The following is a 72,089-nucleotide window of genomic DNA, read 5'->3' as shown; positions in this document are numbered from 1 at the left end:
CACATTTAGCATACTTTGCTCCCCTACCATAATATATCTGCTTGTTCCTACAACCAGAAACAAAATTAGAGAACTATAGGTACTTCCAAGTCATGCGTTACCTTTTTCGTTTTCCGGTGACACAATTGTAATGTATCTGCTTGTTTCAACTGCGTAGCTTCACTAGAAACGAAATTAGAGAACTATAGGTTCTTCCAAGTCCTGTGTTAACTTTTTCGATTTCCGGTGACCCAATTATAATATATCTGCTTGTTCCAACTCAGTTGCTTCACCAGAAGCGAAGTCAGGACACTATAGGCTCTTCCAAGATGTGCGTTACCTTTTTCGCTTTCCGACGACACAATTATAACATATCTACTTGTTCCAACTCCGTTGCTTCACCAGAAGCGAAGTTAGGAAACTATTGGCTCTTCCAAGTTGTGCGTTACCTTTTTCGTTTTCCGGTGACCCAATTATAATATATCTGCTTGTTCCAACTCCGTTGGTTAACCAGAAGCGAAGTTAGAAAACTATTGGGTCTTCCAAGTTGTGCGTTACCTTTTTGGCTTTCCGGTGACCCAATTATAATATATCTGCTTATTCCAACTCCGTTGCTTCACCAGAAGCGAAGTTAGAAAACTATTGGGTCTTCCAAGTTGTGCGTTACCTTTTTGGCTTTCCGGTGACCCAATTATAATATATCTGCTTGTTCCAACTCCGTTGCTTCACCAGAAGCGAAGTTAGAAAACTATTGGGTCTTCCAAGTTGTGCGTTACCTTTTTGGCTTTCCGGTGACCCAATTATAATATATCTGCTTGTTCCAACTCAGTTGCTTCACCAGAAGCGAAGTTAGGAAACTATAGGCTCTTCCAAGATGTGCGTTACCTTTTTCGCTTTCCGACGACACAATTGTAACATATCTACTTGTTCCAACTCCGTTGCTTCACCAGAAGCGAAGTTAAAAAACTATTGGGTCTTCCAAGTTGTGCGTTACCTTTTTGGCTTTCCGGTGACCCAATTATAATATATCTGCTTGTTCCAACTCTGTTGCTTCACCAGAAGCGAAGTTAGAGAACTATTGGGTCTTCCAAGTTGTGCCTTACCTTTTTCGCTTTCCGGTGACACAATTATAATATATCCGCTTGTTTCAACTGCGTTGCTTCACCAGACACGAAGTTAGAAAACTATAGGTTCTCCAAGTCGTGCGTTACCTATTTCGCTTTCCGGTGACACATAATATATATCTGCTTATGAATATTTTTTTGATATTGATAACTATTTCCGAAGTGAAAGTCGAGAAGTCAAGTAAACTTGATTTCAAACTCGAATTGTGGCTTATGCCCAAATAAAATAGTAAATCTTGTTTTTAATACACGCTATTTTTAGTACAACAATGAACTGACATTTTTTAAAAAGGTCCGCATGTACATTTTTTTATTTCAGCTTCTATTTCCGTTCAGATCGGATTTAAGTTGTTTCTAAGTTAAATGATTCTTTATTGAGGATCCCACAATAATGATTTTCCACGGTAAACATCAATAAGTTAGATATTTCCTTCCGACAGTTCCGACCATTCCATTACTAACAAATATTCAACTCATGCGCGCCCAAAACCAACAAACCACTCGCAAACCCGTCCAAATACGTATTGCGAACCATCAAAGCGTTTGTTGAAAAACCGACAGAATTTAGATCGTGGTGCGCCGTGTGCGAGCCGTTTGTGCACCACTTGAAAACACGTACTAATCTGACGAACATGCTGCGCGCGAGCGGCTCGCACACCGCGCAGAGCGCATATGTATCTCCGCCTTTATAGGTGATTAAGACTTAAAACAAGCGAAAAGGAGGCTTATTCTCCACTCTACAAGAAAAATAAGGTCTTTATTTTCTATGAGCTGTAGAAAATCTCCCACGATATTCTTCAAAAGATGCTGAAATTAACATATTTATATTGCATTTATAAATAAAATTAATCAATTTGTTTACTTTTTCTTCACTTTCCCATTTAGTGCAACGTTCTCTTTTATTTGAAGCCATTTTATAAAATACTCAAACAGAACATACAAGACAACAAATAGGTACCTATATTAAAATACACTGGTATATTGGGTTTGTCACTTGTCAGAAAAATCAAAATTGACATATTTCACCTAATATATCGTTGTTTTATACAGTGGAGAGCCCGCTAATAACCGGCAAAATAGCGCAAAAGATGGAAAACCTAATACATTACGAACAAAAAGAGATGAAAGTAGTGGAGATGGAAATGATCGTTATAAACGTATAAATTAACATCACATTACATAGTGTCCCACCTTTAGATGTATAAGAGGAGTATGACAACTGTCACTGTGACGGTAGAATTTTATAAAATACTCCAGTCACAGACGTCTAAAGGTGGGAAACTATGTAATATAATGTTAATTTATACGTTTATAACGATAATTTCCACCTCCACTAATTTCATTTTTTTCTAGTCATCACTAGTTTCATCTTTTGCGCTATTTTGCCGGTTATTAGCGCGCTCATCACTGTATATTTGTGCAGAAGATTGCGACGTTACCAAACTACGATTTCGGAATAAAGTGGGAATACTTATATAGTCGGTTCGCTAAACTCAGACACAACTGGCTACTGATTTTAGTAGGTACAGTATTTCTCATGATCATCTTTCAGTGCGTCACAGTTTTTCGATTTCTTTCTAACGCATTAAATTGTATATGACAGAAAAAAAGGCACGTCGGTGATTACGTGGGTGATTACATTTCGTCGGTGACATTTTTATAACATTTATTCTAGTTATTCTAGTTGTCGATAGATGGCGCCATAATAAAAAAATAATTTTTTTTTAATTAGATAATAATATTATATATATAATCTGTATAATTTATAAGACTATACAAATCAAAGAAAATACCATTTTATAAATGCAAGAAACACATTTGATTTGTTTTTATTCCAAATTGAAAATAAAATGTGACAACTGTCAGATTTAACTAAAATGTCATGTTAGAATAAATGTCATAAATGTGTATTATCACGGACTTACCCTTTTTCCTATCATTTGTTACGCACTGAAAAATGATCATGAAAAGGACAATAATTTTTTTGTTTTTGGCCAATTTTGCCAAAATTAGAAAATTACTAACTATTTAGTAATTATTAACTATGTATGTAGTAATTTTTTTTTTTTGACAATTTTACGAAATTGGCAAAATTACATACTAAAATCACTAGCCAATTGTGTCTGACTTTAGCGAACCGACTATAACTAACTTATACCGAGATTATTTGTAACAAATTATTTTCGTATTATATCTATCTAATACTTAGGATAACTATTCTAGATATAAATACGGAATAAACTTAGAATACGAGTGTTTCATTAGTAGGGCAGTGAAAGTCAAACAATTAGGCATGCACGTCATAGATTTATCATCATGACATCATAACCCACCGATACAAATTTGACGGCAAACAAATTCAACAAAGTTTTCCTCATATAGTAGTTATTTTGCTACCGTCAAGTTTAGCAGCAAAGCGCTGTTGCAAAATAACCAACCAATTCCAGAATGGAATCTCTAACGCGAGAATTTTACTGTCACCGTTGCATGTGGTTATCTTTTTAAAGACATTGAAAAAGACTGTATGACTAGTACACACTTCTATATAAATCAAACCGGCAACTGGTGTATGTTTTCAAAAAACTGATTAATTAAATGCAATAGAACTCGAATATGATTATATCGGGACAATTGAGAGAGGTGGCCTATTTATTAGGCTCTATAACAAATAAAGATATTATTTATATCGACATCAATAATTCTGTATATCGGAAGAATACTGTCCTAAGTCCAATTTTTACGTATTTGACTTATTTTTATATTTTTTTTTACATTTGTACAATCAATTTAGTGGTATATAGTACTAAGTCCATTTTAAATATAAAAAGAAAATAGTTAAAATAACATTGTCTTAAGTCCGTACCTCCTTACAAGCATATAGTCCAAGTATGTGTAAAACGAACAGCCCCGAACATTAACGTCGCTTGTAGGAGTTGTATAGGGATATTTTAACAAAAAATTTAATCTCACTTTTAAACCACCAGAAGTGGACACATGTGGATTTATTTTTAGCACAGTTAAAGACAGCCGTACACGACACTGATGCAGAACGTATAAACAATGAAAGAAATTTACATCTAAAAGAAGCGGAACGTAGGTACAATCTTAAATCCCCAAATACAAATGAAACTAAAGAAAATGGCAAACATAAGGTACTCACAGCAGGTCTTCAAAATTTTTACCTACACCGTTGTTGACCACTTCGCTTACTTTTTATCGAAGAAAGCTTTGGACTTTGAAGTATACAATTTTTGAGTTTTCAAATAATTCAGCCTGATATAATATGATGTGGGATGAAACAAAAGGTAAGACACGTGGGAATGAGTTGGCATCAGCTTTGGTAAAATGGGCAGATCTAAACTTACCGGGATCTAATACAAAGCACATAACCCTTTGGTCAGATAATTGCTTTGACCAAAATAAGAACAGCAGCATCGTAATGGGCTTTAATTTCATTCTAAATAAATATCCACAACTTAAAACCATTGATCAAAAATTTATTTTAAAAGGACATAGTCATATGGAAGATGACACCGTTCATGCACAAATAGAAAAACAGCGGAAAAACCCCTACAATGACAGTTGTAACTTTTTTTGCTTGGACTATAGTCTCAATCAAAAGTAAATGTGGGTATTAAAGATATTACCAATTAGTGAAACATGGTTATTATAATAATATTACAATTTGTTACTTCTCCTTTTACCTACTCATTACAGCTAATGTACATACTATTATTTTTTTTTTGTTTTTTTTTTGTCACAACTTATCCGCCATTGTTCCTTAAAATTTAAAGTAATAAAATTAGAATTGACCGACTTTAAATCTTTTGATCCAATCTATACCGTTGCAAGGGGTTCTTCAAATGCTGCACCTTTCGTTGCTCGAAAAATTAATCGTCATAAACAGCCGTTCCTATTGTTTAAAGTAGTTCACTTGCAATATAGAAAAGACAAGTTGGGAATACTGTACTACAAAACATCATTTCAAGCAACGAATTTCGAGGAAGTAGAATTGAGAAGAAACACAAGGACCGAACTTACCTTACGGATGGATCTGGACCAAATAAATCAACAGCTAGTACCTATTTCAATAGCAAAATATAATGATCTCATGGATTTATTGCCTTTTGTACCATCGGAGTTTCACAAATACTATACAAGCTTACCACATGCTCTAAATGGGAACGATTATCCAGAAGGAGATGCTGATCCATAAAATTTATTCTTCTACAATCACTTGATCAAGAAGACTTTTTCGCTTGTCAATGGCAACGAAAAGTTGACGTTTACTGATTACCGTCACTTTATCGCTCTAGCGCATCACAGTTCTTAGACATTAGTAAAGTCGGGTCCATCGATATTTCGCCCGTCGGCAAATTCAAAGAGATAATATTTGTATGTTATGAAATTCGAGTAAACCGATGTCCCTTTATCTAGGCACGTGCCGGTATTTTTACAACCCGGTTACTCATCGTAAATCAATCAGCACAATTTAGCACTTAAAAATTTATACTTGGGGATTAGTACAGTTAAAATTGTTAGACAATTATACTATTAAGCAATATAATTGAAACTTTTTTCTACTTTGAAGGACAAAAAAGCGAGTTCATTAGCGGAACGTAATTCAAAATTATTCTGCAAATTACATTTGATACAATATTTGATTAAAATATTTCATTTTTGATGGTAAAAAATATATTAAATACATATATTAATTTGTCTGGACTAAAGGTGGTAAAAGATGGTATGGAGTTATATTTTTGTTTAAATTTGCCGACGGGCGATAGATAGATGGTGTCATCTTTAGTATGTCTAAGAACCGTGCTACCGCATAAAGTTTGATTTTACGCGCGTTGTCCGTAGCAACCGTACAACCATACAATACTAACACATTGAATATTCAAACTAACAGACATAAAAGTTAAGGTTATGACATTATAATGACAGATATAAAAAATTTAAAATAAAGTTAATGATTTAAAAATAGTTTCATTTTATTAAGTGATTGTAGAAAAAATGTTGTATGAATTACAAGCGCAAAGTGACATTATTGCTTTCGAGTAATTACCGCTCTCCGATACGTGTCGAGCGGTATACTACATTCGCTCTCGCGAGATTTTTTTTTGACCTGACGTTAGTAATTTCTTTTTTGAAAAGTTCAGTTGTCAGAAGTGACTGGAAATTACTACAAAACCAACGCACCTGCTCATATCCAATATTATTAATAGTAAACAGACATAAAAATAACATAAACCTTACGCCAATCAATAATTATTTATTTAAACCATTATAATGTATTGATAACAAATGAGAAAATTATTTATTGTACAAAATAAAAATATTTTATAGAAACAAACTTCACAAAATTTTATAAGATTAGTAGACACTCCCACTATTTCTAATAATTCTTCTTTTTTTAATGAAAGATTAAGTTGATTTGAGTTGATTTTAGCAGTTAATAGTGTGAGGTAGGAATTTTTGTGTTGTAGGTTTCCTATTCCGAATGTGTCAAGAAAAATCTCGCGAGAGCGAATGTGGTATAACTCTTACCCTCAAGCAATAATGCATGATTTTTTGCTCTTAATACATAAATAACTATTAAGCTAATACGTTCTTTAAAATTTTTAGTTCATGTTTAGTTTACTTGCTGTATTAACTTTGTTTAATCTTAATAAATTTAAATTAGTATATCTATCTTCGTTTTCCTTATTGTCAATAAGGACAGGTGACTTAAGATAAAAATATTTTCGGGAAACAAAATACAACTTAGAAGCATACAGTTCTAAGTCCTTTTTTCTTGTAAAATTAGAATATTGCCAAAATTTGAAATTGGTGGATTGGACCTGTACTATTAATTGCTTAGAAAAAATTGGTTATTCATTATTTATTTAATATTCACCGAAAACCTTTAATTCGTTTTCCCGTAAAATCAATAAAATGGACGGTATGCTTCCGATATGCAGAATTAAAAGCTGAAATACTTGCTAGACAAAGTTATTTTTATTACCAAGACTATTGGCAATAAGCACTTATTTCGGAAAATAAAAAGAAAACTCGCAAGTTTTCAACAAATTTGGTGAATTTAAAACTACTTTAAAATCATTTTTTATGCATTTCTATTTATATTTCCATTTATTACTAGAAAAAAGAAATGCATAAGATGGCAAAAATGGGAAGAAAATCTGTTGACCTTAAGTTCAATGTAATAAGGGAAATCTAAGACATTAATTATTATTGTTTTTTAAATTATTAAAATTTAATATTCAAATAAACTACATAGTTATTGTATTGTTATTAAACCTATAAATATTTATTATACAGATAAAAATTCTTTATTACTACATTAAAAAAATAATTATTACAAACAAACAAAAGATAAACTGCTCTTAAAAAATTAAAATTCCTCTATAAATGGGAAACAATTAAAAATGTATAACATGTAATAATCGCTTACACTCGAAGAACAACAAGGCAGCGGGAATAGACGATATCCCAACAGAATTGTGGAAAGCGGATATCGAATGAACTGTGGAGCTATTAGCAGATGTTTGGGCCGAAGAACACCTATCCAGAGAATGGAGTAATGGGACTCTAATCAAGCTCCCCAAGCAAACTGATTTACAATTAAGCGAAAACTGGAGAGGAATAACGCTGTTATATTACATAAATAATGTCTAATGATATAACTGATTTAGCTGCCATCCAATATTCCTCATGTAAAAAAAATTCCACCGCTTCAAGATGTCATACAGTCAAAAGGGCATAATTTAAATAAAAAATTTAAAATTATTTTATCCATCGTTTGGAATTTTAAGTAACAATGTTTATATAACACATTTTTATACCATTTAAATGGTTTATACCCTGGTATTTTTTGGTGGCTCAGCATGTGATCAACCAGTTGTAACACTGATGATGGTATATTGTATATCGAAAACGTTATGTGATTGATGTAGCCCTTTTAGGGATTTTAGTAAATGTTATAGATAACTTTTATAAAGTATTTTTCAATCCAACTTTTTCTACTAACAGAATCTTTGCTGGATAAATGTTTCAAACCACGGCCAAAAAATAAAAAAAAAACAATGTTTGTAATAAAACAAAAAAATTTGTTTACATTTTTCAACAAGTTGAATGTTAAAAATAAATTTTAAGCTTAAATCACGGAAAATGTTGATAATTTATTATTTTTAACCACATTCAAGATATTACCTACAAGAGAAAATTATTACTTATCAATACATTATTACACAAATTTACGGTCATTGCAAACATGAGAAGAAAAAATATTAAATTATTAAACATTTTAAATTGAATTGAATATAGAAACGAAAACAAAATTATTTCAAATACAAAATATTGTTAATTGAATTAAATATTATTAATTGAACTCGGGAAATATGCACTTAGAAAACCCTAAAATATGCATACAAATATGCACAAAAAAGAGTTGAAATATGCACTAAAATATGTTTTTAAGCATTTAATGCATATAAATAAAATGCGCAGGAGTCCTTTTATTGAAGGTATGTATTTAATTTATTTTATGCTAAAATCACAAAACATATTTATTGAGATTTCTATTACCTACCTGCTATCATTATTCATTTATTCTTTATATTCATCATCGTCAACATCATTATTCTTTATTATATTAAAATTACTGCATTTAAATCTATATAGCATTAAAGGTTTTTCTAAATTTTCTACAGAAAAACTCTGCCGTCTATCTCTTAATAATTGTTTATCGCCAACAGTAACTAAAGTCATTCATTATTGTACTCATTTGCCCTCATTTGCGGCAGTAAATTAACACTTTATTGTACTGAAAGAAGAATTTTATTTTACCTGCCGCGATTAATTGAGATTGAATCTAAGTGGTAGATGGCAGTAATCGATTATTCGTTTGAGTTAACTTACAATTTATGTAGTTTAATTATTAAAAATATTGTACAAAATTTACGACATTCATAACTCAATTTATGCCAAAAAGTGAAATTCTGTAGTATTTTGTAATTATATTCATAAAATAATTACACTTTTATAAAAAAAGAACTTTTTTATAATAAAACCTTTTTATTATTTATAGGAAAGAATATAAAATAATTTAACGATAAACGATTTAAAGATAAAATGCTTAAAATTACAAAAATTACACTCTAATAAAAATAGTTATTTATGAAACAGTTCCTGAAGTATGCTTTTTGCGAACGCACGCGATATTTAGAGCACGAACGACAACGGAGCGAGTGCTATACATCGCGTAAGTTCGCAAAAAGTACTTCACGCACAGTTTCATACAATATTTTATCTACGATAAACAAATAAAAAACTGTAACTCTTCGTCACTGGAATTCATTTCTATTCTACAATTTTTAGAACTTTGACATTTAAAAATCCTAACTACTTTCAAACCACAAAATTGTCAAAAATTTTGTTGTAAGTCATTGCTCATATTGTCATCACCATGACTACGCAAAAGTTAAGGATATTTGATTATATGAAAGTGTGCGAAAAAGTAAATCCCATTTAAAATACATTCTTACTTCACGCACACTTTAAAATCTTCACGCACTGCTATCTATAATGACAGTTTTCACAAACTAAAAAAACTTATACATAATTTGGCAAAGTAGATAATAGTTATTTATGAAACAGTTCGTGAAGTATGCTTTTTGCGAACGCACGCGATTTTTAGAGCACGAGCGACAACGGAGCGAGTGCTATAAATCGCGTAAGTTCGCAAAAAGTACTTCACGCACAATTTCATACAATATTTTAACTACGATAAACAAATAAAAAAGCCTGTAACTCTTCGTCACTGGAATTCATTTCTATTCTACAATTTTTAGAACTTTGACATTTAAAAATTCTAACTACTTTCAAACCACAAAACTGTCAAAACTTTTGTTGTAATTCATTGCTCATATTGTCATCACCATAACAACGCGAAAGTTAAGGATTGTCCCCATGACAACGCGAAAGTTAAAAACAGTGCGAAAAAGTTAATCCCATTTAAAATACATTGTTACTTCACGCACACTTTAAATCCTTCACGCACTGCTACCTATAATGACAGTTTTCACAAACTAAAAACTTATACATAATATGACATAGAGTAGAAAAAGTACTTTTTATAATATCACGGTTTTTTTATTGTACATGTACATATGTAGGACACAACATATTTGGAAAGAATAATTAACTTATAAAATATGAATTTTTAGTAAGTGTATTAACTGTTATTTATAATTATGATTCCAAAAATTACACTAGTATAAAATAGTATTTTTTAAAATACCACTGTTGTTTAAAATGGTATATATAATTTTAAATATATATAAAGTTTTAATTATTTATTAAAATAATCAAAAAGAGATACGCAACAGCCGGGTTCCAACTGGGGACCTCTCGATCTGCAGTCTAATGCCACTGAGGCACCATCAATTTGTAGATATCAATTTACTAACGTACTTTAAAATATCATTGCATTAGTCACATTTTTAAAATAGTTTGAAATTAAAATAAAAATCGATTTATCCATACAGTGTGATGGGTCAGTAAAGCTTTGTAGATCCGTTATAAGTAATAGATAGTAATAAAAGTTAATAACAAAAATTGTAGCCAACTTTGATTACATATTGATAAATCAGTAATCGTAAATTGTAAGTTTTAGACAATTATTCAGTCATGGCTTACTTAAAATTTGGAAAGATTTAGACCCGTACTTTATTAATAATTTTGCTCTGAAAAATGAAAATACAGTAGAGCGTCGATTATCCGAACTAATTGGGGGACATGGGTGTTCGTAAAACCGATTTGTTCGGATAATCGGACTATATTGATATAATCATACATATTTATCCACAAGTGAATGAAAGCCATATTTATATACCTACATATTTATTTATATCTTGATAATGACAAATAGCAATTAAACAAAAAAGTGCAGTCTTTGCAACAACATATTTTTGGATACAATATTGAAGAAAATTGAAGATATTTTAAGCGTTGATTACTATAATTACTAACACTTGCTCGGTACTCGAGTGCGGGGCGCGGGAGTCGGGAGTTCGGATAACCGATCGTTCGGTTGATCGACGTTCGGATCATCGACGCTCTACTGTATCTCGAAATCTAATAAATTTACACATAGGGAATGTTATACAAAAATTATAGTATGAATGGTAATGGTACTTTTCGATAATGATATAAAATACAGGGTGTACTATTTAAAATTACTGAGAAAATAATGTACTTGCGTTTTGACTCACCCTGTATTCAATATAAAGAAAATTAGCAAAACAAACATTTACGAAAATTTTGACAATAAATAAAAAATATGACGTCAATAAACCATTGACCTTGTGCTTGCTTTTATTTATACAGGTAGTTAAACTTGTTACGATTTTCATATAAAATTGGTTATAACTTTGTTAATACCCCGTATAACATACCAAACCTTTATATTTTTGTAATCGAAAAGTTAATAAGATTTCGAATATAAAATAAAATACAGGGTGTTCTATTTAAAAAAACGTAAGTTTGGTCTGCCACTATGTTATCGAACACCCTGTAACATTCTAACTAATTTTGTAATATGAAGCTCAAAGTTCGCTACAATTTTTGTTATTAAGTTTTATCGCTATACATTACTATAACGGATCTACGGAGCTTCACCCCACTAATAATTAAACACCCTGTATAATAGCAGTTAAATATAGCATTGTTGGCTAGTTCTAAGCTATCCTGAAAATTTCAGGTGTCTAGGTAGCCTAGAACTATTTTTAAAATGGATTACAAAATTTGCGGAGTCCGTGACACCAACCAAACCAAGTATATAAAAAGGTTTTAATAAATCAAAACTTTACCGATTTAGTAATTATTCAATATTGATAATTATCGATTAAAAATCGAAAGCGGCCATGATGCAAAAGTCATCTGTCATCACTGTTATAAAATTTTTAATATGTCTAATATTTAGAAAATTCTTAAATTTTAAATTGTAAGTAAGTGTTAACCAATATCAAATTGTTGGCTATAAAATTTTGTATGCACCACGTCAGTAAAGATTCTTTATCGAACTCGTCTGTTATTCGCCTCGCTCGCTAGGCTCGCTCGCCTCATAATATCAGACTCGTTCGATAAAGAGTAACTTTACTGACTTGGTGCATAAATAAATATTATACGCGGAAAGCTTCTTTCTACTTCACATGTCGTTGAAGGAGCAAATTTAATATATTATATAATTGAGGGTTCTGCCTGTAAAATCAAATTATCTTCCCAATTCCCATCTTAATATTATTATTTATTTGAATAATTTTTTGATGTTCCTCATTTTCTTTAACACCGTGCAGAATTTTTGATACACTTTGATATACAAATCTCTAAGCCTGACCGTACAATCAAACATACTACATGTTATAATTTTATAAAATTTGTTTCTTAAAGTATTTTTTGAATTTTTATCGTAGATTTAGAATTTTTCTTCAAAAATATAAGAGGTTTAGTAAAATGTCACATTTTTATCGTAAAAAAAATAACGTACCTATCATGTATTACGAAAATGTCAGTGTCAAGACCATGTTTATATATTTGCTAAAATTAATTTTAAGATCAGTGAATTAAAATAAATAAGTTATTTTTCTATGGATGCTATACAATGTGCAATTTCTCTCACTACTTACATACATACATTCAAAACGAACAATTTCTCAGGGTGTGAGAAAAGTCCGCCATTGCTGTGAGAAATATTTTTTCTCACGGGTTCCATACGTAGAATCGCGGTTTCCATGGTAATATGCACAATATAAACACAAATATTTTTGTCAAATAAAATGTGTCAAATCAAAACTTACGAGGAATTACCTTTCAAAACTGTTCAAATATAACTGGTAACTATAATTTTAAATAAATAAAAGTATATAAATATTAAGAATATTAAATACCTACATATGTGTATAATATGTATTTTATTTCAATTTTGGCATATAATCTACATAATAGCACCTAAATTATTTAATTTTGAAGATTGAACTCTTGACAAAAACGCATCCATAGAAAAAGTACAGTGTACAACACGTGAGAAAACGACATATTTTTCCCTCGCTTGATTTGCCTAACAAACTTCTGCGCTCGTGAGAAATATGCCTTTTTTCTCTCTTGCTGTACAATATACTATTATAATGAATGACAGTCCTATTCTAAAACTTACATTTAGCTTGTTTTTAGAAAAATATTTAAAAATTCAATTAAACAAGAATTCAATTAAACAAAATACTTACCGGTTTGGTACAAACCGTGAAAAATATATGATTGTCATCAATGATTTTGAACGCTGTTTTACTATTAATCCACTTTTTCAGAAGAATTGATTTACTTGCACTTTGTTTTAGCATTATCAAATACTTTTGATAAACACTTAAATAAAACTACTGAACTAACTACGGCAGGACAGGACGACGATTGCCATTACTCCGTTTAAAAATTATTGATAGCACAGTTTTATGACACAGCTCATTTACATTTTATGTTGTATTATGTTTGTACTTATACAACATAGAAGTTAAATGAGTTGTGTCATAAAAACTGCACTATCAATAATTTTCAAACGGAGTATACCTACCTCGTTAAATTGCATTACTTGTGTCCTCAGATGTTTGTCTATATTGTGATATATCTGAAGATATGCACTTTAAATAAATGCATATGCACTTATACAATTTATCCAAAATATGCAAATATGAATTTAATATGCATTTTGCATATTTCCTCCCAGCTCTAATTATTACTATTGTAAAGAGCAGATAATAGCTAGAATTGCCCACAAGAAAAAATTATTACCCATCAATAAATCATTAGAAAAAATTTACAGTTGATGCAAATCTGAGAAGAAAAAATATTAAATTACTAATAAAAATTATTAAACATTTTAAATTAAATGCAGAACCAAAATTGAAATTACATATTTCAAATACCTACAAAATATTGTTAATTGAATTAAATAGTATTACTATTGTAACAAAGAGATAATAACTAAGTCTATTCATACAGCGGTTATAAAATGATTATACAATACATACGATCCATTATTGTAAGTAAAAAACCGCCTTGCTCCATATCCATCAATGATATGCATAACAAAAAATCTCACGTGTTCACCGGTGCATCAATTTAGATCGTACCAAACGCAGATCCACAAAGAAGGCGGGTGAAAGTAAATCAGTGGTAAGTACTCCTGTTTGAAGAAATACCCTCTCCAACTATAGTATATATACCCACCTTTGAAGAAGGGTAGACATCAGTACGTTTGAATCTCAAAATAGAAATGAAGCCTTTTCTGGTATGTATATTTCAAATAAATCAAAAAAAAAATCAAAACCAATGGTTTTTATTTTTTTTTTTCTCTAAAATAAAGCGGTTTAGAGTATCTTAGCATTTTTTAATTTCTATAATTTAAAAGTAGGTAAATATTTATTTATCTCTCAGTAATAATTATAATATTTATTTTATTTATAATATTTACTATAACGCAATATCATGCATTATATTTTGGTGATTACAATGTTGTCTTACTTTATTTTTTTAAGTTTAAATAAAACAGTAGGTAGAGTTGACAATAATTATAATTATGTTTATTGAATGTTTGTATGTATCTTGAATTTTTTAAAGATATTTGTTGTAGTTGGATCATGTCAATATTCTTCTTAGCTTCCTTAATTTATAGACTATATTAAAATAATAGTAGTAGTGGTTGTTTTATTCCCCAATTGAGTGTAATGAGATATGTATAAGGGAATGAGATTACTAGATATACCTACTTTTTGTTTTTGCAAAAGTTTCATATTTCTTCTATCCACTTACAAATTTTTAATTTAACTAATTTCAATTTTTATCTTAATTTGAGGTAAAGTGTAGTTTCGTTTTATTCTTGTACGCATAAAAATAGAGTTCAGTAATTATCCGTTGATACTTACCGTTGGCACTGAGGTTCTTAGTACATACTTTTCAATATTTTTTTTCTTTATTTTTACACTTTGCTGATGTAGAACACGTGTGTTCTGCCATCTCAATAGGTTGACAAGTTTCCTGTCTAATTTTCTTTCATTATTCCCAATACATAAAATTATCAACTATTTCATATCCTGCAATATTTTGTGTTCAATATAATATTGTTATTGACTCTGTCGATAAATATTACCTTAAAATATTAATTCTTAACCCATGTTAAAATAATTGCTGGTTCTGTATAATTGGTAACTAATTAAATACAGTAAAACCTCCGTTAACCGAAACCTTTTTAACCGAAACATCGTTCAACCGAAATAGATAACAGTTCAATAATTTCATAAATAAAAAGTAAATTTAAAAACTGCAATAAAATTAAGGAAAATGAACATGTTTAAGAGTGTTTTTTTAAGACATCATCTATTTTCTTTTGTGTTTTCCTTTGACAACGATGTTTTGCAGCTATATCTCTCCAATACTATGTAATTTTATACAAGAAGAATACGAAAAACAATGTTATTTTTAACCTAAATTCTTGTAATCCGAAACGGCCTCCCCCAAATTATTTCGGTTAACAGAGGTTTTACTGTACTATGTCTTAGGCAAACAGAGGTTATACATTTTCAGTTGTTGAAATGAATCCGTCCGACTCCCCTAAAACCAGATAAAATCATATCAAGTTTTAAACTTACAACTTACTACAAATCAACTGCAAATGATATTTTTTGTTTGTCTACTCGTACAATGCAAATCTAGAAATATGTACATTATACATGTCGTACAGAGGAAACAATTTTGGCTTTTGATATTTCTTTTATTTTAAGCAAATTTAGATTTTATTCTTTTTTAAAATAATATTTCCTAAGAAGATAATATTTTGTATTTTGACAACGACGTCCGATTTGAACGTCGAAACGTTAATAAAATAAATTTTTTAGTTAAATTGTGGCTTCTTTACCAATTAGAATAGTTAATTACAAAAATGCCACAAAGAAATTAATAGCTTTAGAACAACACTAAGTAAATAGGTAGCAGAATTAATTTGATTAATTCTAATTGTTAGTACTTTGTAATTTTTTTGAGCCGTCAATTTAGATCTATAAAATCGTGTAATTCTAAAATATATATTTAATTTCTATTATAGACTCTGTAAGCTATTAAACTGTAAATTGCAAGAAATATTATGCACAAGGAGATATAAATCCTAGTTAAATTTAATAGTTTCCTATTTTTTAGTAGATGTTCATTATGTAGGTTTTTTTCCAGCCCATTGAAATAATTTAGACTAGTAGGAATCTGCTACTAGCATGTAATATACTTTTATTTTCAATTTTAACTACGAATAAGTAAAACCTTAAAATATTATACCTCTAACTATTTTCTATGCTATAAGCTTTCTTGCTTCTATCACTAAGGACACTAATAATTATGATTCATAAATTTTTCAGATTGGAACGATAGTTTTAGCAGTCGCCGCAGTAGCCACATGCGGCGAGGCTACAAAAAAGAAGAATGAAAAGCGAGGCATTTTTTCCAGCGATATCGGAAGCGGTTACGGAGGCGGTCATGGGGGTGGCATAGCACTTGAACTTGATGGCGGGCATGGCTTAGGAGGCGGAAGTTTAGGAGGACATGGAGGTAAATTTTTATAATACTCAAAATATTATTTATATTATAAATATACTTGCCATACCATATAAATATATATGTGTGTATAATGTGTGTATATGTTCGGAAAGGTTTCCGTGATTAATGCAATGAAACGTAAAGCTCAAATAAATATCATTACAAGAATTGATATTAAAATTACTTAAAGTAAATTAAATTAATTAAATTAACCCGGAAGCATAGTGAGTTTAATTTTGATATCAATTCTTGTAATGATATTGATTTTAGCTTCAAGTTTTATGTATAAATATGTATGTAATATAAATATATATATAATTATACTCATTAATCAATAATTAATTATTAATTTATAGGGGGTATCAGTCTGGGCGGTGGTTATGGAGGAGGTTATGAAGGTGGACTTGGAGGAGGATATGGCGGAGGACTTGGAGGAGGACTTGGAGGAGGACTAGGAGGAGGATTAGGATTAGGAGGAGGATTAGGTGGAGGAGGAGGTGGTGGTGCTACTATTACTACCATAAACAGAGCAGTACCTGTTCCTGTACCTCAACCTTATCCAGTTACTGTCAATAGACCAGTTCCAGTTCCAGTACCACAACCTGTCGAAGTTCCAGTCCCCAGACCAGTTCAAGTAAGTTGTTAATATACTTAAAAACTTTATTTTATTGCATATTTTATATTATTTTTATAATATTGTACCATGTTTATTCATTCTGTTTTTCAATAGGTTCCAGTTCCAGTTGCTCAACCTGTTGAAGTTCCCAGACCGTACCCTGTTGTAGTAAATCGTCCAGTACCTGTAGCCGTTCCGACTCCAGTACGTGTACCAGTTCCACAACCCGTTGCTGTTCCAGTGCCACAACCTTATCCAGTTACAGTACCACAACCTGTTCCAGTTAGGGTACCCCAAACTATTGTAGTACCAGTTGCTCAACCCATTGTTGTTGGAGGCGGTGGTGGTGGACTTGGAGGTGGACTTGGAAGTGGATTAGGAGGTGGAATTGGCGGTGGATATGGAGGTGGACTTGGCGGTGGATATGGAGGTGGACTTGGTGGTGGATTGGGAGGACATGGATCTCTTGGAAGCGGATTAGGAGGAGGACACGGTCTCATCAGTAGTGGTTTGGACCACGGATCTCTTGGAGGGAGCTATTCTCTTGGAGGACATGGTGGAAGCCTAGGAGGTATTTCCTTGGGCAGTAGTCATGGTTATGGAGGTGGATATGGAGGAGGATCTTCAATCTCTATTGGAAAATCAATTTCCCTTGGATCTGGAGGCCACGGTGGTGGAGCTACCAGTTACTCCAGTATTTCGCATGGACATTCCAAATATTAGAAAAGTAAGAGACTAGCAAATGCGTATAAAAGTTATTGAAAAATTGTTTAAATTAGTATTCGACTAATTGTGATAAAAGATTTTTATATTGTTATAGTATGCATAATGTATATATTTTTTTACAAAAATTAAATAAACCAATAATTGTTTATCATAATTAGTATCTCTCTTATCTGATTTATTAACTTGCATATAAAAGCTTGCTAAATTTTAGAAATTATAGAAGAAATCTAAATTTTATTTTAACCTGCTTTGTTCAACAATAATTGCAGGAAAACCGTTTCTAATTTTTACGTCCTTTACACGATAGAATTAATTAAAAATATTAACATATACTTAATATTGATGATGCCCGAGATAAAAATATAACTACTAGATATAAATAAGATATGAGGTTAAAACAGCAAAAAAAGGCATCGATGAACCAAATATATCGAGAAATTAAAGATTTGCACAAATAATATCACGAGTTCGATAGGTATACAGAATACAGGAATATTGTCCCTAAAAATTTTAAAGCTAAAGTTTAGTAAGAAATCTGACAAAGCAAAAATGGGAAAGTCGCAGACCTGGTCAAATATTATCACTAGACTGTCTGAATCACAGAGCTCAAAAACATATATGAATTTACGAAACTTAAATACTTAATTCCTCAAATTTTATTCCATAATAATTCCAAATTGTTCAGAGCTACAGCCAACAAAGTTAAAATTGCTGTGATGGTAGCTAACCTCCAATAGGAGACGGTACTGCAAGAAGAAGAATTTCAAATTCTAGAAAAAAAAAACCTAGTACATTATCACGTGAAGATTTCAGACTAATTATTAATTTCTTAAGCCATTCTCTCATACTGTTTCTAAAAAAAATTTTAATATTATTAAACAGAAAAACAATTGACAACAATTGACAACAAATAGGATAGTCAGGACAGCGAGAGACGGTTCCCCAATAGGGCTTTTCATCGATTGTCATTTGTTTCGAGCTTCTGTCATGTGTCACATAATATTAATATATCTACGTCATACGTCTTTGGTTTGTATCATTGGTATATGCCAATAACATATGACGTAGATATATTAATATTATGTGACACATGTCAGAAGCTCGAAACAAATGACTGAATGAAAAGGCCTATAGTTTAGAGTTATAGTTAGAATAGGCCGAACGACTGGAATTGCGGTCTGATAACACAAATCCCTAAAAAAGGTGACAAGACGAAATGCACTAACTACAGGGGAATCACGCTATTAAATACAATGTACAAAATATTAACTAATTTGATCAGACCAAGAATAGAAACAGAAACGAGAACAAAAATAGGTGAATACCAACATGGACTTAGAGAACGTAAGTCAACAATAGATGCAATACACATTGTAACGCAAATCGTCGAAAAAAGTTACGAGCATCGAATATACTGCTTATCTACATATACTGCTTATTGACTACAAGCAAGTCTTTGACAGTGTAATAAGGGAGAAGCTAATACAAGAAAAACTAGTAAGTCTCACGAAAATGACGATGAAGGAATCCAAAGCACGAATCTTAACAAGGGAAGGCCCGTCAGATGAAGTACAAATGGAGGTAGGTATCAGACAGGGAGACTCCCTATCAACAACATTATTTAACATTGCCATAGAGGGTGCAGTAAGAGCAGCCAAAATTAGGGGAACAATTATCGAATCTTCAGCCCAACTGATAGTGTATGCAGACAATATTGCACTGGTTACTAGAGATTTAAAAACCATGCAGAATATAATGTTAATACTAGATAAACAAAATTTGTTTATTTAGTAATATTTTGTATTTTGACAACGGCACCCGATTTGGGCGTCGAAACGTTAATAAAATTATTTTTTTCATTTTAATTGTGGCTTATTTCCCATATAAATAATTAATCATAAAAATGCCACAAGGAAATAGCTTCAGAACAACGTTAATACTAGATAAAGAAGCAAAGAAGAGAGGGCTAGTAATAAACCAAAGCAAAACGAAATACCTCAAGTGCTCAAGAGAGAACACGAACATCGAGAAAGAAATTAAGCTTGGAGCATATACATTTGAAAGAGTACACCGTTTCAAATATTTGGGAGTGATGGTGAATGGCAGAAATGATAGAACGGATGAAATAAATGAACGCATCCTACTTGGTAATAAAACCTATTGAAACTACCAAAAATTCTTGAAAGAAAAACACATTAGTAAGACAACCAAATTCAAAATTTACAAGACTGCAATCAGGCAAGTGATCACCTATGGTGCAGAGACGATGTGCCTAACACAAAAAGATGAAATGAGATTAGAAATCTTAGAGAGAAAGATAATTCGACGAATAATGGGACCGGTGAGGATAAGTGTAGGCGAGTTTAGAAGATTAACAAATGAAGAAATTAAAGAAGTCATCCAGGGTGAAGACATAATCAAGTTCGTGAAGGCGCAGAGGCTCAGGTGGCTGGGACACACAGAAAGAGCTAACCCAGACTCTACGCTAAAGCGAATAACTGGCTGGAGACCAACAACAAAGAGACCAAAGGGAAGACCCAAAACAAGATGGAGAGATCAAGTCTTAGGAGACATAAAGAAGCTGAGAATCTACAATTGGAAGGAGCGTTGTAAGGACCGGAAAGAATGGAGGAAAGTTGTAGACAAAGAAAAGTCACACACGCTGCCATAATAATAAAAGACAACAGCGGACTGATTCTCCGCAACAAATGAATCAGAGAGCCCAAAAGGGCGGCAAACACTCCACCAGGAGTGAATAAGCCATGATGATGATTATGATGTTCTTTTTAGAAAGCGAGACATTGACCCTGTGCAAATAGTTGTCAGCAATCAGCCGATTTCAAAAGTTAACCAACTTTAATATTTGGGATAGTAAAGAAGAGACGCACTAAATCCTGATGAAGGAATTCAAACTAGTATACAGGTGTATAAAAGTTGGCTCAGTGAAACTTCGATCGCCGATAATGAAACACCAAATTAAAGATGAAACTTTATTTATGAACGACACTTAACTCGGGAGCCTTAAAAATCTACTAATCGACGGAGTCTTACTGTCTTACTTGTATGGTTAATAAACTGATAATCTTGATGAAACTACATGTTGTCTCGTTGAATTGATTCGAATAATAGACCAGGGCGCATCGGTAAAAATATTAGTACATTTAGATGTTGAGAGGTGACTCATATTTTTTTGCAGAAATTGCTTTAAAATAACTCATATAATAATATTTGAGTTATCGTCCCACTCAAAAAGGTCCGGAACATTGTTTAAATAATCAAAATGTCAAAAAATTAAAGAAAAATTCGAATTTTTTCTTCGTTTTGTATTCGCATTTTACGTTTTTCAACCATTTATGCTACACTTGAGAACTTTCTATTTCACCCAAAAAACCTTATAATATAACAAAACAACACTGTAAATTCCATTGAGATCGGTTCAACAGATTTCACAAAATAAATTTTGCAATCCAGCTTTCGCAAAAAATTCATTTTTTCAAAATGTTGCAGGACTGAAAATAAAGCAGATAGCAAGTTGAATTTTTTTACATATAAAAAAATACCGTACCTTTGATTTGCAATTTGCAGAATTAAAATCGGTTAACTACCACGGCGTCTGTAATTAACAAAAAACTTTAATTTTGGTGCTATGCGCAAGGCAACAGAATCATCACGTTTGCTCTGATTGGGCATTCCGATGACCTTTGATAATGATTGATAAATTTTAATTTTTAGTACATTTCGATATAAATAAATAAATTTGTTTATTGCAAAATATAACACATACACTCTTTTACATACTTTTAGCAAAAACTTTTTTTTTTCATTTACATTAAAACTTATAGAATTAAAGTTTATTATTTTTAAGCATATGCAATTGTTAAAACAATATTTCACAAACAGTAATCAAATTAGTTTGATTTTTGTGGAATTAAAATATTAAAATACAACAAAATATAGAGTAAGAAAATAATATATTAGATAAAGATTGGAAGGAATTTTGGTGGAAATCAACTTGTGTGAATCGAACACCGCTGTCCTGTGCGTAGGAACAAAAATTATTGTTTACTTAAAAAAATTCCTGACGCCGTAGTAGTTAACCGATTTTAATATTGCAAATTGCAAATGAAAGGTACAGTATGCTTCTTATGCAAAAAAAAATTTCAACTTGCTCTCTGCTTTATTTTTAGTCCTGTAACATTTTGAAGAAATAATTTTTTTATTGCAAAATTTATTTTGCAAAATCTATTGAACCGATTTTAATGAAATTTACAGTATTGTTTTACTATATCACAATGTTTTTCTCGGTAAAATATGAAGGTCCTAAGTGTAGCACAAATGGTTGAAAAGTGTAAAATGCAAATACTTCTTTTTTTATGTTTTTTCGCAATTATTGCTATTTTACAACAAGGGTGACAATTTTTAAAATTTTTAACCAATCCTATATTGTAGGAAATTTAATTACGCAACTTTTATCTTAGTACAACTTTTCTCGGAAGTGAACACCTTTAAAGTTATAATAAAAAAACGAAGAAAAACTCGAATTTTTCCTTAATTTTTTGACATTTTGATTATTTAAACAATGTTCCGGAACTTTTTGAGTGGGAGAATAACTTAATGATTATTATATAAGTTAATTCCAAGCAATTTCTGCAAAAAATATTAGTCACCTCTCAACGTCCATCTCAAAACAGATGCGCCTTGGACTATAAATGATTTTAATGTATGTTCTTTCTAAGCGGCAATATGTATTTCCTGGGTCAACCTACGCGTTGAATATATTTACAAAATATGTATTGAAGAACAAGGAAATTATATTAAGTCATCTCTATTAATGTGCCATAGCCGAAATTATTGTTTATGATTTGTAATAATTAACTCAATTAGTATCCCGCACATATTTAAATATAATAACAAATTGCCGTAATGTGATATAGGGGGTGATAAAAACATTGTTTAATATCGGATATGAAAATTTAATGTTTGAGATTAAACAGCAGGTATGAATGTTGTTCTGAAGCTACTTCCTTGTGGCATTTTTATGATTAATTATTTATATGGGAAATAAGAAATAAATAATATAAAATATATTAAGAAATAAGAATACAAAATAAATATTTTGTATTTTGACAACGGCACCCGATTTGGGCGTCGAAACGTTAATAAAATTATTTTTTTCATTTTAATTGTGGCTTATTTCCCATATAAATAATTAAGCAGGTATGAAATCATGTAAAACTTAGAGCCAAGCTCTGCAATTTTCAGCTAAATCTACAACTAAGAATGAAGTTCCTAAATTGTTGTGTCCTTTATTACTATACGAATATACCGAAATCGGTAAAGATTCTTATTGTGCTCTATGATTGAACTAGAAATATAATGCGACTGCAGTTCAGGGTTGCAACGAAATTGAAAATGTTTATTTATTTTTAATACACAGTGAGGACTTTTAGGTTGGAATAAATTCATTTTCTCGAGAACGGCGATTCTGGAGATAAAGCCCGAAACAAGTCTATTTTTTTTTAAATTATAATTTTTTGGCATGTATATCAAACTAGTGACGTCATCCATCTGGGCGTGATGACGTAATCGATGATTTTTAAAATGGGAATAGCGGTTGTTTTATAGCTCATTTAAAAGGTTATTTAATTATCTATTCAGTAATATAAATAATAACAATTATTTACACAGGGTGCCCAAATTTTTTTTAATTAAATTACCTAGTTGAGACAAAAAGAAGAATGTATGTAATTTATTTTATTAGAAATGCCTTTTACTGTTGTCAGAAAACAAGAAAAATATTTATTTGACAAATAACTATTGTTCTTCGCTTCACACGACCCCCATTCTCGTTAAAAAAAATCATCGATTACGTCATCATTCCCAGGTAGATGACGTCACTAGTAGGATGTATATGCTAAAATATTTTAATCTAAAAATAAAAATCGATCTGTCTCAGCATTTATCTTCAACATCGCCAATTCTCGAGAAAATGATGTATTCCAACTTATACGTCCTCACTGTATAATCTCAATCATGAAAGTTAATAATGGTCAAGTGAAATTAAATGGTCTTATCGCTGAATATTCAAAATATCAGAGGTTTGACGCATTTCAAATACAGAATTCTTAAAGATAGTATGTCAAGAAGAAGCCGATTGGATGAATATGATAAAAAAGAGAAAACTTTATTATTTGGCACATATATAATGACCAATATCAAAGAATTATACCGTAGTTAATACTAAACTGAGAGAATATAGATAAAGAGATGATTTGGCAGGAAGAAATACTCGTGGCTCCAAAGCGCCTTCATCAATAATGGATAACACCAGCAGATGAACTGTTATATGCCGCAAATGGTCGGGAAATATAGGTCTTTTCGTCACGATATAAGAAATTTGAACTGACGCTGGTGGGATGTCCCTACCGATTTAGTATCATAAAAAATAGTTGACGTTACTAATCCCTCAATTGTCTTTGTGACGGGTGGAAACAGTTTTGGAACAGCTACTAGGGCCGTACTTTATATTATTTACAGAACTGACTCGTTACCTATCAATGCAAATAAATTATTAAAATTAAAATTTCTAGAAAATGTATTAAAAATTTTGTTTACTGTATTTAGACGAATTCGTTTAGTTATCTGAAATTAACTTGCTTGGAATCAATTACAAACGATCACAAACAATTTTTATGTCCAATGCGCTCATTACGTGAATTTTGTGGAGTTAGAATATAATGTGTTTTATATCGTTTTCACTTTAAACAAAATGGACTTGCGATAATGCAGCTTTCTATCTTTAAATAAAAAAATTAAAGAATCATTAGAAAGAGCATTAGTTAAAGATAAGATATACCTCTAATTATTATTCTATAGCTTTACACATAATTCTCGTGCTTATAAGTATTTAGGTAAAATTAAGTATCATTTATTTATCCAGAAAACATACATTATGGAACATTATGAAAGGGGGGCAAACATATTTAAGTTTGACATTTGCACATTTAGGCAGTTATTTTCTTGCATTTAGATAGAAGGTTAGATCGCGAGTATTTAAGTAAAATGTCTGAAGTCGGTGAAGCTAGTGCTAAGTGTAAAACACGTGTACATTTATCTGATGATGCCAAAGAAATTATTAGGAATGTTTATCAAACTGTGAAAGAAGACAATCCAAATCCAGAAGACGGTAAATTCCTCATCAAGACAACATCTCGACTGACAAGGATGCCATATACAACAGTGTGGAAAATTGTTACGAATAGAATTCAACCTCGTAAAAAGCTGAGTGACTTTTCTACACATAAAGCAGTAAATGAAAAAGATGCTGAGGTAATTATAAGAGCAATTTACAATTTCTATTCAAAGAACCTAGTTCCAACGCTTAGTATGATCTACGATCAACTTGTTAAAGGCTATTCCATTACGTATTCGCCTTCAACTTTATCAAGATTTTTGAATCACATTGGTTTTCGATACAAGAAAATTAATAAGCGATCATCAATAATGGATTCTCCTCGTCTAATTAAATGGAGAAATGAATACTTGGATGCTATATCTAAATTTAGAGATGAAGGAAGACCGATATTTTATCTAGATGAAACATGGTTCGATACCCACGATACTGCTCAAAAAGGTTGGACAGACGATTCTATTAAATGTGCACCCAATTATCCAATTAATAGAGGTCAGCGAATAATTATTCTGAAAATTGGATCCAAAAATGGCTGGCTTGGAGGGGAAAGTTTTTTACTATCGGCAAAAAACATTAAAGATTCAAAGCTGGACTACCATGAAAATATGACGAGTAGCTTGTTGAAGGAATGGTTTGAAAAGAAGGTGTTGCCAAATTTGTCTCCAAAAAGTGTAATTGTATTGGATAACGCAGCGTATCACAGCGAACAAATTAGAAAAATCCCCGGTGTAGGTTCGACAAAAAAACAGATATCTGATTTTTTGTATGACAGTGATTTGCACTTTGAAGAAACATATACAAAAAAAGAAATGTTGGAAGTTCTTCACACAAAAGTGTTTGAGAAACAATTTGTTATAGACGAATTAGCCAAACGTGATGGTCATAATGTATTGCGATGACCTCCTTGCTACTGTGTCTTCAACCCCATTAAATTAATCTGGAGCCAACTTAAGGAAAGTTTACGGCGAAACAACTGCTGTCCCAAATTTAGTAGCGAATCGGTGTCACATGTTGTAGAAGAAATAAAAAAGATTTCCCCAACACTGTGGTAAAATTGTGTTTCACATGTTATAAAAACGGAAGATCATTACAGAACATTAACCTCATATATTAAACCAATAATTATAACATTAGATAACGATTCTAGTGAAGATGACAGCGATAGTGACATAGAGTTGTAATTTTTATTTATTTTTTTTTCGTCTAAACTTCAAATTTTATTTTTCTATGTTATTTTCTATGTTATTTTTTATTATATCTTTTTTATTCTGATTTTTGCTACCACTTTTTTAATCTTTTTTTGTTATTATCATTAATTTCCTTAATTTTTTTAATTTGTTCATTTCTCTTATTTCATTGTACATAATAATATACCTATAACTACATAGATATAAATACGTAATAAATATAATGATATGATATTTAAATTTATATTTATTATTCCAACCCCATTAAAATATTATATCTACTTGAAGACTTGAATTTTTTTTTGTTAAGGGGATGGGTACGAACTTTCGGCTTCAAGCCGTTACGTTATTACCGAGGGCCGAAAGTCCCTGAAAACTTCTATAATGTTTATTTTAATTAGTTACAGGGGTGAAAAACTAAGAGAAAATTTAGTGTGATTTTTAATTTCAAATATCTTATTCAAAAGAAACTTTTAATTCATTCCAAGGGACTTTCGGCCCTCGGTAATAAAGTAATTTTTCATTCTGCGTTTAAATTTTTCAAAAATACTTACATATTAGTTTTCTCAGGATTTGAAAAAAAGTATTACATTTAAAAAACATTGAAAATTTTGACAGGCGTCAAAATTTTGCATTTGTTCCTTTCCCCTTAATTTTAGCGAATCCGCTCCTGGAGGGTTTGTTGTTTGTTATTATGATACTAAATCGGTAGGGATATCCCACCATCGCCAGGCCAAATTTCTTATATCTTGACGCAAAGAATACCATGCATCGTCTATATCTGAGAATTGAGCTGATAGGATAAGATAGTAATGTGTAAGTAGTAGCAGTTATGGCCAATAAAAGAGACATTCGAAAAAAGCTTAGCAATAAAAAAATTATTGTTGGAGATTATTGAAAATTAATTTAAGAAGATCGAGACAAAGAGAATATGAAATGATAATATTTGTGAAATATAAACATGATAAATCCTTTGTGATAAATGTACCTACTGTTTTCTATTTTCGCTTCTTCAAGACGTTGTAAAATAAAAAATATCAGTATAGGCATATTTCCTATATGGCCTAATTTCTGATGTTTCATATTATGCTAAATAAATAAAAAAAGGTTAGCTAATTAGGGTACATGCATTGTCGTCCCTAGATAGGCATTTCATTGGTTAGTGAAATAAAAAAAATATTATGAATTGGTTCTTTTTTGACAGTCTCTTATGTATATTTCATGCTTATTTATCCTGATACTCGAGGTTTTGCGGTTTCTTCCACTTGTATTCATGGGGTATTTTATAGGCAGTTCTTTGATCTCTCTGGTGTGTTGTTAGTTTTGGTTTTGGACAGGATAGACTTCAATGTATTGGTTATTTTGAATTTTGTGATGTTGTAACATTTTCTTATCATTAAATTGTTGAATAGTTGTATATCATATTATAGGAGTATTTCTAAAGTCCTTTACCCCTGTCGCTGGTACGCCCATGGCCATATCCACAAATATCTGTCCTTGTAGGCTTTCTCACCCTTGAATAATTTTTATCGGAGAGCACTGCCGTCACAATATTTTGAAAATATGCCTAGAATTTCATATTTTTTATGGTCCTAACTCTAAGGCTAACCACCGATGTATCAGTTCCACTAAGGGAACAGTTATTTCTTCAAATATAAACTTTCAATCATTAATTTTTTTTTTGACATCCATTTTATTGCAATCTATTTTATAAAAAATAATAAACAATACATATGAGTGTTAAGAGTGTGACACAGTCAGTATTCACCAAGTGGTGAATACCTAAAAGAGTACAATAATGATTGAATTAGTACAGTTATTAATAAATTAATTGAATTAATTTAAATAGTACACTAGTAATAAGTGGGAATGATTAGTTAGTGTTAAGGTCAACAGTGTCTGTTCTTTTTAGTCTTCTGTTCTGTAGGGGTGTCAGGAGATTGGTGACCAATATGTTTGGGTGAACCTGTAGTCTATTGTGGTACTTGGAGCACAGAGAAACAATTTCTTTTTTGACGGTTTGGACTTGGAGATCCCTATGTATATTATCGTTGGAAATATACCAACCAGGAGCTTGGCACAGTTGCCTTAGAACTTTTGATTGAAAGTGCTGTGTCTTGAGTAAATTTGTTTCACTGGCAGTTCCCCAGATTTGGATGCCATACGTCCAGATGGGTTTCAGTACACTTTTATAGATCATAAGTTTATTGTCTAGAATTTGGCGTGATTTTTGATTCATGAACCAGTACATCTTTCTATAAACGAGTCCCAGTAGCAGTCGTTTGTTCCAAATGTGCTTTTGCCATGTTAGGCGGCTGTCTAGGTAAATCCCCAAGTATTTGACGTCACTTTTTATTGGCAGTGGTGTGTTGTTAAAGGTTACAGCTGGATTGATCCCCTTCCTTAGTGTAAACGTAATGTGTGTTGACTTGGAGCTATTAACTTTGACTCTCCACAGTTTAAACCATACTTCGAGTCTATTTAAGTGACTTTGTAGTATATGTGAAGCTAGGGTCGGATTTTCGTGGCAAACCATTAGGACAGTGTCATCAGCATATGTTGCAATTGTTGTACGATCCGAAGTTGGTATATCTGCTGTGAACAGGAGGTACAGTGTGGGTCCAAGGACACTTCCTTGGGGTACGCCAGAGTGGATGGGATGTAGAGTAGTAATGGCATCCCCTAGTTTTATCTGATACGATCTGCCGATGAGGTATGATTGTAGGAGCATGCAGATTGGATGAGGCAATTATCTTTTAAGTTTTGATATTAGACCTTTATGCCATACCTTGTCGAAGGGTTGGGAGACATCCAGGAAGGCTGCTGTACAATATTTCTTGTTCTCGAGTGCATCTCTTGCCGTTCTGACTACCCTATGGACCTGTTCGATTGTGCCATGTTGTTATCGAAATCCGAATTGGTAATGAGGTATTAGGTTTTTTTCTGTAATGACAGTGTCTATTCTTTTCAGGAGAAGTCTCTCAAACACTTTGGAAGGTAAAGCAGAAGGCTAATAGGACGATAGGATGAAGGTTGGGTTTTTTCTTTGTTGGGTTTATGAATTAGAATGATTTGTGCTACCTTCCATTGGGAGGGGAAGTAGCACAATCTTAGGACAGCATTGTATATGTACATTAGTAGCTTTATTGCTTCTTCAGGTAGTTCTTTGAGAATTAGTCCTGCTATCAGGTCGTATCCAGGTGCTTTTTTTTATTTAGGTTTTTGATTACTTCTTCAATTTCGGTAATTTTAACTTTTCTGGTGGGAAGACACATCTGGTAGGGTGCATCTGCTATATCTGTAATAAATTTCTCTTCGTTCTCTGGAACCTCTCTTTTGTGCGATTGGAAAACTGACTGAAGATGTTCAGCGAAGGTGTTAGCCCTCTCTTCATCACTTCGAGACCAGGTGCCATCATTTTTTCTTATCGGTGCTTTAGTTTGTAATTGTGTTTTGAGTTTTTTAGACAATTTCCATAACGAGTAGTTCTTTTCTTCAGAGCTAGAGAGATTCTCTAGAAAATAGTTTATTTCTTGTTCTTTGTGTTCCTGTAGGACCTTTTTTAATTGACGGGTTGCTCTGTTGTATTTGGTTTTGTCATCTGGAGCACGGGTGGTCTGCCATTTTTTCTTAATTGTCTTTTCTCGTATATCATGGTTTTTATATAGAGCGGGTATGAGCCCGGTCTCTTACCATATGATATATCAGGTGAAGCTTCCCATGCGGCTTGTTGAATTTTTATAATTAGATGTTTGACTGCTTCTTCTATATCTTACTCAGATTTTAGTGGTAGGTTTAAATTTATACTGTTTTTTATTATATCTCTGAAGGTATTCCAGTTTGTCCGGCTTTTGGATAAAACTAGTGGTTTTGTGATGTGGTGCACCTGTGTACTTAGGGTAATAATGAAGGGAGAGTGATCAGATTAGAGATCGAACAAAGGTTGAACTTTCAAGTAGTTTAGAGAGATACCTTTGACAATAGAGAAGTCGATGATATCAGGCACTTTTCGTGTGTCGGTTGGCCAGTACGTCGGTTGACCCGTGGAAGCAGTTAGTAAATTATCGTTTTGGACACTTTTTAAGAATTCTCTACCTCGAGAGGTTATGAGTCTTGATCCCCAATGAAGGTGTTTAGCATTATAGTCACCAGCAACTATGAAGCGATTTCCGAGCTTGTTAAAATATGTCGTGAAGTGTTCTTCTTTAATAATTTTATTTGGTGGACAGTAAACTGCAGATAGTATAAGCTGGCTATTCCAATCAGTTATTGAGATAGACGTGGCTTGTAAGTTTTCTTCACTATGCTTGATAATTTCATGGTGTCTAATGCTGTTTTTTATAATTATAGCAGTGCCTCCATGGGCTCTTCCTACAGGGTGTTGAGTTTTATATGTTGAGAATTTGGGTATATTGAAGTAGGTTTTGTCTGTCATATGAATCATTAATTAAGAACTTTTCACTAACAAAAATTAATTGCAAATATTCACATTCAGTAGGAATATTCAGTATTTAATTAACTGGAAGCTTGGAAATTTAGATTGGTATCCAAAATTTTCAATGTTTTTTATACCCCCAATTTTCTGGATTTCAATGTTTACCGAGCCATGACTGAATCTGGTAATACACTCGGAGTCTTTGGAAACAGGCTGCATCTTGTGTTGGAGGAAGTAATTGGAGATTAAATGCATTTTTTGACACTGCTTTAGCGAATCGTTTGTATCTCAGGGTTTCCAGAGAATCGTCTTTATTTCCGCCATAAAGAGACTTTCTCGCTGACAAATATAAAACAACCACTCATGATGCACGCTTAAAAAAAGTCAAAATTCTTATCACAAAAATATAAATTTTACCCAAAAGACTCTCAATAGTATTATCGATAAAGCTCAAAATACTTTTCACAATTTTTAATACGACTGCATGTGGCAAAATATGTAGCACAACTGTAAGAATAAGCAGAGGGGAACCGATTACTGTGTGGTATCTAGGATAAACTATAATAATAACAGTAATAGCAGGCAGATTTTTAGTCCGGTCCGGAAGAAAATTACGTAACTGCAAATTTTAATGGCTGTTTATTGCGTAATTAACTTCTAAAATACTATTTACAGATGATCCAAAAACGACAAAAATGTAACTATGTGCTGAGCCACTATAGGGTAGTTGCGTCGTTATTGAAATACGCGCTATGTTAGACAATGGGGGATTAAATTGAAATAATTAATTTCAAACTAATGGGGATGAAAATATAAGCCACCGTTGTAAGAATAAGCGCCGTACTAAATATTTTAAAATCATTTTTTCTACGGCCATGCTAAAAGAGCAACTTTCACGCACGTATTTCGTTTCCGAAAGTTGCACTTTCCCGCAGGGCGTGCGTGAAAATAAATTTTCCCGCAGCGTGCGGGAAAGTAAAGTACCTTGTAATCTGGCATTATAATATATTAAAATACATGCAATAAACTAATATTTAGATATTATTTACTAATTTATTTCAAATTTACCTTATTGTGTTCATGTTTAAATGAAATTAGCGCGATTATTTCATTCATAGGAGATTCTGAACAATAGAAAGCTACTGAAATAAAAATTAAACTGAAAATTCCACACCTGTAATTTTGAACCAATCAAAATACGTTATTTTGACAGATCACCATGGCAACGGAGGTATTTTATCGGAAATTTTTTGCTCGTGGGGTAACCAACAGCGAATTATAGTGGAAATTTTTTGACGTTTACAATAACAGAACATTTTTGACAGACTGGTTTTTATTTGTTTACATAATTTAGTTTTGATTCATTTTCTATCACTTGTAGTTACTCAAAACTTATGTAAAATTGAAGAATATACTATTTTCTATCTTGAAATGGTATTCCCATGCAACTACAATGAGTAGAAATTACGAATTTGAAAGCCTAAATAATTGCTGACAAAGCTATGGCGCGCTATTAATCTGTTCATACAGCTTTGGATTTTCAAATGCAAATTTGGTGTGGAATTTTCTTACCGAATACCACGCGAAGTCAAATTAATATCCGGAAATTTTTTTTTTGATCATGAATATTTTTAGAAAATTTCCCTCGTCTGCGACTCGGGAAATTTTCAAAATATTCATGATCTCCAAAAATTTCCGGAAATAATTTGACCTCTAGTGGTATTACTAGTGATAATTTTTGATAATGTCCCGTCGTCAAGCATATTACGTCAGATGCCCTTCGTTGCTACGAAAAAAATACATTCAGTGACATTAATGACAATTAATGTTTTAAAAATTATAAAAGTGATGACCTTCAACCGTCAAATATTTATTACAACTGTGTGTTTAATTGTACTAAGTTGTACTTACGTAAATAAATTACAATAAAATTTTGGTTTTGAACAGTTTTATTCATGAAATAATCGCAACAAATTGCACTCGATCTCTAAAATTACTATCGAATTTTTGCCCTCGTGACACTTTGACATAATTTCACTCCCCTTCTGGTCGTGAAATTAAAACTGTCAAAGTGTCACTCGGGAAAAATTCAATAATTTTAGAGCTATTAGAGCAATTACTACTGATAATTCGATGAAATAAAATAATTTTGAAATAATATTTAAAAGTCAGATTAATAGACAATTACAATGGTTTTGAATCGTCGTCATGGAAACCAATATCGTCGTCGTGGTAACCCATTATATTGAAAGTTTGGTTTTGACAACCTTGTCAAAGAATTAATTTGTGTATTTTTACTTCTAAATAAAAATTGATATAACTCTATTTTTTGTGGCTTTTTTCCAAACGTACGGCTCTAGAAAAAATATTGTTTTTAACTCATGCGGAAAGTGTCTTCCCCGCACTCGAATGATTGCCCGAACTCCGCTATCGCATCGTTCGGGTCAACGGCAGTCTCGTGCGTGAAAGTATCACTTTCCGCACTAGTTAGGAAAATAACTATTTTCGTACAGAACAATTTTAAGATGAACAATGACGCAACTGTAGAGCCGGTTAAAAATGAGAGGATTAAAGTAACATATTGAAATATTGAAATTGGAAGAAATAGGAATGAAAACAAATGATATCATTTTATTATTAAAGCCATACCGATGCACTTGGACGATTACTCTTTATTTAATCCCTATTTTAAATATTTAAAAATCGTTTTTTTTACTCTTCTGAAAAATTTTGCTTTTTGTAGTTGCGTCATTCTTCTTCCGGACCGGCCATTTTTCCTCAAACAACTACTTGGGACTTTTCTACATGCTTAAGGTTCCAAGTTTTGTAATGATCATAATAAATTGTATGAATAAAAAAAATATCGATAGAAAAGTAAGCCTAAAGTTTTGTTTTTATTGTATCCCTATTAGCATTCGAGAATATGGTCAAGTTGGGAGCGCTGTAAAACTTTGATAAATAAATAAAATTAAACAACTTTATCATGAAAAACCCGCTACAAAATTGCTGTGATGCCATTTTATTGTAAAACGAACTGAAAAAAAATGGTTATAACCTCTAAAAGGAAACTTGTTACAAAATGTTCACTAATATTTTTTAAAACTTTTTTGTTGGTCACTTGACGGTAAAAAGTAATAGAAATAAAAGTGTAGCAAATTTAATTTGCTATTTTTTATGTTTAAAAAAATTTTTTGTAGGGTTGCTAGTTTACGAGATACAGTGCGGAAATATTTGCATAGCTTTTGCCACGATGGCGGCCGCGGGACAAGGGTGGCCACTCCTCAAACGTCACCTTAAGCTTCTTCTACTGACCCCCCCCCCCCCCACATTACAAAAAAATAAAATTGAGTCCTCTAAATGTAATATTTCAATGGAGTGTTGCTATAAATTATTAAAGACCGGTTATCTCGAGATAAGGCCTACAGAGCAAAGAGATGATTCTTTTATATGTTTATTTGAATTTTTTAAATATCAAAACTCTCTCTTTACTGTTCAAGTTATATTATGTGCATGATTTTGATGTCTACAATAGTGTATGTAACGATTTTTTCAATGGTTTACTGTTTATTTCTTGTTTGGACTCAACCTTCGCTTGAAATGTTTTTATTGTTGAATATACTGTTTTGTTTTATTCATAAATTTTCTTTCTCTATTTCCAAAAAGCTCCCTTATTATATATTATTAACTTTAAAGATGTGCTTACTGTATTTTCAACCAGAAGGAAAGATCAGGCTATATAAGTTTCATCAGGTAAGTGAGTGGACTAATTGCCCCTAATATATTTATTATTTATTTATGTACAATATTTACTCAATAATTACATTCTCATATCTTTTCTCATATGTGGTTTCAGAACGTAACTGTCTTTTTTATCTCTTTTCGTTTTCTAAGATTGCTTAATTTTCCCCTTTTTATCCCAAAAAGTGGTGTCCTTTTTCTGTCGTATCATTGGAAATTTTACCTTATCTATCTCTTTATCTATTTTTCTATCTATATAAGTCAATTCTATTTTTTCTTATCTTCGATTATTTCTTCTATTCGACTCATTCCCACTCTCAAAAGCTAGTTTCGAACCCACGACTCGCTTTCCACCAACCATCTAGCTGCCATACGCATAGTGTATCCAATGGTGACCTTCCTATGTTGTACTTATTTCCTATACTTTTTAGTTTTTCCTGATAAGCTCTTTACAAGTGGTATCTATTGTTGTCATTATGCAAATCTCTTGTGAGTGTTTCTGGATTGTTTCCATTTTCATTAGAGAAAGGTGTTTTGTGCTCTATCATTATAATGATTTTATTACTAACTTTTTGATGTTTACGCTGTGGTTTTAGCAGTAATTTAAATATCTGGTGTTTGGTTGGCTTGGTTTTTTCTAAACATTGGTTGCATCCCGTATCCTTTTTTGTTATTAACATCTCGAAAAGGAAGTAAATTGTTGTTTTCTTTTTCCATGGTGAATTGGATTGGTTTTTCTATATCGTTGATGTGCATCAGAAATTTATTTAATGCTTCTGGTTCGTCAGGCCAAATGGAGAAAAAATGATATATATATCTCCAATATGTTGTGGGTTATCTTGTTTGTGTACGTACAATGTTTTGTTCAAAATCCTCCATAAAAATATTTTCTAATAATGGAGATAAGGTTGAGCCCATGGCTGATCCGAAGAGAAATTGTGTTTATAAAACGTAAACAAGTATATACACAGAGTCTGAAATAAGTACCTACAGTGTCACAACAACAATATTTCAAACAACTAGTACACTGAGATATGTCCTATCCAAAACTCAACCTAACAACATACAAGAGAGATCAGAGAACTGAACTGCAACTATAATATACCGAAAAGCCGAAAAGACCAATGTTGTAATGATTCATGATGAACGAGCATGAAACAAATATAAAAACAGACAAACATATCTGGGAAAATGAGTACAGAATAAAATGAAAATGTACATAAAAAAACATGAAATACAATATACATGAAACAGAGGATAACCAAAGACAAAGTTGTTCAAAGTCTTGTCTCCATTAATGAAGAAAAATAGGTAGCAAATCCAATATAAGAATATAGCAGATTCTGGTTGCAATGTCTGAACAAGAAGCCAAAACACCAATACATAGACGTATAAAACATAAACACATAATAAAAATAGTGCATAATATACAAACAAATAATATAAAACACACAAAATAGTAAGAATTTGATATTCTGAGGAAACAATCATATTACCCTCAGATTTTTATCTGACTAACTATCTTAACTAACAGCACGGTTATTATATTTTTCAGGCATATTTTAAAATAATTAACTATTATGAATGGGAAATAAGCCACAATTTAACTAAAAAATGATCTTATTAACGTTTCGATGTCCAGATCGGACGTCGCTGTCAAAATAAAAAATATTAGTAAAATAAACAAAAATATTGTTGATTAGTAAAATATCCTTCTAATAATTTATTTTAATCTGTCTTATTTATATCGGCAAACTCAGACATATATTATACATTTTAAAGTAGAAGACTTTAAAATGATATTGCCAATATTTATGAGTTGCATTCCTGGGACGACTTTACTGAAAGATAGTTCATTCGATTACATGAAATCAACTTTAACTCAAGAACATCCATCAAAAAAAAAATCATAGCATGTGATCTGTCTTTAAAAAGACAACCACATGCAACGGTGACAGTAAAATTCTCGCGTTAGAGATTCCGTAGTAAATAACGAGGAAAATTTACTATGGAATCTCTAACGCGAGAATTTTACAGTCACCGTTGCATGTGGTTGTCTTTTTAAAGACAGATCACATGCTATGAATTTTTTTGTGATGGATATTCTTGAGTAAAAGTTGATTTCATGTAAGCAAACGTCGGCTATCTTTCAATAAAGTCGGCCCAGGAACGCAATTCATAAATATTGGCAATATCATTCTAAAATTTTCTACTTTAAAATGTATATTATATGTCTGAATTGCCGATATAAATGAGTCAGATTAAATTTAATTATTAGAAGAATTTTTTACTCAGCAAAAACATTTTTGTTGAATTTATTAATATTTTGTATTTTGACAACGACGTCTGATTTGGACATCTAAACGTTAATAAAATGATTTTTTTAGTTGAATTATGGCTTATTTCCCATTTAGAATAGTTAATTTACAAAAATACCACAAATAAGTAGTTTCAGAACAATATTTTAAAATAATCTTTAAATCCTTAAAAATAACAATTATAAATAATCAAGTAAATGAACAGTAGCGCATGGTGCGAGCGCCAAAAAATTGATGCCTTTGCGATGTGGTGCTGGAGAAGAATAATGCGCATACCTTGGACAGCTCATAGGACAAAACTTTCTATTCTAAACCAACTCGAGATTAAAAAAGGCTGTCCACAATATGTCTGCAACGAATTCTGCAATTCTTCGGTCACGTGGTTCGCAAAAGTGATGATAGTTTGGATAGATTAATTGTTTCTGGAAACGTTCCGGGGAGAAGATCAAGAGGAGGGTCACCAACTAGATGGTCCGACCAAATTAGGAATTCAGCTGAAAACTCATTCTGCGAAGCTATTAGAGCAGCTGAAGATAGGGAGCAATGAAGAAAAATTGTTAGGAATATTGGAAGAAATCACGATCCTCAGTAATGGGGAAACGACAAGAGAGAAAGCGCATGGTGATCTGAGGTTTATTGTTTTTCGTTAAGATTGTTGCTCTATGTGTCCTCATCTAACTAATTAATGATACTTTTGAGAAAGGTAAATTTCCAGAGTGCCTAAAGGCTACCATCATTATTCCACTTCGTAAGGGTGGTCAAAAATATAATGCCTGCAATTAAAGACCTATTGCATTAGTACTGGCACTTACCTAACCAAAATTATTAAGAGACTCACAAAAGCCCGACTTATGTCCTATCTCGTTGAAAACAACATTTTATCACAAATTCAGTGCGTCTTTTTAAATAATAAATGTACCACTGATGCCATGTTTTCTGTACTACTTGAGGCTTACCAAGCACTGAACAATATTCTTGCCAAACTCTGCCACTGTTTTTGTGACTATGCCAAAGTTTTTAATTATGTAAATCACGACATTTTGATAAAAAAAAAACTAAATTTCTACGGAATTCGAGGTATTTCTCCGAATTGGTTTCAATCTTACTTGGTAATAAGAAACAATTGGTTAGAGCAAATGATACAGACTCTAGTCTCAAAACCATTGTATGTGGGCTACCACAATGTTCAGTATTGGATCCTTTACTTTTCCTCATATTTATCAATGACATGACTACTTTAAAAATCGATGGAGATTTTTTTCTTTTTGTTGATGATACCACTATTACTTGGAGCAACTCAAATATTGCAACTCTTCATGCTACTAAATCTTCTGATCTACTCATAATAAAAACCTAGTCCGACTCTAGTTTACTCTCTTTTAATGTAGATAAAACAGAAGCATTATCCTATAAAGGAGCTACTCAACCCTTACCTGTTGATAACGGTCAGATCAGTACAGTTGATTCTGTAAAATCTCTTGTTTTTTTTTAATAGTAACCTTAAACGGTCCCTTCATTTCGATGTGTTAAATAAGAAACTATCCTCAGCTTGCTGTGCAATAAGAACTGTCTCGAAGGAAATCAATTTAGCCCCTTCTAAAATAACATATTTTTCTTTGTTCGAGTCGCATCTTCGATATGGTCTTTCTTTTTGGGGTTCTGGTGCAGCTGCCCAATCCGATGTTATTTTTAAATTACAAAAAAGAGCAATCAGATATCTGTTTGGCATCAGAAGAACAACACATTGCAGAAGCTACTTCAAGGATCACGGGATTTTAACACCTCCTGTTTTATATGTTTTAGAAAGTGTTTGCTTAATGCATAAACATCTACATGCAGTGGCGTAGCTGACAGGCCCGCAGGGCCCGCAAGTCGGGGGGGCCCGACGTTAGGAAGGGCCCCTTAAAGCCTTCAAGCTTCATACTTCTACTTTCTTTAAATTAGGGACCAAAACATATTTTCCTAATAAGCATTAAAATAGGGAATTTGGAAGGAAGTAATGAAGCGGATAATTGACGTAACACTTACCCTTCCGGGTGCAATTTAGCGTTTCGTGGACATGTTGGTAGTTTAGATGAAAGCGAATCCCAAAAAATAATTTTTTGTCGGTATTTTTTTTACTAGCTCAATATGATCCTGTTTCAGCTAAATTAATCGATAAAAACATTAATTTAAAAACAAATTACTTGAGCCCCCAAATACAAAACGAAGTTATAAATTTGCTGGCTCAAGAAACTGAAAACAAATTGATCAATTTAATCAAAAAAAGTTGTTTTTATTCAATAATTCGTGACACCACTCAAGATATTTTAAAACACGATCAGCTTAGTTTTGTTTTGTTTTCCGTTATGTAAAACTAACTTGCATTGAAAATAATTTACCTTCCAAAGCAGAAGATGTTGAAAGTTTTTTGGGATTTATTCGCATTTTGGACCAAAGTGCAGGCGGTCTTGTAAATAAAATTTTTAAATTTATACAATCAAAGCATCTTTCCGTACACAACTGCAGAGCAAAGGGGTATGCTAGGGCCAGCGTTATGAGTGGTGTATATTCAGGCGTACAAAGGCGCATAACTGACATTGAAAAAACAGCTTTCTATGTTCATTGTGCATCCCATAATCTGAACCTAGTGTCGAATGATGCTGGTGTACAGGAGTTAGGGATGGACTTTAGCCGAGCCGAGCTTTTGACAACTTGAGCTCGGCTCGGAATGTCGAAAGCTTGAGATAGAAGCTCGGCTTGAACTTCGAGCTGCCGGATAAGCTCGTGGCTCGTGTCGGCTCGCCTCGAATACTTCGAGCCGGCTGGAACTTATTCCATATTTTACGAACACATATGTAGATATATTATAAAACATACATATTTTGTAGTCTGAATTACTTATTCTCAAACAAAAGTATCAGTTGTAGCAGAAATAAATGAAGTAAAAAAAGTATTAAGCATTAGTTAAAATATTGACAAGCTCTTTGAGGAAAGCTCGGCTCGTTTCGAATTCATCTCGGCTCGGCTCGCAAGAAACAAACCGACTTGAGCTCGAAGTTCGGCTTGTCAAACGAGCCGAGTCTCGAGCCGAGCCGAGCTAAGCTCGAGTTTGTGACCGTCCTTAACAGGAGTTGGTTTTATTACGATATGATTAAGAGATTATATGTTTTTTAGCGCAAGTATTAAAAGATGGGATGTACTAAATACTATTATGACTTTGGATTCATCGCGTTTGATAACACTTAAAAGGTTATGTGAAACCCGGTGGTCATCCAGACATGATGTTGTTACGGCTTTGCGTCGACTTTTCCGACAAGTAATTAAATCTTTAACGAAAATTTCATTGCTATATAAAAAAAACGATGAAAAATTAGAAGCTAATCTATTATTAGAGCATATGAATAATTTTGAATTTGCCGTTAACATTACTATTCAATCTAAAATACTCAATATATTAATCGAACATCAAAACTTTTGCATTCTGAAAAGGCAGAGTTAACGGTCGCCCTTCAACTTTTTGAAAAAACTCATGCTAATCTTCGAAAAATGAGAAATTCGTTTTCCGAAGCTTTAGCAGAAGCGGCAGGAATAGCAGAATAGTGGGGTATTATATCAGAATTTAAAAATAAATAGATAAAACGTATAAAAAAAATTTACGATGAGCTGCGATGATCAGGTGCGATGAAAAAATAACTTATAGTAAAAAAAGTTTTGAAGTTAATGTTTTCAATGTAAATTTAGATATAATATTGCAACAACTTACTACATAATAGGTTTTTCGGATTAAGAGGCATGTATAATAGGTTTTCATGTTTATTCCCAAAAAATCTATTAACACTAACGGATGAAGACTTATTAAAGAAAGGCCAAATATTGCCCTTTACACATATTTTAGTAATTATACTGTTATTTGGTGCAACGGTGTAACCAGGATGATCCTAAGGGGGGTTACAACTAATGGATGGTCTCTGGGGGTATCGAATAGTAATGATGTTACGCTCAAATTACATCCAAATGGGGTGGGGTTATAACTCCCAAAACGCCCCCTGCTTACGCCTATGATTTTGTGTCGTTATGTTTATATAATAGGGGGGCCCACAAAAATTGTCGCGGGGGCCCCCCAATCTTCAGCTACGCCACTGTCTACATGTCTTTCCAGCAAGACTTAATCATGACTATTCCACCAGAAATTCATCCTTTGAAGTCTATTTACTGATCCCATCCACCGAGTTAGTAAAGAAATATATATTACATTCTACAAAAAAACTATAAAATCATCTCCCTCTGCAACTTAAATCTGCAACATATTTCACCAAGTTCCTTAAAATTACGAAAGCCTATCTATCTAAAAAACCATATTATTAAGAAGAATGTTACAATCATTAACTAGGAAATTACAGTACCTTTACATAAGAGCCCATTCACATGACAGGCACTTATGAACGGGCTCTCATGTGAACGGGCTCTTAAAGTAGTATTTTTATTTATATTTTGGCACGTTCTCATGACAGGCACTTAACGCGCGTTTTGATAACGCGCGATTACAACTAAGAGCCCGTTCACATGACAGGCGCTTACCGCGCTTTTTGATAACGCGCGATTACAACTACATACATTTTAACGCCATTAACATTAAGTCATTAAAACGCGCTTATTATATAATCTAGAATCTAGAGTTTGGATGTTGACCTGAAGAAAATGTAGCTGGTGAAGATTATGTGAACGAATTGCGAAGAAGAATGGACAATATATACGTAAGTACAGAAACCGCCTTACTCCATGTCCATCAATGATATCGCATAACAAAAAATTACACATGTTAATCGGTGCATCAATCTAGATCGTAACAAACGCAGATCCACAAAGAAGACGGGTGAAAGTAAATCAGTGGTAAGAATTCACTGTTTGAAGAAATACCCTCTCCAACTATAGTATATATACCTGCCTTTGAAGAAGGGTAGACATCAGTACGTTTTATTCTCAAAATAGAAATGAAGCCTTTTCTGGTATGTATAATTCAAATAAAACAAAAAATAAAAACCAATGGTTTTTATTTTTTTTTCTATAAAATACATAGGCCTGGATCCCGCATACCAAAAAAAAGTTAATTAACAGCAAGCTGAAAATTCGTTAATAGCTTAACGGTGTCTAGTCAGACAAACTTTGAAGTATGGGGACACTACAACAGGGAAAGTTTTAATTGTGGAAGGTGTCATCCAGACAAGTTTGTGATTGTAAAAACTAGCAGGTTTTTTTTTAAGTTTATTCAATAGCAAACTTTATAAAATATATGAAAAAGGTTTGTCCGAAAAATATGTTGAGCATTTTAATAAGTCCGACACGTAGAAGATGTCAAATGACAGGGATTATATTGGTGGTAAATAGCAGTCTGACTTTTGCATGAGCGTATAATGAAAGCGTAACAAATCACGTGGAAGTTGTGTCCGATAAAATACATGGGACCTTTTCGTAGTCTGACGTTCGAAACCTGTAACCTGTTCCACAATTAAAACTTGTCCTGTTGCAGTGTTCCCGTATATCACAATTTGTCCGACTAGACACTGTTAAGCTATTAACAAATTTTCAGCTTGCTATTAATAAACTTTTTTTGGAACGTGGGATCCAGGCCTAACACCTGTTTGGTGTATCTTAGAAATTTTTGTTTCAAAATTGATAAATTTTCAATTCAAATATTTATATATCGTTCAATAATAATTAAAGATTTACTACAGCGCAATATTTTTAAATTAAATTTTGGATACCATAATATTATGTTCTCTTATTTATGTTTTTTTTTGGTTTAAGTAGAACAGTAAATAAAGTTGAAAATTATATTTTGTGAATGTTTGTATTTATCTTAAATTTTTATACGGGGTGTTTCATTGGAGAACGGAAATATTTGAATGGCGAATGTAGGTCTCTCTAGATATACTACATTTATTGCCTCACCGATTTTTATAACCGAGTTACAGGGTGCTTTATCCATTTTGCCCATTTCTCTCAGGGCCCATAACTTTAGAACCACCCTGTATTATTTTTGAGATTTGGTACACATATTATGTCTCACTTTTGCCTGTGTACACCAACAGATCTTAAGCTTAATATGTACCTTAAGCTCAGCTTACAAAACATACGCGTTGCACCATTGAGTCTTAGATCAATTTCCAGCTTGCCACAATGGACTGCCAAGTAGATCGCATCTTAAACTTCGTCTCAGTTAAGACGTGCTTCGATCAATATCGAAAATTATGGTGCAACGAAAGTTATACTTAAGGTGGCTTTATCTATAAGCTGAGCTTGGCTAAGCTAGAGCTTAAGATTTTTTGGTGCAACCAGGCATTAGAACCCAAACCAGCCTACTACTAATTACAAGAAAAATCCATGTCCGGCCAAAAAAAATTATAAATTCATTGTGACCATGAAAAACACCCTGTATATTGAAATTCTTAAAATCCGTTTGAATAGTTGAAAAGAGCACAACAACTATGTAAGTTTAACGATTCGCTTCAATTTTTTAACACAGATGATTTCATGACTTTTATTTTTAAATTATATTGAAATTTTTAAGAACTCTGAGGTTAAAAAGTGGTTATTAACTTTTAGTAATAAATTATTAAAGTTAATGGGCAAATACTCATTTTAAAAATAATCAATAGGTAGGTACTTACTACATTGGAACGACCCATTTAGTAATCACAAGAAAAATCCAGGTCAGGATTAACCAAAAAACATAAAGTGATTGTGATATTAAAACAAAACCCTGTATATTTAAATTTTTAAAACCCGTTTGCACATTTTCCTTTAATTTTTTGGGCAGATAATTTAATGACTTAGTTTTGAAATTAAATATATTAAAATTTTTAAGAACTAGGAAACTAAAAAGCAGGTTTGTAAAGCAATTTGAATAAAAATGATTAAAGTTAATGGATTAATACTCATTTTAAAAATCATCAATGATCATTTACTTCATTGGAACGACCTACTTACTAATTACAAGAAAAATGCAGGTCCTAATTAACAAACAAATATAAAGTAATTGTGACCTTAAAACGACACCCTGTATGTTGAAATTTTCAAAATCCGTTTGCACATTTGAAAATAGCGCAAAAAACTAAGTTTAATGGTTCTATGGTTTAATGTGGTTTAAGAGCCTACAGTAGCGCGTCATCAATATAACTTCGGGAGAGAGTATCATACCCTTTTTCGAAAGTTCTACGAAACTTTGGCAACAGTGGCAATATTTGACATTATCTAAGATAAATATTTTGACAATATAACTACTCATAGGCGCGCTAAATGGAAGTAATAGAAAACAATTGTATTATTAGTAAATAAATATTTATAAAAATAAACCAAAATGGGTGAAAATTATATGTTCACATAGGTATTGGCACAAATTATTATAAAACATTAGGTTTGTTCTAGTAAACAGTCAAACTAGTCAGAAACCATCAGCAAACAGTTGGTCAGTGAGAGAACATAATACAGTCACCAGTACTACTACACTCGCGCTGGTCCACTATTTGCTGATGGTTTCAAACCGTTTGAAACTGATCCTAGAACAAACCTAATAATAAATAATCATTTCGTTGTGAAGCGAAACAAAAGCCGTCTTATTTTATTTAGTTTATAGAGCGCCAAAAGCACTCTAACTATTTTTAAGCCTTTTTTATAATGGAACTTTAAATTAATTTTTCCATTTTTTAAAACTATTGATAATATTTTTAGAATAAAAAAGTCACAATTAACAATAATCTAATTTTTCAAATAGTCCAACAACTTGGTTATATTACACAAAAATATAATGAATTAATTATAAAATAAACAGTAGTTCCCTATGGATCAACACTAACGAATTCTTAAAATAAAACACCACTTCATTGAACAGATATCAATAGAGATAACAGAACAGATAATACTCTGGGCTAATTAGCAAAATAGATAATACCGGAGATAACAGAACAGATAATACTCTGGGCTAATTAGCAAAATGCAAGGAAAAGTTATTTACCAGCAATTTTATCGCTGGAATCGAATCTTATGATTCTACATATATTAACAGCATAGGTATGCAAAGTCCATAGATAGTGTGCTACTTTTTTTATAAAAAAATGGCGCCCGAAAATCGTGTTTTTTCATCTTTTGCTCTATAACTCCAAAGATTTTAACTTTACACCAAAAACACACAAATAAAAATTCACCACAATTAAATTCTGCATAAAGAAAAGCTTTTCTCGATTTACGTCGACGAAAATTTTCCTCGGAAAATGCGGGTTTTTTCAACAAAATCTTTAAATTTCAACTGAAATTTTAGGTTAGTAATTATTTATGAATTACTAAATAGCTTGGTCATATAAAAGCCCTTTTGTTATAGATTATATTTCCAGAAGCCGATGGAAATTGAATGAACAGTTTAGCAACAATTAAATTGTTAATTATAAATTTACGGTCGCTATAGTAACCACAATAATTATGATGCTTAAGAATAACTATGAGTTTTGTATAAAAAGTAGCTAGACCTATCCAATATACTTTACAGAATTAAAATTGGACTATTTAAGCAACCTCAGGAATATTTTAAAGTTATAAACAATTTTTTGGCATAAAAACAAATAGAATATCTCGGGAAATATTAAATTAAATTAAATTATGAAAACGGTTTTTCAAAGAACGCAGTAGAACGCTTCTTTGAAAAGAAAAGGTTTAATTTCAATGAGTGGTACCTGAGATACAACCGGCAAAGTTGAGCGGCATGTACAGCGAAGATATAAATAGCATGGTAATTTTCCAACTGTCACCTTTTTGTTTCGGTCTTCTTTCTCCACAAAATTTTCATAACTTTAAAAGACTCATAGCATATATTATAATAATAAAGCTATCGGTATTACGAGTGAAAAATACCAAAAATACGAAAATTTCAATCAAAAATCAGGTTGGAGAAAATGGAATCTCAAAGTTCAAAATCGGTATTATACGTTAAAAAAAATGCATTTTCTCGGCTTCCCATGAAACAATTTTCTTCATATTTTTTTTGTTTCCAAGTAACTCGAGTAGAACCATCTAACTAATGCATTATTAAATGTTAAAGTTGCTTTCGTTTTGCTATAATAAATTTATTTATTTATTTTAACAAAAATTTTTAATTCATCTAAATAATTATCCAGTTTTCAAAAGAGAATATTTGTATTTTAAACGTTAAAAATATACACCTATGGTGAGTTTATCTAAAAAAAAGTCTATAACTTGAAAAAATATGTAGTTTTGATTTCTTATAAATAAATTAATTTATTATAACAAAACAAAAGCAACCTTCACATTTAATAATGCGCTAGTTAGATGGCTCTACTCGAGTTACTTGGGAACAAAAAAAAAAGATGAAGAAAATTGCTAGCCGAGAAAATGCATTGTTTAAACGTATACCGATTTTGAACTTTGAGAGTCCATTTTCTCGAACCTGATTTTTGATTGAAATTTTCGTATTTTTGGTATTTTGCACCCGTAATACCGATAGTTTTTATTGTTATAATATATGTTATGAATCTTTTAAAGATATGAAAATTTGTGTTGATAAAGAGGACAGAAATAAAAAGGTGGCGGTTCAAAAATTACCATTCTATTATTTACCTCTTCGCCATACATGCTGGTCAATTTTGACCCGTTGTATCTCAGGAACCACTTATTGAAATTAACGGTTTTTTCTTTTAAAAGAAGTGTCCTACAGTGTTCTTTCCAATATTGTTTTCATAATTTAATTTAATTTAATATTTCCCGAGATATTCTATTTGTTTATATGCCAAATGATTGTTTATAATTTAAAAATATTCCTGAGGCCGCTTAAATATTCCAATTTTAATTTTGTAAAGTATATTAGATAGGTCTAGTTACTTTATATACAAAAGTTTTATAGCGACCGTAAATTTTTAATTAACAATTTAATTGTTGCCAAACTGTTTATTTAATTTCCATCGGGTTCTGGAAATATAATATATACTAAGAAAGCTTTTATATCATCAAGTTATTTAGTAATTGATAAATAATTACTAACCTAAAATTTTTGTTGAAAATTAAAGATTTTGCTGGAAAAACCCGCATTTACCGAGGCAAATTTTCGTCGAAGTAAATCGCGAAAATAGTATATTATTCAACGAGCATGTAATAGCCATTACATGCGAGTAGAATACTATGCTTTTTCTACGACCCTTTTTAATTTTAATTAGTAAATAAATTAATTATCAACTACTCGAGATTTAAATTATAATAATTTACAAAAATACCTAACTGCTATTTACCCCTAGTACATGGCTGAATAATTGGTTGCCTGCTATTACCAAATTCTTATTTATTGTAAAAATACAACTAGGAATAGTCAATATAAGTTATATTCGTTTCCGAAAAATTATAAGCTTAAATTTGTACCTACTGTCAATGAATCTAATAAATAGGAAATGGCTGTTGTCGTTGGACGTATTTCATATATTATATAGTTATAATGTATATTTACATTTAACTATATATAACATAATAATATAACTATACATATTATGTTATAAATAACATATTTAACACAATATAACTTAAAAATAAACAAAATATTAGTTATAAATTCCAATTAACGTAAACAAACTGCGCTAATGTCACTGTCACTAAAATAAATGATAAACGTCAAAATTTTTAGTAAGCAAGATATAAACGTAAAAAATATACTGACATTGTTACAGTTAAAATTCCTTTAAAAATTTTTCGAAGTTAATTATTGATATACATTACAATAATTATTGTATTAAATAAACAAGTCTAAGTAATTTCATTTGCAGTTTATACACGATTAATATTAAAAGTGGCATGCGCCACTTAAATCTAATTTCAGCCCGTGAGTAATTACCCGTGAATAACTTCAGCCCGTGAGTAATGAATTATTACTCATGGGTACAGTAATGGGTGCTATTATCTATGACAAAATAGCGAATAATGAGCATGTTATTAAACGGTCGTAGAAAAACATTTTTACTATTCTCCTTTCCATGACCATTTTTCAGTGCGTCACAAATTATAGAAAAACAGGTAAGTCCGTGATAATACACATTTATGACATTTATTCTAACATGAAATTTTTGTTAAATCTGACAGTTGTCACATTTTATTTTCAATTTGAAATAAAAACAAATCAATTGTGTCTATTGCATTTATAAAATGGTATTTTCTTTTATTTGTATAGTCTTATAAATTGTACAGATTATATTGATAATATTATTATTTTATTTAATAAATAATTCCTTTTTGATTATGGCGCCATCTATCGACAACTAGAATAACTAGAAGAAATGTTATAAATGTCTGTAATCACCGACGTGTCTTTTTTTCTGTCACATACAATTTAATGCGTTAGAGAGAAATCGTAAAACTGTTGCGCACTGAAAAATGGTCATGAAAAGGACTATACGCAGAATTTAATGGAGGTGAATTTTTATTTGGGAGTTTTTGGTGTAAAGTTAAAATCTTTTGAGTTATAGAGCAAAAATTGAAAAAAACAGTATTTTCGATTGCCATTTTGTTTATAAAAAAGTAGCACACTATCTGTTAGACTACACTAGTATCTATTAGACTTAAAAATCCGACGCAGGTTTGTCAAAATGACAGGACTATTTCTCTGTGTTGCCTAATCAGTTAGTTAGTTATAATAGGTTCGATTTCTTGTTATAGATAAAAAATTTTAGTAGTACATATATGACACAAAATCTAGGCATGGGATAAAAAAGTTTATTTGAAGAAAGTGTATTTTTTTTGTTCTTCTTAATTGCGGTACAGGCTCGTTTTTTAAATATTGTATTTAGTTATAGAGTAATCTAGATCAATGATTCTCAATCTTTTTGAGTCATGTACCATGTACCACAAAATACTTTTTATTATTTTTGGTACCACCTAACTGAAATACCTATCTAGCTAGGTAATCTAATTAATTAACTATAATAGTGGTGCTGATTTTGGCTGTTTTTGCGTTTTGTGTACCACCGCAAATAATGATATGTACCACCAGTGGTACATGTACCACAGATTGAGAACCGCTGATCTAGATTATCAAATTTAGAAATATGTACCTACATTGTACATGTACACAGGAAACAATTTTGGCTTTCGATATTTCTTTTTTTTAAGCAAAATTAGATTTTATTTTTTTTTTTAATAATATTTCCTAAGTAAATAGGTACTATTTTGTATTTTGACAACGACATCCGATTTGAACGTCGAAAGGTTAATAAAATAAATTGTTTAGCTAAATTGTGGCTTATTTACCAATAAGAATAGTTAATTACAAATATAATTAATTAATATGCCACAAAGAAATTAATAACTCCAGAACAACTTTAAGTAAATAGGTAGCAGAATTAGTTTGATTAATTCTAATTGTCAGTATTTTGTAATTTTTTTGAGCCGTCAATTTAAATCTATGAAATCGTGTAATTCTAGATAAATATGTATTTAATTTCTATTATAAACTCTGTAAGCTATTAACTGTAAATTGCAAGAAGTATTATGCACAAGGAGATATAAATCCTAGTTAAATTTAATTGTTTCCTATTTTTTAGTAGATGTTCATTAGGTTTTTTTCCAGTTCATTGAAATAATTTAGACTAGTAGGTATCTGGGACTAGCATATAATATTCTTTTATTTTCAATTTTAACTACGAATAAGTAAAAACTTAAATCAAAAATGAATAACCATTTTCAATTTCGTTGCAACACGAAACTACAGCCGCATCATTATTCCAGTTCAATCAGAGAGTGCAGCAAGCACCTCTACCGGTTTCGAAACTTATTAGTCTCTCATCAGGAGGCACATATGCTGCTCTCTCTGACCCAACTAATACAAACCCCGGCGTGCAGTCAAGGATCGCAACGAACGAAATGGCAGGGATGCCCTAGCGGCAACTGCTATCAAAAAATTAAGTTTTCAATTTAATAGCACATAAAAAACATCCAAAATTGTTATTCTACATCCTACCAGACTTTTTTTTAACTTATTATACCTCTAACTATTTTCTATGCTATAAGCTTTCTTGCTTCTATCATTAGGGACACTAATTACAATTCATAAATCTTTCAGATTGGAACGATAGTTTTAGCAGTCGCCGCAGTAGCCACATGCGGCGAGGCTACAAAAAAGAAGAATGAAAAGCGAGGCATTTTTTCCAGCGATATCGGAAGCGGTTACGGAGGCGGTCATGGGGGTATAGCACTTGAACTTGATGGCGGGCATGGCTTAGGAGGCGGAAGTTTGGGAGGACATGGAGGTAAACTTTTATAATATTCAAAATACTATTTATATTATAAAAATATACTTGCCATACCATATAAATATATGTGTGTATAATGTATGTATGTGTTCGGAAAGGTTTCCGTATTAGTCCAGAAAGCCACTGCGCATCCGCTAGGAAAAATATTCTAATTCGGATTTTTTGCACAATCTTACTCAAAAAGGACTCCTTTTAACAAATTTGCATGTTGCCAGGACCAAAAGGTGGTCAAAAATTTTTTAAACGTTTTTTTTTTGTTTCTTTCCTAAAATAATTTTTTTTGTATGGAAAAAAGTTTTATTAGGTTTTTTGGATCATTCCAAACAGAAAAGGTCTTTAGTGACTTTTCTCTAAAAATGATAGTTTTTGACATACAAGCGATTAAAAATTGAAAAATTGCAAAATCGGCCATTTTTAACCCTCAAAAACTATGTGAAAAACTGAAAATTTGCATGTTACCAAGGTAGGTAGATATTCTTTAATCGATCTTCATCGATTGATGAAATCCCGAAGAGTTTTTTGCAATACAATTTTCAAAACTCCTTTGTTTTTTAATTGTTATCAAGCGTGCGCGACACTGTTTTCCACCGACAGTATGGTGCAAATGAAAGGAATAAATTCGTTATTTCATAAACCGGCGACTTTAAGGAAAAATCCCGAAACAGGTCGATTTTTATTTTTAAGTTATGATATTGTGGCATATATGGTATACTAGTGACGTCATCCGTCTGGGCGTGATGACGTAATCGATGATTTTTTTAAATGAGAATAGGGGTCGTGTGGTAGCTCATTTGAAATGTTCTTTAATTCTCTATTCAGTAATGTAAATATTTACATAATTATTTATACAGGGTGTCCTTCTTCTTCTTTTTTGTCAAATAATTTAATTTAATAAAAAAATTTTGGACACCCTGTATAAATAATTATATAAATGTTTATATTACTGAATAGAGAATTGAAGAACCTTTCAAATGAGTTAGCACACGACCCCTATTCTCATTTAAAAAAATCATCGATTACGTCATCACGTCCAGATGGATGACGTCACTAGTATACCATATATGCCAAAATATCATAACTTAAAAATAAAAATCGACCTGTATCGGGATTTTTCCTTAAAGTCGCCGGTTTACGAAATAACGAATTTATTCCTTTCATTTGCACCATACTGTCGGTGGAAAATAGTGTCGCGCACGCTTGATTAGCAATTAAGAAACAAAGGAGTTTTGAATACTGTATGGCAAAAAACTCTTCGGGATTTCATCAATCGATGTTTAGAGAATTTCTATCTGCCTTGGCAACATTCAAATTTTCAGTTTTTCACATAGTTTTTGAGGGTTAAAAATGGCCGATTTCGCAATTTTTCAATTTTTAATCGCTTATATGTCAAAAACTATCATTTTTAGAGAAAAGTCACTAAAAACCTTTTCTGTTTGGAATGATCCAAAAAACCTAAAAAAACTTTTTCCGTGCAAAAAAAATAATTTTAGGAAAAAAACAAAAAAAAAAACGTTTAAAAAATTTTTGACCACCTTTTGGTCCTGGCAACATGCAAATTTGTTAAAATTAGTCCTTTTTGAGTAAGATTGTGCAAAAAATCCGAATTAGAATATTTTTCGGATGCGCAGTGGCTTTCTGGACTATATTTTTAATACAACGAAACTTAAAGCTAAAATTACTTAAAGTAAATTAAATTAAATTAAATTTATTAAATTAACCCGGAAGCCTAGTGAGTTCAATTTTGATATCAATTCTTGTAATTATATTGATTTTAGCTTCAAGTTTCGTGTATATATATGTAATATATAAATAAATATAATTATATTCATTAATAATTAATTAATTATTAATTTATAGGTGGAATCAGTCTGGGCGGTGGTTATGGAGGAGGTTATGAAGGTGGACTTGGAGGAGGATATGGAGGAGGACTTGGAGGAGGACTAGGAGGAGGACTTGGAGGAGGACTAGGAGGAGGATTAGGATTAGGAGGAGGATTAGGTGGAGGGGGAGGTGGTGGTGCTACTGTTACTACCATAAACAGAGCAGTACCTGTTCCTGTACCTCAACCTTATCCAGTTACTGTCAATAGACCAGTTCCAGTTCCAGTACCACAACCTGTCGAAGTTCCAGTCCCCAGACCAGTCCAAGTAAGTTGTTAATATACGTAAAAACTTTATTTTATTGCATATTTTATATTATTTTTATAATATTGTACAATGTTTATTTATTCTGCTTTTCAATAGGTTCCAGTTCCAGTTGCTCAACCTGTTGAAATACCCAGACCGTACCCTGTTGTAGTAAATCGTCCAGTACCTGTAGCCCTTCCAACTCCAGTACGTGTACCAGTTCCACAACCTGTCGCTGTTCCAGTGCCACAACCTTATCCAGTTACAGTACCACAACCTGTTCCAGTTAGAGTACCCCAAACTATTGTAGTACCAGTTGCTCAACCCATTGTTGTTGGAGGCGGTGGTGGTGGACTTGGAGGTGGACTTGGAAGTGGATTAGGAGGTGGAATTGGCGGTGGATATGGAGGTGAACTTGGTGGTGGATATGGAGAGGGACTTGGTGGTGGATCGGGAGGACATGGGTCTCTTGGAGGTGGATTAGGAGGAGGACACGGTCTCATCAGTAGTGGTTTGGACCACGGATTTCTTGGAGGGAGCTATTCTCTTGGAGGACACGGTGGAAGCCTAGGAGGTATTTCCTTAAGCAGTAGTCATGGTTATAGAGGTGGATATCGAGGAGGATCTTCAATCTCTATTGGAAAATCAATTTCCCTTGGATCTGGAGGCCATGGTGGTGGAGCTACCAGTTACTCCAGTATTTCGCATGGACATTCCAAATATTAGAAAATTAAGAGACTAGCAAATGCGTATAAAAGTTATTGAAAAATTGTTTAAATTAGTACTCGACTAATTATTGTGATAAAAGATTTTTATATTGTTATAGTATGTGTGTATATATTTTTTTACAAAAAATAAATAAACCAATAATTATTTATCAGAATTACTATCTCTCTTATCTGATTTATTCACTTGCATATAAAAGCTTGCTAAATTTTAGAAATTATAAACGAAAACTAAATTTTATTTTAACCTGCTTTGTTCAACATTAATTTCAGTACAACCGTTTCTAATTTTTACGTCCTTTACACGATAGAATTAATTAAAAATATTAACATATAATAGAGATGATGCCTGACATAAAAATATAACTACTATAAATAAGATATGTGATTAAAAAAGCAAAAAAAAGGCATCAATGAAACAAATATGTATATCGAGAAATTAAAGATTTACACAAATAATATCACGAGTTCGATAAGTATACAGAATGCAGGAATATTGTCCCTAAAGGTTTTAAAACTAAAGTTTAGTAAGAAATCTGGCAGAGCAAAAATGGGAAATTCGCAGACCTGGCCAAATATTATCACTAGACTGTCTGAAACACAGAGCTCAAAAACATGTGAATTTACGAAACTTACATACTTAATTCCTCAAATTTTATTCCATAATAATTCCAAATTGTTCAGAGCTACAGCCAACAAAGTTAAAATTGCTGTGATGTTAGCTAACCTCCAATAGGAGACGGTACTGCAAGAAGAAGAATTCCAAATTCTACAAAAAAAACCTAGTACATTATGATGTGAAGATTTCAGACTAATTATTAGTCTCTTAAGCCATTCTCTCATACTTTTTCTCAAGAAATGTTTTAATATTATTAAACAGAAAAACAATGGGAAATAAAAACCAATTTAATTTTAGAGGTGTACTGGAAACGAAAGGAGCTTTGTTCACAATATAGGCCGCTTACAGACGAACCACTTTTTGAAGTCGAAGTCGGCAGCAAAATGTCGAACTTTTGCGGTTGTTTGTCTCTATTTCGTCATTTAACAACAATGCAAAACGTATTTCCTTTTCACACGGGCTTCTCCTTGACCGCACTACAACTACTTCTGTCGTCGATTGTCGCCGATCCCGATGACTGACTTCTCAATAATTGGAGCGATTCTCTATTCACACGAAACCTCTTTGAGATGCCGGTAGCAGCGACAAAAAATATAAGGAGCAACAAAAGCAATGCTTCTTCGTTGGAATTCATACTTAATCTGCTTGTACAGACTACATTTTCTCGCCGCCGTCAAAAAACCACAAAACAGAAACCACATCAGGACCACAGCAAACGCCGATACTAGCGACAAGCCAGCGACTTTTTGCGGTTGGCTTCGACTTCAAAATTGGTTCTGTCTGTAAGCGGCATAAAATTATATTAAGGATCAGGGAGGTGCTACTAATTTACTTATGCTTTGTAGGTTTTTAAAATGCGTTTAATAGTTAACAAAACAGGTTGTCTAAATACCTAAAAATGACGGGAATAATTGATTATAGGCTTCTAAAAAATCCAAATTGAAAACAAAAACCTCGAGTCGGATAATATTTCTTTATAGATAAGACTGATACGATTTTATGGTGTATCCAACATTGTTTAACATGTACTCAGAAATAATATTTAGCGAAGCTCTGAAAACACAATATGGAGTTCGAATTAGAGACAAATCCATATTCTTCTTCTTCTTCTTCTTCTTCTTCATGTGCCTTGTCCGTTGCGGGCGTTGGCTATCATCATAGCAGTTTGAATTTTGTTTGCAGCGTTTCTGAATAACTCTATCGATGTTAGTCCAAACCATTGGCGTAGGTTTTGAAGCCATGTGTGTCTTCTAGAAATCCATCAACACGTCTAAATTATCCTTGTTTCTTATAGACCGTGTCATTAATGAATACTCCAGTTATGGACTGGCATAAATACATTCAAAACAGTTATGTATGTTCTATTTAGGAAACGAGACATTGACCCTGTGCAAAAAGTTGTCAGCAATGAGCCGATTGCAAAAGTTAACCAATTTTAATATTTGGGATAGTAAAGAAGAGACGCACTAAATCCTGATGAAGGAATTAAAACTAGTAGGTATACAGGTGTATAAAAGTCGGCTCAGCTCAAACATTTATCGCCGATGGTGAAACACCAAATTAAAAATGAAACTTTATTTATGAACGACACTCTAACCCTGGAGCATTAAAAATTTACTAATCGACGGAGTCTTACTCTCTTACTTGTATGGTTGATAAACTGATAATCTTGATGAGACTACATGTTGTCTCATTGAATTTATTCGAATAAATGATTTTAATGTATGTTCTTTCTAAGCGCCAATATGTATTTTCTGGGTCAACCTACGCGCTGAATATATTTACAAAATATTGAAGAACAAGGAAATTATATTAAGTCATCACTATTAATGTGCCATAGACGAAATTATTGTTTATGATTTGTAATACTTAACTCAATTAGCATCCCGTACATGTTTAAATATAATAACAAATTGCGGTAATGTGATATACGGGGTGATAAAAAGATTGTTTAATATCGGATACGAAAATTGAATGTTTGATATTAAACAACAAGTATGAAAGCATGTAAAACTTATAGCCAAGCTCTGCAATTTTCAGCTAAATCTACAACTAAGGATTAAGTTCCTGAATTGTTGTGTCCTCTATTACTATACGAATATACCGAAATCGGTAGATATTCTTGCTGTGCTCTCTGATTGAACTAGAAATATAATGCGACTGCAGTTCCAGGTTGCAACGAAATTGAAAATGTTTATTTATTTTAATTATACAGTGAGGACGTTTAAGTTGGAATAAATTCATTTTCTCGAGAACGGGCGATTCTGGTGATAAAGCCCGAAACAGGTCGATTTTTATTTTTAAATTATATTTTTTGGCATATATATCAAACTAGTGACGTAATCGATGATTTTTAAGATGAGAATAGGGGTTGTGTTACAGCCCATTTGAAAGGTTATTTAATTATCTATTAAATAATATACACATTAACATAATTATTCACAGAGGGTACCCAATTTTTTTTTAATTAAATTACTTAATTGAGACAAAAAGAAGAATGTATGTAATTTATTTTATTAGAAATACATTTTACTGTTGTCAGAAAATAGGAAAAATATTTATTTGACAAATAAATATTGTTCTTCGTTTAAATTCAATATTAAAGCTGCCACCCACCTGCCTCTTGGCAGTTTGAAAATTTAATTTATGCGAAAGGCAATGTTCATATTTAAAATAAACATTTTTTCCGGTTTTCTGACAGCAGTAAAATTTATTTTGCATTATCTTCTTTTTGTCTCAATTAATTTAACGCAAAAAAAAATTTTTGCACTCTGTATAAATAATGATGTTAATGTTTATATTACTCAATAAAAAATTGAATAACCTTTCAAATGAGCTATCACACGACCCCTATTCTCGTTTAAAAAAATCATCGATTACGTCATTATATCCAGGTAGATGACGTCACTAGTATGATGTATATGCTAAAATATTATAATTTAAAAATAAAAATCGACCTGCCTTAGGATTTACCTTCAAAATCGCCCATTCTCGAGAAAATGATGTATTCCAACCTAAACGTCCTTACTGTATAATCTCAATCATGAAAGTTAATAATGGTCAAGTGTAATGGTCCTATCGCTGAATATTCAAAATACCAGAGGTGTCAAATATCAAACATTCGTTATTCATCTCCGATATTTAACAGTATATTTTTATCACCCCGTACATCATATTAACCAATTTGTTATCATATTTAAACATGTGCGGGATATTTCATTTGTTTATTTGTCGTAATTTATAAACTATATTTTGGCAATGAACATTAAATTAGCTGACTAATTAAATTTGTTGTCGTGTGGCCCATGACCCAATTCATGTTGCCTACAAGAAATAATACATTTTAGAATTATTCTCAAGAATCACTTCAACCAGGCAAGATGTGCCTTTAACTTCAGTCAATATGTAGCATCATAGAGTCTTCAACTAAACGTGTACAAGGAACAAGTCAGTACTAAAAGTTCTCCCGGAGTAATTACCCTAGTGTCGGTTTTATAAATAAATTCTTTTATCGCTATTGGTGTTTCCCTTATCTGAAGAACAGCCTCCACTGAGCCCTAGGATTATACAAGTGGTTTGACGCATTTCAAATAGAGAATTCTTAAAGATAGTATGTCAAGAAGAAATCGAATTGATGAATATGATAAAAAAGAGAAAACTTATTATTTGGCACATACATAATGACCAATATAAAAGAATTATACTGTAGTTAATACTAAACTGAGAGAATATAGAAAAAGATATAACTTGGCAGGAAGAAAATTTGTTATTTAAGTATTTAATACTCGTGACTCCCAAGCGCATTCATCAAGGATAACACCAGCAGATGAACTGTTATACGCCTCAAAAGGTCGGGAAATATACCATGCATCGTCTATATCGGGAATTGAGCTGATAGGATAAGATGGTAATGTGTAAGTAGTAGCAGTTATGGCCAATAAAAGAGACATTCGAAAAAAGCTTAGCACTGAAAAAATTATTGTTGGAGATTATTGGAAATTAATTTAAGAAGATCGAGACAAAAGAGAATATGAAATTATAGTATGTGTGAAATGTAAACATGATAAATCCTTTGTAGTCCAGGGCCCATCTGTTTTGAGATGGACGTTGAGAGGTGACTCAAATTTTTTTGCATAAATTGCTTGAAAATAACTCAAATGATAATATTTGAGTTATCATCCCTCTCAAAAAGGTCCGGAACATTGTTTAAATAATTAAAATGTCAAAAAATGAAGGAAAAATTCGATTTTTTTCTTCGTTTTTTGATTATAACTTTAAAATTATTCATTTCCCATAAAAGATGTACTGACATAAAATTTGCGTAATTAAATTTCCTACAATATAGAATTAGTTAAAAGTTGAAAAAATAGTCACCCTTGTTGCAAAGTAGCAATAATTGCAAAAAAAACCATACAAAAACAAGTATTCGCATTTTACGTTTTTCAACCATTTATGCTACACTTATGACCTTCATATTTCACCCAGAAAAACTTTATGATACAGTAAAACAATACTGTAAATTTCATTAAGATCGGTTCAATAGATTTTGCAAAATAAATTTTGCAATCCAGCTTTCGCAAAAACAATTCATTTTTCAAAATGTTACAGGACTGAAAATAAGGCACATAGCAAGTTGAATTTTTTTTTTCTTATATAAGTGTACTGTACCTTTCATTTGCAATTTGCAAAATTAAAATCGATTAACTACCACGGCGTCAGGAATTTTTTTAAATAGACATTAATTATTGGTGCTACGCGCAGGACAGCGGTGTTCGATTCACATGAAGTTGATTTCCACCAAAATTTCTTTCAATCTTCATCTAATATATTATTTTCTTACTCTATATTTTGTTGTATTTTAATATTTTAATTCCACAAAAAACAAACTAACTTTATTATTGTTTGTGAAATATTGTTTAAACAATTGTATATGTTTAAAAATAATAAACTTTTATTCTCAAGTTAAAATATATGAACAAAGAAAGTTTTTGCTAAAAAAAGTGTTATTTCAAAGGATAGAGTATGTGTTTTTATTTTGCAATAAACAATTTTATTTATTTATATCGAAATGTAATAAAAATTAAAATGTATCAATAATTATCAAAGGTCATTGGAATGCCCAATCAGAGCAAACTATCCGGTGTCCTGCGCGTAACACCAATAATTAATGTTTATTTAAAAAAATTCCTGACGCCGTGGTGGTTAATCGATTTTAATTTTGCAAATTGCAAATGAAAGGTACAGTACACTTCTATAAGTAAAAAAAATTTCAACTTGCTATCTGCTTTATTTTCAGTCCTGTAACAGTTTGAAAAAATGAATTTTTTTGCGAAAGCTGGATTACAAAATTTATTTTGCAAAATCTATTAAACCGATCTTAATGAAATTTACAGTATTGTTTAACTGTATCATATAATTTTTCTGGGTGAAATTTGAAGGTCCTAAGTTTAGCATAAATAGTTGAAAAACGTAAAATGCGAATACTTGTTTTTGTATAGTTTTTTCCCAATTATTGCTATTTTGCAACAAGGGTGACTATTTTTTAAATTTTCAACTAACTCTATATTGTAGGAAATTTAATTACACAACTTTTATGTCAATACAACTTTTCTCGGAAATGAATACTCTTAAAGTTATAATCCAAAAACCAAGAAAAAAATCGAATTTTTCCTTAATTTTTTGACATTTTGATTATTTAAACAATGTTCCGGACCTTTTTTAGAGGGAGGATAACTCAAATATTATTATTTGATTTATTTTCAAGCAATTTCTGCAAAAAAATTTGAGTCACCTCTCAACGTCCAAATGTACTAATATTTTTACAGATGCGCCCTGGTCTATTGTGATAAATGTACTGTTTTCTATTAAAAAAATCGGTAAAAAATATAAGTAAAAAATATCGGTATACGCTGTGAGCTCGTACGTAGAGGGGATATTTATAAATTCGCGAGCGCCAGTAGTGGAAAGTCTGTAAACGATTACCGGAAATTTGACATAAATGTCAAAGTGATTAATTTAAAATTAAAATTAAAAACATTAATTATAAACAATATTAGTTGGTCAAAGCTGTGGTATATATTTTTACCTTAAATATACTTACGTTTTAAATGCTGAATTTAAGTTTTTTTAATGTTCCGTAATATCTAATTATAAATAATCTATTATAATCTTAGCGCCATCTACACGATTATTGTCAAAGTATCCGAAGTAAGAAGTTGATATTTTATTAATAGAACGTCAAAATGATTAGAAAAATCTTAAAAAATCGATTACAATTTAATTACTTTTTTGCGTTGTAAATATTAAGCGATAACAATTAAATAATAAATTTAAAAATTACCAGTAAAAGTTGAATTAGTAACCGCTAGGAACGACACCAGCGAAGCTCACAGCGTATATGCATATTTCCTATATGGCCTAATTTCTGATGTTTCATATTATGCTAAATAAATAAAAAAAAAAGGTTAGCTAATTATGGTACATGCATTGTCGTCCCTAGATACGCTTTTCATTGGCTAGTGAAATAAAAAAAATATTATGAATTGGTTCTTTTTTGACAGTCTTTTATGTATATTTCATGCTTATTTATCCTGATACTCAGAGGTTTTGCGGTTTCTTCCACTTGTATTCATGGGGTATTTTATAGGCAGTTCTTTGATCTCTCTGGTGTGTTGTTAGTTTTGGTTTTGGACAGGATAGACTTCAATGTATTGGTTATTTTGAATGTTGTGATGTTGTAACATTTTTTTTTGTCATTAAGTTGTTGAATAGTTATATATCATATTATAGGAGTATTTCTAAAGTCCTTTAACCCTGTCGCTGGTACGCCCATAGCCATATCCGCAAATAACTGTCCTTGCAGGCTTTCTCACCCTTGAATAATTTTTATCGGAGAGCACTGCCGTCACAATATTTTGAAAATATGCCTCGGATTTCATATTTTTTATGGTCCTAACTGTATGGCTAACCACCGATGTATCAGTTCCACTAAAGGAACAGTTATTTCTTCAATAAACAATTTCAGTCATTAATTAAGAACTTTTCACTAACAAAAATTAATTGCAAACATTCACATTCAGTAGGAACATTCAGTATTTAATTAACTGAAGGCTTGGAAATTTAGATTGGTATCCAAAATTTTCCATGGTATTTCCAGCCCTAATTTTCTGAATTACAATGTTTACCGAGCCATGAATGAATCTTGTAATACACTCGGAGTCTGTGGAAACAGGCTGTATCTTGTGTTGGAGGAAGTAAGAAGAGATTAAATCAGTGGCGGCCCGTGAGGTAATGCAATAGAGCCATGGCACTACCTTGCTAACTATGCAGAAACATTTTTATCTTCAAAACTGTTTAATTCCTGTTAATTTTTTTGTATTTCTTTTGATCTTCATAAATTATATAAAATATGGCAACTATGGGCGTAATACAATCCCTGCCAACAGCGGAGATTATTCGACAGGAGAATCTCCTTCGTGCCAAAGTCAATACTGGCAGGACTAAAGAGAAATAGCTATTTGTATAACAAGGGAGGAAATTTTCCTCCTCCTATTTTCCTCCCGAGAATGAAGTTTACTGCCCGACGCGTAGCGGAGGGCATTAAACATTCGAGGGAGGAAAAGGCACTTTACTCCCATGTTATACATATGGTTTTTCCACCTTCCTCAAATAACAAGTCATTTTTTCATTTTTACTTAATTTATTTATGTAACTAACCAAAAAAATTTATTAAAACTAAAACTAACAAGTAGGTACAATATAACTGTCAACTGTCATATATAAGTCAAATTATTAATGTAAACATTGTTAAATCAAAATAACAATTTAATGTTTTTATCATTCTGCAAAATACAGGGTGTTTTATAAATAAACGTTAAAATGTATAGATACCTACGTAATAGAAAATAGATATTGTACAGGGCGTCAATAAGTTGTATTTCATGAATGAAATACCCTGACGTTACTTTTACTTTTCATCCCTAGGGAGGAAAAGTACAACTTTGCTACCTACAATCAGGTCCGGAAAAGTATACTTTCGGTAGAGGTAGGTGAAAAAATATTTTACGAGCATTCTATGTAAGTGAGAGAGAGCTATATTGGTCTATTAGTATACCTTAAAATGAGAATGTCTGTGCCGGGCACGAGGTTGAGTTTCTTTACGTGCTGGTTTGTCACTTTTATTATGTATATTTTCTGTTAAAAAGTTTTTGTATTTATAATTAAACTTTTAGTGCATCATGATCGTGGGTGTAGTATAAATAATATTTTGATTATTTCTTAAATTTAATTTATTAATTAACAATAAAGATTAGTATCTTAAACAAAATTTTAAGAAATTTAAATTTTTAAGGATATTTTTTTTAAATATTTAAAAAAAAAACTACAAATGTTATAATAGTACATTCTTTCACGATTTTGCTCTAAATTTTAAAGAACCGCTTGGATTGACATGAAATTTGGCATACGTAGGTATAGCTTACATGTCAAAGAAAAAAGTGATATTGTGCCGATGTGTGCTTTTGCCCTGGGGGTGACTTTCACCCATCTGGGGGTGAAAAAATATATATCCAAAATAAGTCCGGAAATGGGTAAACTGACTAATTTTAAGTCACTTTTGTTCTATAGAGCTTTTTTGCCAAGTCAACACTTTTCGAGTTATTTGCGAGTGAGTATGTTCATTTTTCAACAAAATAACCACATTCTTAGACGGTTTTTCGCAAATAACTCAAAAAGTAAGTATTTCGTCGAAAAAAATGTTCTTAACAAAAGTATAGCCTATAAAAAAGTAAAAAAATAGTGTACGCGTTAGGTCTCTGGATCTCATAGAACCAGATAGGTCTGGATCCCGCGTATGAAAAAAAAGTTGATTAATAGCAAGCTGAAAATTTGTTAATAGCTTAAGGGTGTCTAGTCGAATAAACTTTGATATGTGTGAACACTGGAACAGGGGCAGTTTTAATTGTGGAACAGGTTAAAAATTTGGAACGGTCACAGCACGAAAACGACACATTTATTTTGTCCGACAGAACAGACTTAAACTCTTCGAACAGAGATTAAACTCTCATGCAAAAATCAGACTGCTATTTATCACCAAATGGGCGTTTTAATGAGTGGAACATGTAGAATATGTCAAATGACAGGAATTATGACAGGCGAAAAATAGCAGTCTGATTTTTTCATGAGAGTTTAATCTCTGTTCGGAGAGTTTAAGTCTGTTCTGTCGGACAAAATAAATGTGCCGTTTACGTGCTGTGACCGTTCCAAATTTTTGACCTGTTCCACAATTAAAACTTCCCCTGTTCCAGTGTTCCCATATATCAAAGTTTATTGGACTAGACACCCTTAAGCTATTAACAAATTTTCAGCTTGCTATTAATCAACTTTTTTTTCATACGCGGGATCCAGACCTAAGAGTTATAGCCAATGAAAAATAGATTCATATTCACCAAATTTCAAATAGAATATTTCGACGTGAAATATCCAAAAAATTAAGAGCACTTTTTGGGGAAAACCCCTTATATATTTTTTAAAGTGTTTAAAAAAAGCTTTATTTCTGTTTTTACAAAAAGTTTCTAGCATTAAATTTAAGCAAGTTACGCTCAAAATAAAGTTGGTTCCTTTTGTTTTGACAAAAAAAATCGGGAAGACCACCCCCTAATTAGCAACTTAAATGAAATTAATCGTTACCGCTCCACAAATTATTTTACTTATGTTGTGTTTATATGATCTGTAAGTTTCATTGATTCAAAGTGAAAAAATTTGGTTTCAAAGTAGAGTTTAAAATTTTTTTTTTGAAAAATATGCTTTTTTCAAAATAACTTAAAAATTGTTACGGATACCAAAAATCTCGAAAAACAAAAAAAGTCAGCATTGCCTTTCTGAATATCATGTATTTTTTTGTTTTTCTGTTAGACAAAAATTGATTAAGATTTGGGGTTTCTAAATTTGCATAAATTCGTAATCAGTGACTCGTTCAACCCCTTTTAACTACAGCCTTTTCAATAATAAGGGCTTTGAACCGATGAAACTTACAGATCATATAAACAATACATACACGAGTCAAGAAACTTGTGAAGTCGTAACGATTAAGTTCATTTAAGATACTAATTAGGGGGTGTTTTTATCGATCTTTTACCAAAACAAAAAGGGACTAACTTTATTTTGAACGTAATTTGACCCATATTAAGCTGCACCCCCCACCATCGCGAATAAAGCTCGGACTAGGCAAAAAATTTAGTGCTATTTATGTGCTAATTAGTTGCTCTAATCCAAATTTTGTTGCTCAAACCGTTGACCAAGGAATCGCGTTGAAAGTGGGGGGTTGCAGGTTAATGGAAAGCTGCACCCACCCTCACCGAAAAAAGCTCAAACTTCTTGATTTTTTTGGTGATAAATTTAGTGCTCTTTATGTGCTAATTAGTTGCTCTATTCCGAATTTTGTTGCTCAAACCGTTGACCAAGAAATCGCGTTGAAAGTGGGGGGTGCAGGTTAATGGCAAGCTGCACCCACCCTCACCGAAAAAAGCTCAAACTTCTTGATTTTTTTGGTGATAAATTTAGTGCTCTTTATGTGCTAATTAGTTGCTCTATTCCGAATTTTGTTGCTCAAACCGTTGACCAAGAAATCGCGTTGAAAGTGGGGGAGTGCAGGTTAATGGCAAGTTGCACTCACCCACACCGAAAAAAGCGCAAACTTTTTGATTTTTTTTCTGAAAAATTTAGTGCTATTTATGTGCTAATTAGTTGCTCTATTCCGAATTTTGTTGCTCAAACCGTTGACCAGGAAATCTCGTTCAAATTGGGGTGGGGGGGGGTCCAGCTTAATGGCAAGCTGCACCCACTCACACCGAAAAAAGTTCAAACTTATTGATTTTTTTGGTGATGAATTTAGTGCTATTTATGTGCTAATCAGTAGCTATAATCCGAATTTTGTTGCCCAAACGGTTGACCAAGAAATCGCGTTTAAAGTGGGGGGTGCAGGTTAATGGCAAGCTGCACCCACCCACACCGAAAAAAGCTCAAACTTCTTGATTTTTTGGTGAAAAATTTAGTGCTATTTATGTGCTAATTAGTTGCTCTATTCCGAATTTTGTTGCTCAAACCGTTGACCAGGAAATCGCGTTGAAAGTGGGGCGGGGCCAGCTTCTCATTAGACGCACAACGAAACTCTTCTTGTATGTTCACTAAAACAATGAGCAATAAAATCAGATAGCGGTATAATTCGATGGTACGTGTTCCCTAAATTATTTTAGTACAAAATAATATGTACGAGTCACTTATTTATTTAACATACAACAGAGACACTTATAGCGGGGAGTAAGGTCGGGTGAGATGATCTAATGCATTTGCAAGTTCTACGGTTAGCAACAAAATCGGATACCGATATATTTCGATAGTACGTATCATCATCATCATCCAACCCTTTTCGTTCACTGCTGGACATAGGCCTCCCTCATTTTTGTCCATTGTGCTCGATTTTGAGCACTTTGCATCCAATTTTTTGACATTTTCTTGAGCTCATCAGTCCAACGAGTAGGTGGTCTTCCTCTACTTCTTTTGTCAAATCTCGGCCTCCACTCAAGTAATCCCTTCGTCCACCCCCATCACTGATTCGGGCGACGTGTCCGGCCCAGTTCCATTTCAGGGTGGCAATTCGGGAAATTATATCGGTAACTCCTGTTCTTCGCCTTAAGTCTTCATTTCTAACTCGGTCACGAAGCGATATACTCAGCATTGACCTTTCCATTTTCCTCTAGGCTATTTGCAGCATTTTAGAAGTTGTAGCTGTCAATGTCAAAGTTTCGGCACCATAAGTCATCATAGGCAACACAAATTGGTTTTCTTTGGATTTCTTTGGATTTGGATTTCTTTGAGATTTCCATAGGCTGCCCATGGTAGGTTTATTCTTCTTCGTAGTTCGCATGTTTGGTTGTCTCTTGTGATCTTTTTTGCGTGTCCAAGGTATATGTATTTTTCCACTAGCTCTACTTCGTTGTCTCCAATATTGATATTTCCGCTAGGTACTAGGTTTGCCATGAATTTTGTTTTGGAGAAGTTTATTTTGAGACACCTACACTGACATACAGTAACTAAAGTTCATGTAGCATGGTACATATCTCCTTGAGGTTGTCAGAGAACAAAACTATGTCGTCTGCGAATTTCAAATTTGTTAATCTTCTACCGTCAATATTCAGGCCTCGCTCTTCCCAGTTAAGTTTTTTACAAGCATAATCTTGTACTGCGGTAAACAGTTTAGGCGATAAGTTATCGCCCTGTCGGACTCCTCTGCCGATTGGGATATGGTCCGTGTTTTTATGTAGTTTCACCGACATAGTTGCGTTCTTTTATGTATTGTAAATTAACCTTGTGTATCGGTAGTCAATGCGGCATGCTTGTAGTACTTCCAGAATTTTGTCAAATTCTACAGTGTCAAATGCTTTATGGAAATCTACAAAAGCCAAAACGAGTGGTCTATTGTATTCCATAGTCTTTTCTATTACCGTTTTAATGCTCTGTAAGTGATCATTTGTTCCAAATCCGGTACGAAATCTCGCTTGCTCCATTGGCTGGAAGAAATCAAGATTTTTCTCAAGACGATTCGTTACTATTCTTGTAAGGAGTTTGTATAAGTGACTAAGAAGGCTTATAGGTCTGTAATTTTCTAATTCACGGGGATCTCCTTTTTTGTACAATATAATTACCTACTTGAGCATTGTGCCATTTGTCGGGTATATTGCTATCTAAAAGGCACATGTTAAAAAGGGTTTTTATATTCTTAAGGAGACAAGTGCCTCCGATTTTTATTGCATCACTAACTACACAATCTTCGCCTGCAGATTTTTTATTCTTATCTTTTCTTAGGGCTAGTTTTATTTCGTCTATTGTGATTTCCGATTGCAGTTCTGATCCTTGGTTGACAATGCCCTTTTTCCTTCTTAATATTTTTGGTACTTGATCTTCTTTGCTAGTAGTAATGCTTCTTTGCTTTTTGATAATACGTAATCCCTAGAATATTTTAATACTAAATATGTGCGTGCAACTAATTTATTTTACACGAAACAGAGGAATATAGCGCGGTGCAACGTTGGGCGGGACGAATTAATAAATTCTTATGTTCTACGGTTGCAACAAAATCTGGTACCGGTATATAATATTTCGATAATACGTGTTCACTAGAATATTTTAGTACCAAATATGTGCAAGCAACAAATTTATGTTATACGAGACACAGGAATATAAATCGCGGTGCAAGGGGTGCTTGGGGTACACGGCACAAGGGCAGCATACCCAGGAGGCGGCAAATCAAAAACGATACAAATAGAACAAGTAACGACGGAGAGAAATTAGGTACTATTTTTTTTATAGGAAATATAATGTCAGTGGAATCACCAAATTGAATAAATGTAGTTGTAAGGGTTTAGCTTATTTATAAAAGTCTGCCAGTGTAAGTTATTAATCTGATTGCATTACACATTACATGCATGAGTATGTTTGAGTATAACTATCTATTCACAACCTGCGATATAAGCAAAATAGCACTTACCTTATCTTAATGTATACTCGCATTTGTTCTACGTAAACTTTTGAAATATCTATACATATTCGTCTATAGTTCATTTATTATATTATACTATCATTAATTACATAAACACTTTTTAATCGCATTATTAATTGATGCTGAGCTTGTATTTTGTCCCTAAACTCTTTTTCTGTTAGTCATTTTCATTTTCAGTATTACATATTATTAGTCCATGTGGTGAGACCGCTCCCGTCTGGAATAATTTCTGATTCGGTTTTTTTGTGGATTCCTATTCAAGAATGTCCCCTTTAAACAAATCTGAAGGGTGCCGGGTGGAATTTTTGAGCAGAAATTGTTTAAACAATTTAAAAAAAATACAAAAGATCACGTTTTTTTGCCCTAAAACATATATTTTTAGGTTTTTTGGCTCATTCTAAACAAGAAAGTTATCTTGTAATTTTTCTTAAAAATTGATAGTTTTCGAGCAGCTGCTTCACAAGCAGAGTGAAACTTAGTCTTCAATATCTCACTTCCTTTAATTTTACTGGAAATACTGCGTAATTTTATTATAACTGTACGTAAGGCAGAAATGTTTGGTGCTTATTCTTCATCCTCCTCAGTTTGGTCTTTATGTTCTTCATACTGCTGTTCTCGTCCATGATTGCCAGTTTCACTGTGTAATAAGGTCTTTAATAAATCTTGTACATCAAGGTTCAAAATGTGAGCAAAGCACATAAAATGTTGATTGTCTGAATCGAAGTGTGGCAGCTGTTTGCCCAATTCATACATATTTACATTTGGTACTTGCAGTTGCGTTGTTGACCGTGATACGCTGTATTTTATCAGTTATAGTCCGTCCGCTATACTAACTTTTCCCATGCGATACAATTCATTTTCAATCAAATTAAGTCAAAACATAAATTGAAACGAACGTCGATGTGTATATACATTTTGTATACTGTATACTATATACTACACACATCGGCGTACGTTTCACTTTCTGTTTTGACTTAATTTGATTGAAAATGAATCGCACCGCATGGGAAAAGTTATAGCGAACGGACTATATGTCATATTCCATTAAACGTTCTTGGAAACTTAACAACTCGCTACTTTTTACTTGTTACTATCCAATATCCTGAGTACCGGATACCACACCGAGAATTATACACTTCTCCAAGAAATTAACTTACCTCCTTAAAAATGGGTCATTTTTGATGTCTTGAATTTCCTAAATCCGATTTAAGTGATTTTATTAATATGATATAGCCTTTTTGGTTAACAATATCACTGTAATAATATTGTTGCTAGAAGGTAAATTGTCGTTATATAGGTACCGGATACCGTACCGGTACCAATGAGTATACCAATCAAACTGTGTTTTTTTCTCAAAGTTCGCATCATCCTGTGGAATATTCCAGCATTTATAAAATACTGAAATTAAAACCCAACTACAGTCTAATATTTTCTTAGCATTCTCTTGTTTTATTCATTGGCTTATGTTGGATAACAACAAAGTTATTTTAGCAACTAGCCATGTTTTTCATCAATACAGGGTGTTTGGAAATACGCATGGCAAATTTTAAGAGGTAAATTGGTTACCCGAATGCGCGCCATTGGTGAATATTAAAAACTTAATTGTATATCAAAAATGCGTAATAACTACCTCTTAAAACCTACCAAATTTCATTTGCATATCTCAACTGGTTTTAGAGCAATAAATAAATCGTCAGTTTGTAAGAAAAATTTTAACATCCCCTATTTCGGAAACGAAGCATTTGCGAACATACGTTTAAAAGCAAACTGTCATTACTCTTTCGTACAGAGTAATTATCCCTTAAAGTTTGCCATACTTATTTAAAAACACCCTGTATTGATGAAAAACATGGCTATCTAAAAAAGTTATACCTAACTGTTTATTATCCAACCTAAGCGAATGACTCAAAAAACAAAATGTTAAGAAAATATGAGGATATAGTTGGGTTTTAATTTCAATATTTTATAAGCTAGAATATTCCACAGGGTGATGCGAACTTTGAGAAAAAAAACACAGTTTGATTGGTACACCCGGTATACACTGACAATAATTGACCTGTCTAGCAACAATATCTATTATTACTGCGATATTTATAAAGAATAAGACAAAATATTAAAAAAAAATAACTTAAATTGGACAACAGGTTTAGGAAATTTGAGACATTAAAAATGACCCGTTTTTAAGGTGGTGCGTTAATTTCTTGGAGAAGTGTATAGCTTTAAAATAATATTTCGGTATTATGTTTACACGATATCCGGCATTATCTCTATACTTTTGTCTGGTTATTAGGCGGCGAAAACGCAAGAACAAGGCCAAGAACAAGAACAAGAACATAAATAAGCTAAACCCTTACCACTACATTTACTCAAGTTGGTGATTCCACTGACACTATATTTCGTATAAAAAAATAGTACCTAATTTCTCTCCGTCGTTACTTGTTCTATTTGTTTGGTTTTTGATTTGCCGCCCCTTGAGTATGCTGCCCTTGTGCGGTGTACCCCAAGCACCCCTTGCACCGCGCTTTATATTCCTGTATCTCGTGTAACATAAATTTGTTGCTCGCACATAGTTGGTACTAAAAGATTCTAGGGAACACGTATTATCGAAATATACCGGTACCCGATTTTGTTGCAACCTTAGAAAAGAATTTATTAGTTCGTCCCACCCAACGTTGCACCACGCTTTATATTCCTCTGTTTCGTGTAAAATAAATTAGTTGCTCGCACATATTTAGTATTAAAATATTCTAGGAATTACGTACTATCAAGAAGCAAAGAAGCATTACTACTAGCAAAGAAGATCAAGTACCAGAAATATTAACATTGAGAACGGGCATTGTCAACCAAGGATCAGAACTGCTATCGGAAATCACAATAGACGAAATAAAACTAACCCTAAGAAAAGCTAAGAATAACAAATCTCCAGGCGAAGATTGCGTAGTTACTGATACAATCAAAATCGGAGACACTTGTCTTCTTAAGAAAATAAAAAACCTTTTTAACCTGTGACTTTTAGATAGTACTATACCCGACAAATGGCACAATGCTCAACTAATTCTATTGTACAAAAAAGGAGATCCCCATGAATTAGAAAATTACAGACCTATAAGCCTTCTTAGTCACTTATACAAACTCCTTATTAGAATAGTAACGAATCGTCTTGAGAAAAAACTTGATTTCTACCAGCCAATGGAGCAAGCGGGATTTCGTACCGCATTTGGAAAAAATGATCACCTACAGAGCATTAAAACGGTAATAGAAAAGACCATCGAATAAAATCGACCACTCGTTTTGGCTTTTGTAGATTTCCATAAAGCCTTTGACACGGTAGAATTTGACAAAATTCTGAAGGTACTACAATCATGCCGCATTGACTACCGATACACAAGGTTAATTTACAATACATACAAGAACGCAACTATGTCGGTGAAACTACATAAAAACACGGACCATATCCTAATCGGCAGAGGTGTCTGACAGGGCGATAACTTATCGCCTAAACTGTTTACCGCAGTACTAGAATAGGCTTGTAAAAACTTAACTGGGAAGAGCCAGACCTGAATATTGACGGTAGAAGATTAACAAATTTGCAATTCGCAGACGACATAGTTTTATTCTCTGACAACCTCAAGGAGATATGTACAATGCTACATGAACTTAAGTTAGTGCATGCCAGTGTAGGTTTTAACATAAACATCTCCAAAACAAAATTCATGACAAACCTAGTACCTAGCGGAAATATCAATACTGGAGACAACGATGTAGAGCTAGTGAAAAAATACATATACCTTGGACAAGAAATAAAGATTACAAGAGACAACCCAACATGCAAACTACGAAGAAGAATAAACCTAGCATGGGCAGCCTTTGGAAAACTTAAAGACATCTTTAAAAGCGAGATAATAATTTCTTTAAAAGGTAAAACATTTGACCAATGTGTGTTGCCTGCAATGACTTATGGTGCCGAAATTTTGACATTGACAGATACAACTTCTAAAATGCTGCAAATAGCCCAGAGGAAAATGGAAAGGTCAATGCTGAGTATATCGCTTCGTGACCGAGTTAGAAATGAAGACTTAAGGCGAAGAACAGGAGTTACCGATGTAATTTCCCGAATTGCCACCCTGAAATGGAACTGGGCCAGACACGTCGTCCGAATCAGTGATGGGGGTGGACGAAGAGATTACTTGAGTGGAGGCCGAGATTAGACAAAAAAAGTAGACGAAGACCACCTACTCGTTGGACTGATGAGCTCAAGAAAATGGCAAGAAATTGGATGCAAAGTGCTCAAAATAGAGCACAATGGACAAAAATGAGGGAGGCCTATGTCCAGCAGTGAACGAAAAGGGTTGGATGATGATGATGATACGTACTATCGAAATATATCGGTATCCGATTTTGTTGCTAACCGTAGAACTTGCAAATGCATTAGTTCATCCCACCCGACCTTACTCCGCGCTATATGTGTCTCTGTTGTATGTTAAATAAATAAGTTACTCGTACATATTATTTTGTAGTAAAATAATTTAGGGAACACGTACCATCGATATATACCGCTATCTGATTTTATTGCTCATTGTTTTAGTGAACATACAAGTGTTTCGTTGTGCGTCTAATGAGAAGCTGGCCCCGCCCCACTTTCAACGCGATTTCCTGGTCAACGGTTTGAGCAACAAATTTCGGAATAGAGCAACTAATTAGCACATAAATAGCACTAAATTTTTCACCAAAAAAATCAAGAAATTTGAGCTTTTTTCGGTGTGGGTGGGTGCAGTTTGCCATTAACCTGCACCCCCCATTTTGAACGCGATTTCTTGGTCAACGGTTTGAGCAACAAAATTC

General features: G+C 32.3%; 1 protein-coding gene across 1 annotated transcript; it reads left to right on the top strand.

Annotated features, from left to right (window-relative positions):
* The first annotated feature begins 14,208 nt into the window (after positions 1 to 14,208).
* Positions 14,209 to 53,232, top strand: LOC114336246 (uncharacterized). The gene is made up of 8 exons (XM_050652013.1): positions 14,209 to 14,445; positions 16,559 to 16,748; positions 17,093 to 17,370; positions 17,467 to 18,073; positions 25,109 to 26,157; positions 50,033 to 50,219; positions 52,080 to 52,369; positions 52,466 to 53,232. The coding sequence occupies exons 1-8, from the start codon at positions 14,431 to 14,433 to the stop codon at positions 53,072 to 53,074; spliced, it is 3,225 nt and encodes a 1,074-aa protein (XP_050507970.1). The 5' UTR covers positions 14,209 to 14,430; the 3' UTR covers positions 53,075 to 53,232.
* Positions 53,233 to 72,089: the final 18,857 nt, after the last annotated feature.

Source organism: Diabrotica virgifera, chromosome 5, assembly GCF_917563875.1.
Source record: "Diabrotica virgifera virgifera chromosome 5, PGI_DIABVI_V3a".
Taxonomy (NCBI): Eukaryota; Metazoa; Arthropoda; class Insecta; order Coleoptera; family Chrysomelidae; genus Diabrotica; species Diabrotica virgifera.
Note: the sequence above shows the minus strand (reverse complement) of the source record. Positions and strands in the feature narration are given on the sequence as shown.

Excerpts from the sequence above, each read along its gene's own strand:
- LOC114336246 (XM_050652013.1), top strand. Across the intron at positions 17,371-17,466 it reads CAGTCCCCAGACCAGTTCAA|GTTCCAGTTCCAGTTGCTCA; the intron begins GTAAGTTGTTAA and ends GTTTTTCAATAG. Across the intron at positions 18,074-25,108 it reads GCATGGACATTCCAAATATT|ATAGAAGGTTAGATCGCGAG; the intron begins AGAAAAGTAAGA and ends TCTTGCATTTAG.